At 47.1% G+C, this 71,901-nt stretch overlaps 1 protein-coding gene across 1 annotated transcript; it reads left to right on the top strand.

Annotated features, from left to right (window-relative positions):
- Positions 1 to 9,309: 9,309 nt before the first annotated feature.
- LOC145338656 (immunoglobulin mu heavy chain-like) lies at positions 9,310 to 52,071 on the top strand. The gene is made up of 11 exons (XM_080183048.1): positions 9,310 to 9,355; positions 9,475 to 9,773; positions 11,688 to 11,751; positions 22,059 to 22,409; positions 25,146 to 25,451; positions 30,835 to 31,137; positions 31,228 to 31,545; positions 34,886 to 35,188; positions 39,837 to 40,154; positions 50,916 to 51,236; positions 51,393 to 52,071. The coding sequence occupies exons 1-11, from the start codon at positions 9,310 to 9,312 to the stop codon at positions 51,773 to 51,775; spliced, it is 3,012 nt and encodes a 1,003-aa protein (XP_080039174.1). The 3' UTR covers positions 51,776 to 52,071.
- Positions 52,072 to 71,901: the final 19,830 nt, after the last annotated feature.

The following is a 71,901-nucleotide window of genomic DNA, read 5'->3' on the forward strand; positions in this document are numbered from 1 at the left end:
TATTGGTACAAAGTACAATATCAGAATGGCATTTCCATATTTAAAGCGGTGTGCTTATTCTTTTTAGTAACAAAGTTTCTCTGGGAGTTCCCCCTGCTCAGATTAAATCTGATTCTGCTCTCTGAGGGGAAGTGGAAGGAGAAGGAACTTGTTTTGATGATATCGCTGAGTTTCGGACATCTGTCAAGTGTTAAAGACAAATAGTCACTGTGCTTCTAGTAAATGAGGACGGCTCCTTCAGTGATTTAAGAAGCAATAATTCAAACTTAATTCAAATATCGCAATCTCCCAAACTTCCATTTTATTTAAGGCAAACAGTTTAAGTTTTCTGCAATCTCTCCACACTGTCCCCATCAAACACTCCCAGGACAGGTACAGCACAGGGTTAGATACAGAGTAAAGCTCCCTCTACACTGTCCCCCATCAAACACTCCCAGGACAGGTACAGCACGGGGTTAGATACAGAGTAAAGCTCCCTCTACACTGTCCCCCCATCAAACACTCCCAGGACAGGTACAGCACGGGGTTAGATACAGAGTAAAGCTCCCTCTACACTGTCCCCCCATCAAACACTCCCAGGACAGGTACAGCACGGGGTTAGATACAGAGTAAAGCTCCCTCTACACTGTCCCCCCCATCAAACACTCCCAGGACAGGTACTGCACGGGGTTAGATACAGAGTAAAGCTCCCTCTACACTGTCCCCATCAAACACTCCCAGGACAGGTACAGCATGGGGTTAGATACAGAGTAAAGCTCCCTCTACACTGTCCCCCCATCAAACACTCCCAGGACAGGTACAGCACGGGGTTAGATACAGAGTAAAGCTTGCACCTAAAAGCTTGAAGCTCCCGACCCTTTCTACTTCATCCCCTGTTGATGTAGACAGGGCCATGTTCTCCTTTAAGCTTCCTGAAATTGATGACAATCTCTTTCATTTTGTTGACATTGAGGGAAAGATTATCCTCATTATCTGCTGTACCTCCACACTACTTTTCTGTGATTCGTGCACAAGGACACCCAGATCCCTCTGCATCGAGATACTACGCAGCCTCTCTCCAATTCGATAACAACCTCCTCTGTATTTTTCCTACCAAAACAGATAACCTCACATTTGTTTGATTTGATTTGATTTGATTTATTATTGTCACATATATTAACAGTGGAAAGTATTGACTCTAGCGCACTTTACAGACAAAGCATACCGTTCACAGAGAAGGAAAGGAGAGGGTGCAGAATGTAGTGTTACAGTCACAGCGAGATTTTGATTTGATTTATTATTGTCACGTGTACTGGGATACAGGGAAAAGTATTGTTTCTTGCGCACTATACAGACAAAGCATACCGTTCACAGAGAAGGAAAGGAGAGGGTGCAGAATGTAGTGTTACAGTCACAGCAAGGGTGTAGCGAAAGATCAACTTAATGCGAGGTAGGTCCATTCAAAAGTCTGACAGCAGCAGGGAAGGAGCTGTTTTTCACTGAAAAGAATTACTGGGGTATATCGAAAGAAACTATCTCCTTGCTGGGGGCTGTCGAGAATAAGTGGACAGAACCCAAAACTCTGAGCCAGGTGGTTGAGAGGTGATTTCAGGAAGTATTTCTTCACACAAAGCACGGTGAACATCTGGAAATCTCAAAGCTGAAACGATATTGAGGCTGGAAGGTCAACTGAAAAATTCAATATTGTGACTGACAGGATTTGGTTAAAGTACAAGAATTGAAGGATCCATAAACAAGGCAGTTAAATGGAGTCAAGGTACAGATACAATTGTATAGGGCATCGGTGAGGCCACAGCTGGAGTACTGTGTGTAGTTTTGGTGTCCTTATTGAGGAAGGATGTCCTTGCTATAGAGGGAGTGCAGAGAAGGTTTACCAGGCTGATTCCTGGGATGGCAGGTCTGTCATATGAGGAGAGACGAAAACAGTTAGAATTATATTCACTGGAGTTTAGAAGAGTGAGAGGGGTTCTCACAGAAACTCATAAACTTCTAACAGGATTAGACAGGGTAGATTCAGAAAGGATGTTCCCTGTGGTGGGGGGGTGCCCAGAACTAGGGTTCATAGTTTGAGAATAAGGGGTAAAGCTTTTAGAACTGATGTGAGGAGAAATATCTTCACCCAGAGGGTGGCAAATGTGTAGAATTCACGACCAAAACGGTGTGTGATTTCAAGAAGGAATGAGATATCATTCTTGGGACTAAAGGGATCAAGGGATATGGGAGGAAGTGGGGGAAGCAGGATATTGAATTTGACGATCAGTAATGATCATAATGAATGGTAAAGCAGGCTCGAAGGGCTGAAGGGCCTCCTCCTGCTTCTAGTTTCTATATTTCAATCAGCCATGGTCGATCTGAATGACAGAACAGCATCGAGAGGCCGAATGGTCTACTCCCATTCTGATTCTCCAATGTCTTTCAGCAGAATCTCTCAATGTGAAGCTGTTGAATTATGAGAAACAGGTTTGAGATTTTCACTCTTGGTTTTCAGACGTGTGAAACTTGGCAACAACCTCAGGTCTATTTCCTTCTCCTTACCCTTCCTGTAGGAGTTAGCGGCATCACTTAAACTCCCAGAGGGAGCAGTGTTACTAAAAAGAATAAGCACAGTGTTTTACGTATGGAAATACGGTCTGATTTCGTGACCCACACCAATAAACAATTCTTAAATTTATCGAAAAGAGACCAGGCCAACAGGACCAAATGTGTGGAGGTAAAAGAGACTCAAAACCCAATCTCCCTGCTCGAGTGGAGAACAATCTGTCCCTTGGACAGGAACAGCATTAAACTGTCTCTAAACTGGAGATTCTTCAGCTGAAATCTTGAGGAACTTGGTCAGTATTTAAAGAAAGACATTGGTTTGGATCATCAGGAAAATTGAGATGACCTCAGATTGAAGGTGCTGATTAACTGGTTAACAACACAGGGAATTCACCCTGTGACCCAGAAACATTGAACTGGAAATGCCAGTTCTGGGATTATCCTGTCCTGGGATCATCACCCATTTAATTTCAACCCATGAATCTGGCTCCTTCCACATGTACAATCTACACTGTCCTGGGATTATCACCCATTTAATCTCCATCCACAGCCCATGTACAATCTACACTGTCCTGGGATTATCACCATTTAATCTCCTTCCACAGCCTATGTACAATCTACACTGTCCTGGGATTATCACCCATTTAATCTCCATCCACAGCCCATGTACAATCTACACTGTCCTGGGATTATCACCCATTTAATCTCCTTCCACAGCCCATGTACAAAATCCACTGTCCTGGGATTATCACCCATTTAATCTCTTGTCTGATACTCTGCAAACTCTTCTCTATCAATAGAACTCTAAGTACACTTCAGCTCCTGAAAAATTCTGTGGAGAAAAGCCCTCCGACTGCAAAACACACTTGGAGAAACTCTCCTGTATATTCATCAATCCTCACATCGCCATCAGGAATCTGTGTGGATCCTCTTTCCTCTTTAAGGAAATTTGGCATATCCGCTACGACTCTCACCAACTTTTACAGATGCACCATAGAAAGCATTCTTTCTGGTTATATCACAGCTCAGTCTGGGCTCCTGCTCTGCCCAAGACCGCAAGAAATGACAAAAGGTGGTGAATGTAGCCCAATCCATCACACAAACCAGCCTCCCATCCATTGACTCTGTCTACACTTCCCGCTGCCTTGGGGAAAAGCAGCCAACATAATTAAGGACCCCACACACCCTGGACATTCTCCCTTCCGCCTTCTTCCATAGGGTAAAAGATACAAAAGTCTGAGGTCACATACCGACCGACTGAAGAACAGCTTCTTCCCTGCTGCTGTCAGACTTTTGCATTAAGTTGATCTTTCTCTTCACCCTAGCTATGACTGTAACACTACATTCTGCATTCTCTCTTTTCCTTCTCTGTGAACAGTATGGTCTGTCTGTATAGCGCACAAGAAACAATACTTTTCACTGTATCCCAATACATGTGGCAATAATAAATCAAATCACTCCTTAAACCCCATCAGTGACGGATTAGCCGAGCTCAGGGTGGACTCAGTGAGTCCTGGACCAGGCTTCACAACACGGCCTGGCTGAGTGAGGTTGGAGGGGGAAACAGTGAAGGAGGCAACAGGAGGGCAAACACAGGAGGGCGATATTCAAGGCTGGATGACATTGCCAGCTCAGAAACAATTTGCTGAGTGTGGAGGCAGCCCAGACAGTGAAACATTTCCAGTGCAGTTTCCATTAATCATTGCTGATGGGGCTGAGTTTGGTTCTGGGTGTGTGTTCTGCTTGTCACTGATAAAGACTCGATCTAAAAAGGCCTTTCTGCTGTCTTCTCTCGAGTGTGACAGGGGATCGGTTCTGTAACAACCCACTGACCTGTGCTGGGTGGGTGTTGGGGCCAGGTGTAGGGTTGGTGTTATTGGTGGGGGAAATAGGGTGGATGCTGGTGGGGGGAATAGAGTGGGTGTTAGTGGGGAATAGTGTGTTCGTACTGGTTCTTTGTTTTTGGGACATTGCTGTTTTGGGATTTTGCTGTTTTGGGATTTTGCTGTTTTGGCACATTGCTGTTTTTGAGACATTGCTGTTTTTGGGACATTGCTGTTTTGGGATTTTGCTGTTTTTGGGACATTGCTGTTTTTGGGACATTGCTGTTTTGGGATTTTGCTGTTTTTGGGACATTGCTGTTTTGGGGACATTGCTGTTTTGGGGTTTTGCTGTTTTTGGGACATTGCTGTTTTTGAGACATTGCTGTTATTGGGACATTGCTGTTATTGGGACATTGCTGTTTTTGGGACATTGCTGTTTTTGGGACATTGCTGTTTTTGGGACATTGCTGTTTTGGGGTTTTGCTGTTTTTGAGACATTGCTGTTTTTGAGACATTGCTGTTTTTGGGACATTGCTGTTTTGGGATTTTGCTGTTTTTGGGACATTGCTGTTTTTGGGACATTGCTGTTTTGGGATTTTGCTGTTTTTGGGACATTGCTGTTTTGGGGACATTGCTGTTTTGGGGTTTTGCTGTTTTTGGGACATTGCTGTTTTTGAGACATTGCTGTTATTGGGACATTGCTGTTATTGGGACATTGCTGTTTTTGGGACATTGCTGTTTTTGGGACATTGCTGTTTTGGGGTTTTGCTGTTTTTGAGACATTGCTGTTTTTGAGACATTGCTGTTTTGGGACATTGCTGTTTTTGGGACATTGCTGTTATTGGGACATTGCTGTTTTTGGGACATTGCTGTTTTTGGGGTTTTGCTGTTTTTGGGACATTGCTGTTTTTGGGACATTGCTGTTTTGGGGTTTTGCTGTTTTTGGGACATTGCTGTTTTTGAGACATTGCTGTTTTTGAGACATTGCTATTTGGGACATTGCTGTTTTTGGGACATTGCTGTTTTTGGGACATTGCTGTTTTTGGGACATTGCTGTTTGGGACATTCCTGTTTGGGACATTCCTGTTTGGGGTTTTGCTGTTTTGGGACATTGCTGTTTTGGGACATTCCTGTGTGCCATTGTCTCCTCTCTTGGTTACATTACAATAGTCACTTCAAGGCTGTAAAGTGCTCTGGGAAGTACTGAGTTTGTGAAATGAACTCTGTTGATACAGGTTAGTGTGAGCACAGATGAACTTTGGTTCAAGTTAGAATCCTAGAACCTTCTAGCACAGAAGGAGGCCATTCAGCCCCCTGTGTCTGTACTGGTTCTTTGACAGAGCAGTCATGCTTCGTTCCACACTCCTGCTTTTTGTCTGTAATCCGGTAACTTCTTCCTCCTCAGAAATCTGTCTAACTCCTTTTTAAAATCGGATCAGCTTCCTCCATCTTGTCACAAGACCATTCCAGAGTCCAACAACTCTGAGTGAAAACAATTCTCCTCATTCCCCCTTTCCCATCCTTTGTCAATGATTTTAAATCAAGTTATTGACCAACTCACCAGAGGAATAATTTGTCTCTATCTATCAAATCAAAACCACACATTGTCCATTCTGTTACCTCTTAATCTTCTCTGTTCCAACAACAACAACCTGTATCTATAGAGCATCTTTAACACAGTAAAACATCCCACATGCTTCACTGGAGCATGATAAAACAAAATTTAACACAAGCCACATGAGGAGATATTTGGGCAGATGGTCAAATACTCGGTCACAGAGTTATGATTGAAGAGAATCTTCAAGGAGGGAGAGAGGTGGAGAGGTTTAAGGAGGGAATTCCGGAGTTTCCAAAAGGAACAGTCCGAACATTTCAGGCTTCTCCTCATAACTGAAGCACGTCATCCCTGATAACATCCTGTTAAAATCCTCCTCTGTCTCCTCTCTGAGGTAAAGTTAAGAAGTAAAATTTAGTTATTTATTAGTCACAAGTAAGGCTTACATTAACACTGCAATGAAGTTACTGTGAAATACCCTTAGTCGCCGCAGTCCGACGCCTGTTTGGGTCAATGCGCCTAACCAGCACGTCTTTCAAACTGTGGGAGGAAACCGGAGTACCCGGAGGAAACCCATGCAGACTTGGAGGAATGTGCAAACTCCACACGGACAGTGACCCAAGCTGGGAATTGAACCCGGGTCGCTGGCGCTGTGAAGCAGCAGTGCTAACCACAGTGCCATCGTGCCACCCAAGGTATTCACATCTTCCCTGAAGTGTGGTGCACAGGATTGTCTTTCTGGCATCAGTTGGCTGCCCATCTCTCTGAGGAGCTTCTGTTTCCCAAATCCTCTCTTGGTTTCTGTGTTCTGTTCCTGAAAACTCTGCGTAAAAGACCTGCCTCTCTCAGACTGAACGCGATGGTGAAAGGAATCTTTCCCAATACCCAGACAAATGTTATGTTTATTGTCTAGATCCTGGGAAAGAAAGTATCTAATCCACCTTCCATCCAGCCATCTCTGTTTTTTCATTCATTCTCAGGGTGTGGATGGTGCTGGTAAAGACAGCATTGATTGTATTTATTGGCTGGTGGTGAGAAGGGCCACTCCCATCAAATCCTTCCTGTCTGTCCAGAATCTCACAGCCTCAGCACACTGCCTTCCAGATCCCAGTGAGGAAGAAGGATTCCAGGGAGGGGACAAGTCAACCACTGCTAACCAAGGAAGTTAATGATAGTAAGAAACCGAAGTTAAAAAAATACACAACGTGGCAAAGATTAGCGGTAACCAGAGGATTGGGAAAGTTTTAAAAACCAACAAAAGATGATCAAAAACAATGAAGAGGGAGAAGGTAAACTATCAGAATAAACGAGCAAATAATATAAAAATGGACAGTCAGAACATCTTTAAATATATAAAAAGGAAGAAAGAGGCCAAAGTGAGCATCGGTCCTTTAAAAACAAACTGGGGAAATAATAATGGGGAACTAGAAAATGGCAGAGGAGTTAAATAAATGTTTTAAATCAATCAGTCTTCACAGCTCAAAAATACTAAATACTCAAGGGGAGAAACAGGACAGGAAATTAATACAATAACCATCACTAGACACAAAGTACTGAGGAAACTAATGGTGCTAAAGGCTGATAAGTTTCTTGGACCTGATGGGTTGCATCGCAGGATATTAAAGGAAATTCTGGTCATCCTATTATAGAAAGGATATTGTTAAACTCAAAAGAGTGCAGAAAAGATTTGTTAGGATGCTACCGGGACTTGATGGTTTGAGTTATAAGGAGAGGCTGGGATAGACTGGGACTTTTTTCTCTGGAGCGTAGGAGGCTGAGGGGTGATCTTATAGAGCTCTATAAAATAATGAGGGGCACAGATCTGTTGGATAGTCAATCTCTTTTCCCAAAGGTAGGGGAGTCTAAAACTAGAGGGCAGAGGTTTAAGGTGAGAGGGACGACATATAAAAGTGTCCAGAGGGGCAATTTTTTCACACACAGGGTGGTGAGTGTCTGGAACAAGCTCCCAGAGGTAGTAGTAGAGGTGGGTACAATTTTGTCTTTTAAAAAACAGTTAGACAGTTACATGGGTACAATGGGTATAGAGGGATATGGGGCAAATGTGGTTCACTGGGACCAGTTTAGGGAGTCAACAAAAAGGGCAGCATGGACAAGTTGGGCCGAAGGGCCTGTGTCCATCCTGTAAACCTCTATGACTCTATGAAAGTGCGACAGAGATAATGGATGTACTGGTTGTGGTCTTCCAAGAATCCGTAAATTTGGAAAGGTCCAAGAGGATTGGAAAACTGCCAATGTAAGACCTTTATTCAGGGAGATATCTGTAAACTGACTGGTGTCTCTCAGTCCCCTCTCTCTCTCTCAGGGAGATATCTGTACACTGACTGGTGTCTCTCAGTCCCCTCTCTCTCTCAGGGAGATATCTGTACACTGACTGGTGTCTCTCAGTCCCCTCTCTCTCAGGAAGATATCTGTACACTGACTGGTGTCTCTCAGTCCCCTCTCTCTCTCTCAGGGAGATAACTGTACACTGACTGGTGTCTCTCAGTCCCCTCTCTCTCTCAGGGAGATATCTGTACACTGACTGGTGTCTCTCAGTCCCCTCTCTCTCAGGGAGATATCTGTACACTGACTGGTGTCTCTCAGTCCCCTCTCTCTCTCAAGGAGATATCTGTACACTGACTGGTGTCTCTCAGTCCCCTCTCTCTCAGGGAGCTTTCTGCACACTGACTGGTGTCTCTCAGTCCCCCATCTCTCTCAGGGAGATATCTGTACACTGACTGGTGTCTCTCAGTCCCCTCTCTCTCAGGGAGATACCTGCACACTGACTGGTGTCTCTCAGTCCCCTCTCTCTCTCAGGGAGAAATCTGTACACTGACTGGTGTCTCTCAGTCCCCTCTCTCTTTCTCAGGGAGATAGCTGTACACTGACTGGTGTCTCTCAGTCTCTTCTCTCTGTCAGGGAGATATCTGTACACTGACTGGTGTCTCTCAGTCTCCTCTCTCTCAGGGAGATATCTGTACACTGACTGGTGTCTCTCAGTCTCCTCTCTCTCAGGGAGATATCTGCACACTGACTGTCTCTCAGTCCCTATCTCAGGTAGAGATATATAAGTGCAGTCTCACAGGTTATCTGATCTCCTCAAACTGTTTAATGTTGAAATAAATAGTAGAAAGTGTGATTGGATCTTGAATCTTATTATTGCTGCTGATTTGCTGCCTGTTGGATCAGTAAATAACTTGTTGAGGATTGAAATCTCTGCTGGAGGCGGGGACAGGAAGCTTCTGGTTTCAGTGGGTGGAGCTGTAGTTTGTGCTGTGGGACCCTCACTCACTCCACTTCCCTATTTAAACAGCACTGACTCCAGCTCCAAACAAAGTGACTGTGAGGCAGCCGGTTTCTGGAGTGTCCGTGTGTGTCTGAATACACAGGACGATGGGGACTGCTCCTTATCTCTGTGTCCTTCTGTTGTGTCTGACAGGTGAGAGGTGTCGGGGCTTTATCCCCACACAGTCTGATTATTCAGGGATTCTTTGATCATCTGTTTATCCAGCGGGGTTTATTAAAGTTAACTCTCTTCTTTCTCTCTTTTATTAACAGGTGTCCGGTCTGATGTCGTGCTGACCCAGCCCGAGTCTGTTGTGAAAAAGCCGGGGGAGACAGTCAGACTCTCCTGTGCATTCAGTGGGTTCAGCCTCAGTAGCTACTACATAAGCTGGGTGAAGCAGGTCCCTGGGAAAGGGCTGGAGTGGTTACTGTACCATGATTCTAGCCCTGGACGGTTCGCGCCTGGAATTGAAGGTCGATTTACCCCTTCTGCTGTCAGCAACACCGCTTACATAGAAATCACCAATCTGAGAGCGGATGACACCGCCATCTATTACTGTGCCAGAGACACAGCGAGAGGAAGCAGGGCTGGACTGGTACAAAATCTCAGAGATACAATCTGCAGTCAGTGGAAGGAGTGAAAGGGGAGGAATGATCGCTCACCCTCAATTATCAGCACAGATTTATTCCCATCCTCATTGTGCTGGGATCTGCCGCCCCTGGAAATGGGAGATGTGGACAGCACGGTGACACTGTGGTTAGCACTGTGCTTCACAGCGCCAGGGACCTGGGTTCGATTCCCGGCTTGGATCACTGTCTGAGACATCACAGCTCAAACCAGTGTCAGTGTAAATCAGAGAGCAGGATTGCTCACTTGTCGCAGTGTGGGGTGTGAATTCAATGTGAAGGGACTGGATTCAGTGACAGTGAAAGGAGTGGAGGTTAATGTACGGCTGTGTATCACAGTGTCTATACTGGGTGGCACAGTGAGAGAGATGGGGGAATCCTCCATTCAAAAACCTGCCACAGGAAAGTTATTTAAACTGGGGTTTTCGGGTGATATTACCGACCTTTATCTCATGGCCCGTGGATATAAATCAGATCCTGATTCAATAATCTGGGAATGTGAACAACTTTCTTTGAGGATATTATTGGAAAGGAGGAAACCTCAGTGAGTGACAGCGGCAGGATGAAGGAGTCACTGTCAGTTCTCACACTTGTCCCCTGTCCCTTTTTACCCTGAGAAGGTGATGGTAAATGAGAGCCTCACTGACCCCTTCAGAGGGTCAACCTCATTGAGTGTGGGACTGGAGTCACCCAGAGACCAGAGCAGATTTCCTCCCTAAAGTCCAGGACTAAACCAGTTGGGTTTTGTGTGACAATCCGACAGCCTCACGGTCACTTTTACCCATCCCGGCTTTTCTCCCAGGTCTCCCAGAAATTCCCAAACTCCCATGGAGAGGTTGAACATCAGCACATTCCCCAGATTATTAGACCCACTGATCCAGGGACAGAACCACTGAGACATCACAGCTCAAACCAGTGTCAGTGTAAATCAGAGAACAGGATTGCTCACTTGTCGCAGTGTAGGGTGTGGATTCAAGGTGAAGGGACTGGATTCAGTGACAGTGAAAGGAGTGGAGGTTAATGTATGGCTGTGTATCACAGTGTCTATACTGGGTGGCACAGTGAGAGAGATGGGGGAATCCTCCGTTCAAAAACCTGCCACAGGAAAGTTATTTAAACTGGAGTTTTCGGGTGATATTACCGACCTTTATCTCATGGCCCGTGGATATAAATCTGATCCTGATTCAATAATCTGGGAATGTGAACAACTTCTTTTAGGATATTATTGAAAAAGAGAAAGAACAATGAGTAACAGCGAGAGGATGCAGAACAATGAAAACTCCTTGTGGATCATCTCATCTTCCTGTAAAGTCCTGAAAGACCCTGAGTTTGACACCCGGTGTGTGGGGGACACACAGATACAGACTGAGGAGTTAATAAAGCTTCTGGCTGCCTGTCTGGGATATTTTATTTTGGGCTGGATCTTATACCTGTGGTTTATGACCTGGGGTGAAGCACTGTGATACGCTCACAGTGATAGAGAGCTTGACACAAACTCCCCCCTGTACAAATGACCGCGTGTATCAGAGTCTGTGTCCATGGATTCCACATTCCTGTTTCCCAGAGTGAAATATCTCAGCACTGACTCGGATCGTTGGAGGAAAATATTGATTTCTGGGAACATAAAAGACAAAAAGGAGGCAATTCTGTTTCTCGGTAAAACGTAGGAGCTGGTGTTCGCAGACAGGAAAACTGCGAAAATACTTCATTTATTCATACATTTGGAACAGGATTAGGATGAAGTTTCAGAGCCAAATCCAGCAAACTGCTGCTCTGGGTTAAAACGTGGTTTAAGTTTACATTACCCTGAGATTATTACATATTGTGGACAAGTTCAGTTATTGTATTGGGTGAATGAGCAGACAGAGCACAGTGACTATCTTGATTATTGGGGGAGTGGAACCTTCGTGGAAGTGACTTCAGGTAAGAGAAACTTCTCAATTCCTTCCTTATCTAATACTTATTTTCTTTAATTTGTGTTATTGGTGAATTTGATCGTTCAGATGTAATGTGTGATTTATCTGAAATCAGTGAGATATTTGGAATAATTAAATGATTCTCTCTGAGAGAGATGGATTTCTGTAGAGACAAGAACATACCCAGTAATTGGAGCTGAAATCTGATAACTGGATTTACTCTCAAGGGTTAAGATTTAACTCCACAGAATCGATTCTCAGAATGGAATACCGATTCCCGGATCTGTTTAGTGTGTTCTGTTTGATTCAGATTATAGTTTTCAGGACATTATGTTAGGACAGGTTTGGTGATTTTGGATTTTAGGATATTTGCAGATGGGTTCGGATTTTGTTCTAATCTGAGTTCAAATATTTCATGCAATTGTCTCATGATTTAATTGTTGGTTTCAGGGTGGTTTAAAATGTTATTTATTGCAGTTCAAACATTGCTGGAACAGTTTTTAGGTGTATAAAGAATAAGTTCTATGTTCCAGTTGATAATTTAGTGATTATGGAGGGGAAATGGTTCAGACAGATTGAGAAACAGGGACTTGTGTTTATAAAAAAATCTCATTCCAACAAGCTGAGCATGAAGCAGTGAGCTGCCCAGACAGGCAGGAATCAGACTGCGTGTGGAACAGGATTGTCTTATTGAATCAGGATGTGATTTGTGCTTTGACAATAACTGTTAAGCTTTCTGTGACTTACAAGTTCTAAACAGAGAGTTTAAATCATCTCCTGCCTTTGAGATCTCAGCTCAAATTTGAACTGACACTCACGGGTTGAGAACTGAGAATTAGAAGGGTTCTGTGTGGTTGAACCTTTCTCGAGACAATAACAGTAAAAGATCGATTAATTTTAAATTTATTGGCACCAGATTTTTCTGTGGACCGAATCAAGGTTTGCAATTATTGGATTAAAACAATTGGTGTGAAATTTCATGTAAATTTATAATCTCGATAATTAAAAATCGCCATGAGTTTCAGGGATGGCACGGATGGTACAGTGGGTTAGCACTGCTGCCTCACAGTGCCAGGGACTTGGGTTTGATTCCTGGCTTGGGTCACTGTCTATATGGAGTTTGCACATTCTCCCCGTGTCTGGGTGGGTTTCCTCTGGGCGCTCCAGTTTCCCCCCACAGTCTGAAAGACGTGCTGGTTAGGTGCATTGACCCAAGCAGGCACCTGAATGTGGCGGCTAGTGGAATTTCACAGTAACTTCACTGTAGCGTTAATGTAAGCATTACTTGTGATTAATAAATAAACTTTAAGTCCAATCGGCAGGAATAAAATTGCTTATTACAAAATCAGTGGAACATTCAGAGTGTTCTGATCGTTCCATTTATGGAGACAGTATTCCGTATTAAAGTTGGACATCTTGTTAACAAGATCCTTTTACAGGTACAGATTCATGGTCCATTTGGGGTTAAGGAGATGAAATTCTCCCACATGCCATTCATAAACTATCTTTCTGTACTTGATCAAAATTAATTTGTTGTTACAAAACATAGTCAACTAAATTAACAACTAGCCAATGGTGGCTTCAATATGTCCCCAAGAAAAATTTTTCTCAATGTCGCTGTGAATGAGCTTTGCAAAAAGCACGCAGTAAAACCTTTTGGTGGGATGGCACTAAGATGAGTGGCAGAGCAAAGTGTGCAGAGGATGCTGGAAGTCTGCAAAGGGATATAGATAGTCTGGGCAAGGGTCTGGCAGATGGAGTACAATGTTGGTAAATGTGAGGTCATCCATTTTGGTCGGAATAACAGCAAAATGGACTATTATTTAAATGGTAAAAAATTGCAGCATGCTGCTGTGCAGAGGGACCTGGGTGTCCTTGTGCAAGAATCACAAGGAGTTGGTTTGTAGGTGCAGCAGGGAATGAAGAAGGCAAATGGAATTTTGTCCTTCATTGCAAGAGGGATGGAGTTTAAAAACAACAAGGTTATGTTGCAGCTGTATAAGGTGCTGGTGAGGCCACACCTTGAGTTACTGTGTACAGTTTTGGTCTCCTTACTTGAGAAAGGATATACTGGCACTGGAGGGGGTGCAGAGGAGATTCACTAGGTTGATTCTGGAGTTCAGAGGTATGGCTTATGAGGAGAGACTGAGTAGACTGGGGCTATACTCATTGGAATTCAGAAAATCTGGGGAGATCTTATTGAAACATATAAGATTATGAAAGGAGTAGATAAGATAGAAGCAGGGAAGCTGTTTCCACTGGCGGGTGAAATTAAAACCAGGGGGCATGGCCTCAAAATAAGGGGGAGCAGATTTAGGACTGAATTGAGAAGGAATTTCCTCACACAAAGGGTTGCAAATCTGTGGAGTTCCCTGCCCAGTGAAGCAGTTGAGGTTACCTCATTGAATGTTTCAAAGGCAAGGATAGGTAAAGTTTTGATCAGTAAAGAAATTAAAGATTATGGTGAGTGGGCGGGTAAGTGGAGCTGAGTCCATGAAAAGATCAGGCATGATCTTATTGAATGGCGGAGCAGGTTCGAGGGGCCAGATGGCTGCTCCTGCTTCTAGTTCTTTTGTTCTTACAACAGAGAGGGATGACTTAAGTTCAGGAAAGCAGTTTGGGTAAAAGTGAGGAATGATGAGGGTAAGAAGTCACTTTTGGGGGTGGGGTACAGAACCCCCCCAACAGTACCCACACACAATAGCATGGTGTATAAATGAAGAAATAACTGGAGCTTGTTAGAAAGGAACACAGCTAAAAACAGGGCATTTGAATTTACATACAGTTTGGAAAATTAGTTGGGCAGAGATAGCCTAAGATGAGCAGTTGGTAGAATATTTTTGTTGTGGTAGGTTCAAAAGCCAACCAGGCATCAGGCTATATAATAATGAAATTAACAACATCATAGTTGATTTGATTTTTGATTTATTATTTTCGCATCTATTGGCATACAGTGAAAAGTATTGTTTCTTGTGCTCTATACAGACAAAGCATACTGTATATCTTGATCAATTGGGCCAGTGGGCTAATGAATGGCAGTTGGAGATTAATTTAGACAAATGTGGGGTGATGCATTTTGGTAGACTGAACCAGGGCAGGACTTATTCAGTTAATGGTTGGGTGTTGGGGAGAGTTACAGAACAAAGAGATAGCTCCTTGAAAGTGGAATCACAGGTGGACAGAGTGGTGAAGAAGGTTTTCAGCATGCTTGGTTTCATCAGTCAGAACATTGAATACAGGAGTTGGGACGTCTTGTTGAAGTTGTACAAGACATTGGTAAGGCCACACTTGGAACACTGTGTACAGTTCTGGTCATTCTATTATAGAAAGGATATTATCAAACTCGAAAGAGTGCAGAAAAGATTTACTAGGATGCTACCGGGACTTGATGGTTTGAGTTATACGGAGAGGCTGGATAGACTGAGATTTTTACTCTGGAGCGTAGGAGTCTGAGGGGTGATCTTATAGTGGGCTATAAGATAATGAGGAGCACAGATCAGCCAGATAGTCAATATCTTTTCCCCAAAGGTAGGGGAGTCTAAAACCAGAGGGCATAGGTTTAAGGTGAGAGGGGAGAGACACAAAAGTGTCCAGAGGGGCAATTCTTTCCCACAGAGGGTGGTGAGTGTCTGGAACAAGCTTCTAGAGGTAGTAATAGAGGCGGGTACAATTTTATCTTTTAAAACACATTTAGATAGTTCCATGGATAAGATGGGTATAGAGGGATATGGGCCAAATGCGGGCAATTGGGATTAGCTTCAGGGTTTAAAAAAAAAGGGTGGCATGGACAAGTTGAGCTGAAGGGCCTGGTTCCATGCTGTAAACCTCTATGATTCTATGACAAAGAGAAGGAAAGAGAGGGTGCAGAAGGTAGTGTTGCAGTCATACCTAGGGTGTAGAGAAAGATCAATTTAATGCAAGGTAGGTCCATTCAAAAGTCTGCCAGCAACAGGGAAGAAGCAAGGAACTACAAAAGGGTGGTGAATGTAGCCCAATCCATCATGCAAACCAGCCTCCCATCCATTGACTCTGTCTACACTTCCTGCTGCCTCGGGGAAAAGCAGCTGGTATAATTAAGGACCCCCCCCCCTCCCCCACCACGCACCCCGGACATTCTCTCTTCCACCTTCTTCCTTTGGGAAAAAGATACAAAAGTCTGAGGTCACGTACCGACCGACTCAGGAACAGCTTCTTCCCTGCTGCTGCCAGACTTTTGAATGGACCTACCTCGCATTAAGTTGATCTTTCTCTACACCCTAACTATGACTGTAACACTACATTCTGCACTCTCTTGTTTCCTTCTCTATGAACAGTATGCTTTGTCGTATAGGGCACAAGAAACAACACTTCTCACTGTCTGTTAATGCATGTGACAATAATCAATCAAATCAAATCAAATCAAAGAAGCTGTTCTTGAATCGGTTGGTAAGTGTACCAGACTTTTGTATCTTTTTCCAGATGGAAGAAGGTGGAAGAGAGAATGTCCGGGGTGCGGGGGTCCTTAATTATGTTGCCTGCTTTGCTGAAGCAGCAAGTGTAGACAGAGTCAATGGATGGGAGGCTGGTTTGCCTGATGGATTGGGGCTACATTCACCACCCTTTGTAGTTTCTTGTGATCTTGGACAGAGCAGGTGCCCAGACCAAGCTCTGATACAACCAGAAAGAATGCTTTCTATGGGACATCTGTAAAAGTTGGTGAGAGTCATAAAGGACATGACAAATTTCCTTAGCCTTCTGAGAAAGTAGATGCTTTAGTGAGCTTTCTTAACTATAGCGTCAGCTTGGGGGGCATCAGGACAGGTTGTTAGTGATCTGGACAACTAAAAACAGTGAAGTTGTTATGAGGTGGCAGTGATCATAATATGACTGAATTTAACCTTCAGTTTGAGGGAGACAGGAGTGAGTCTAAGACCAGTGTTTTAAACTGAAATAAGGACAATTATGAGGGCATGAAAGCAGACGTAGTTAAAGTGAACCAGCGATTTAAATTAAGGTCAACAGAGAAGCAGTGACAGACATTTAAAGACATATTTCAGACTGCGCAGAATAAATACATTCCAACAAGAAAGAAACTCTAAAGGGAAAGCCCACCATCCTTGGTTAGTTAAAGAAAATTAATGGTAGTGTCTATCATAGAGTCACAGAGGTTTACAGCATGGAAACAGGCCCTTCGGCCCAACTTGTCCACACCGCCCCTTTTTTAACCACTGCTAGTCCCAATTGCCCGCCTTTGGCCCATATCCCTCTATACCCATCTTACCCATGTAACTTTTTAAAAAGTTACACTTTTTAAAAGACAAAATTGTACCCACCTCTACTACTGCCTCTGGCAGCTCGTTCCAGACACTCACCACCCTCTGTGTGAAAACATTGCCCCTCTGGACCCGTTTGTATCTCTCCTCTCTCACCTTAAACCTATGCCCTCTAGTTTTAGACTCCCCTACCTTTGGGAAAAGATATTGACCATCCAGCTGATCTGTGCCCCTCATTATTTTATAGATCTCTATGAGATCACCCCAAAGCATCCTACGCTCCAGAGAAAAAAGTCCCAATCTATCCAACCTCTCCTGATAACTCATAAGAAATAGGAGCAGGAGTAGGCCATCTAGCCCTTCGAGCCTGCCCCGCCATTCAATAAGATCATGGCTGATCTGTCGTGGCTCAGTTCCACATTCCCGTCCTCTCCCCATAACCCTTAATCCCCTCTCTTATCAAAAACCCATCAACCCACGTCTTAAAAATATTTAGCGAGGAAGCCTCCACCACTTCAACAGGCAGAGAATTCCAGAGATTCACCACCCTTTGAGTGAAGAAGTTCCTCCTCAACTCCGTTCTAAACCGCCTCCCCTTTATCTTGAGGCTGTGTCCCCTAGTCCTATTATCCTTTCTGAGCGGGAAGAGTCTCTCCACCTCTATCCTATCCATCCCATTCATCATCTTGTACGTCTCAATGAGATCTCCCCTCATTCTTCTAAACTCTAACGAGTACAAGCCTAGTTTATTCAGCCTCTCCTCATAGCTCAACCCCCTCAACTCTGGTATCAGCCTAGTAAACCTCCTCTGCACTCCCTCCAAGGCCAAAATATCCTTGCGTAAGTACGGCGCCCAAAACTGCACACAGTACTCCAGCTGCGGCCTCACCAATGCCCTATAAAGCAGCAGCAAGACCTCCCTACTTTTATATTCAATCCCCCTCGCTACGAAGGCCAGCATCCCATTCGCCTTCCTGATCACCTGCTGCACCTGCAAGCTGGGTTTTTGCGACTCATGCACAAGGACCCCGAGGTCCCTCTGCACCGTCGCCTGCTGCAGTTTTTCGCCACGTAAGTGATAATCCTTCCTACCATTATTCCTACCAAAGTGGACCACCTCGCACTTGCCAACATTAAATTCCATTTGCCATTTCCTGGCCCATTCGCCCAGCCTATCTAGATCCTTCTGTAGACTCTCCACACCCTCCACACAATTTGCCTTTCCTCCAATCTTGGTGTCATCAGCAAATTTCGACACCCTACACTCGGTTCCCTCCTCCAGATCATCTATATAAACGGTAAATAGCTGAGGCCCCAGCACCGACCCCTGAGGCACTCCACTAGTCACCATCAAACCATCAAAACTCAGACCATCAAGTCCTGGTAGCGTCCTACTATCAATCTTAAAGAAAAAATTTAAACTTGTAACAGGTCAGAAGAGTGGACACAATATAAAAACCAGCAAAGAATGGCTACCAGGTTAATGAGAGAAAAATTACAGAATGAGTGAAAGCAAGCTGGAAACAGAAAAACAGATAACAAGCATTTCAGTAGAAAATAAAAAAGAAATGAGTGAACAAAATGAACGTTAGTCCGATAGAAAGTGATTCTGGGGAATTAATAATGGAAATGAAGGGGATGGCAGATGAAGTAGAACGAAATAGGGAGGGTTGAGAGCTTCAGGTTTTTAGGTGTCCAGATCACCAACAACCTGTTCTGGTCCCCCATGCCGACACTATAGTTAAGAAAGCCCACAAACACCAATACTTTCTCAGAAGACTAAAGAAATCTGACATGTCAGCTACAATTCTCACCAACTTTTACAAATGCCCCATAGAAAGCATTTTTTCTGGTTGGATCACAGTTTGGTATGGGCTCCTGCTTTGCCCAAGGCTGCAAGGAACTACAAAAGTTCATGAATGTAGCCCAGTCCATCATACAAACCAGCCTCCCATCTATGACCCCACGCATCCCGGACAGTCTCTCTTCCACCTTCTTCCTTTGGGGAAAAGAATGCAAAAGTCTGAGGTCACGTACCAAACACCTCACGAACAGCTTCTTCCCTGTTGCCGTCAGACTTTTGAATGGACCTACCTCGCATTAAGTTGATCTTTCTCTGCACCCTAGCTAGAAGGCAGATGGCATGCTTGTCTTCATCTGCTGGGGCATTGATGTGGAGGCTTTGGGGAAAAGATTTACCAGGATGTTGCCTGGTATGGAGGGCATTAGCTATGAGAAGAGGTTGGAGAAACTTGGTTTGTTCTTACTGGAACGACGGGAGGTTGAGGGGCGACCTGATAGAAATCTACAAGATTATGAGGGGCATGGACAGAGTGGATAGTCAGGAGCTTTTTCCCAGGGTGGAAGAGTCAACTACTAGGGGGCACAGGTTTAAGATGCGAGGGGCAAGGTTTAAAGGAGATGTACAAGGCAAGTTTTTTACATAGACAGTGGTGGGTGCCTGGAACTCGCTGCTGGGGGGAGTAGTGGAAGCAGATACGATAGTGAGTTTTAAGGTGCATTTTAACAAGTACATGAATAGTTCAGTCGGGCAGCATTGTCAGTGCAGGCTTGGAGGGCCGAAGGGCCTGTTCCTATGCTGTAATTTCCTTTGTTCTTTGTTCTCTTTGAAGTAACATGGTCCTGTGGGTAAAGGGGAACTGGTGGATGTGCTATACTTAGATGTCAAGAAGGATTTGATAAAGTGCCGCACCAAAGGTTACTGTAGAAAACAAAGCTCCTGGTGAAAGGGGTAACATATTGGCATAGACAGAAGATTGGCGAGCTAACAGGAAATAGAATGTTGCATAAATGAGTCCTTTGAGTTTGGCAGAATGTAGTGAGTGACGTGTCACAGGGATCAGTGCTGGGCTCTCAACTTTCTACAAATTATATAATTTGATTTGGTTTATTATTGTTACCTGTATTAACATACAGTGAAAAATATTGTTTCTTGTGCTCTATACAGACAAAGCATACTGTTCATAGAGAAGGAAAGGAGAGGGTGCAGAATGTAGTGTTACAGTCACAGGGAGGGTGTAGAGAAAGATCAACTTAATGCGAGGTAGGTCCATTCAAAAGTCTGACAGCAGCAGGGAAGAAGCTGTTCTTGAGTCGGTCGGTACGTGACCTCAGACTTTTGTATCTTTTTCCCAATGGAAGAAGGTGGAAGCTGGCCACTTTACTTCAATGGTGAGAGATTGCAGAGCTGTGAGACACAGAGCAATCCGGTGGCCTTGTGCGTTGATCACAAGATGTTAGTCTGAAGGTACAGTGAGTAATTAGGAAAGGAATAGAATTTGATTGTTTATTATGGGGGGGAATTGAACATGAAGTTAGAGAGGTAATGATTCAGTTATACAGGGCATTGGTGATTGGGGGTAGGTTGGAATGTGGGGTTGAGTTTAAAATGATATGAGCCATGATTGTGTGAGAAACACAGCTCACAGTTAAACAATTTAGTCAAGTCAAGTTCTGAAGGAGCAAGATTTTATTTGACGTTCTTGCAAGACCGGGTGTCTAGCGAAATAGGCACACCTCACATAGATTTGCAGCACATTTTATACCTTTTTTACAAGCATTGTGATGGCTTTGCAATGTGATGTTCTCCCCTAATTGGTGGTCCCTGTCCCATCTATGTGTTGACATTCCCCTATTGGCTCGAGGTGCCCTAAGTTCCTATCACCTCTACTCCTCATCTAACAATGTCTCCTGTTATCACAAGAGTGCATTAGCAAACTCATCCATCTTATCCAACACTGTTACATGTCCAGTTCAGATTGGCAGTAATCAATCCTTTGCCAACTTAATCACTGCTGTCCCGACTATCTCAGTGACCCCTTCCCCCTTTTATGCTTAGTTGTATAAACAACACATCTTGCAGACCATTTGCTTTTTATAACGTGGGCCTCTTACATTCCTGCAGGATGTGGTGTATGCTTCACTGCACATCACATCTCTGATGTTATCTCTACATTACAGGCAGTCTTTTTATTATCCGTAATTATTGCTGTGTTAGCAGCATCGAACCTTATGTCCTATGTTTGTGACTAAACTCACAGTTGTTTCCATAAAGTGGGTTATCAATATGCCTAACTATATCCAATCTATTTAACTTTAACCTATTTCTCTATGCTCTACAAATATATGTGTTAACAACATCTTTACCTATTGCTCACAATTGTACTGAATGACAGAGTGGGCTCGAAGCACCAAGTGGCCTCTCTTGCCCTAAATTTACATGCTTGTACGCATTGTAACGCATTTGGAAGAAGGAATGGAGGCACAGACTATTTTCTAAATGGGAAAATGCTGAGGAAATCAGAAACACAAAGGGACTTGGGAGTCCTTGTTCAAGATTCTCTTCAACTTAATGTGCAGATTCAGTTGGTGGTTAGGAAGGCAAATGCAATGTTAGCATTCATGTCAAGAGGGCTCGAATACAAGAGCAGGGATGGACTTCTGAGGCTGTATAAGGCTCTGGTCAGACCCCCATTTGTGAGCAGTTTTGGGTCCCCGTATCTAAGGAAGGATGTGCTGGGCCTTGGAAAGGGCCCAGAGGAGGTTCACAAGAATGATCCCTGGATTGAAGAGCTTGTCGTATGAGGAACGGGTTGAAGACTCTGAGTCTGTACCCGTTGGATTTTAGAAGGATGAGGGGGGGGATCTTTTTGAAACTTACAGGATACTACGAGGCCTGGATAGAGTGGACATGGAGAGGATGTTTCCACTAGGAGGAAAAACTAGAAGCAGAGGGCACAACCTCAGGCTAAAGGGACGATCCTTTAAAACAGAGATGAGGAGGAATTTCTTCAGCTAGAGTGGTAAATCTGTGGGACTCTTTGCCACAGAAGGCTGTGGAGGCCAGGTCATTGAGTGTTTTTAGGACAGAGATAGATAGGTTCTTGATTAATAAGGGGGTCAGGGGTTATGGGGAAAAGGCAGGAGAATGAGGATGAGAAAAATATCAGCCACGATTGAATGGTGGAGCAGACTTGATGGGCCGAGTGGCCTAATTCTGCTCCAATGTCTGATGGTCTTATGGTCTTATTTGTTTACTGAGCTTATCAGTGTACATCTATTCACATTTCAGATGTCCAGGTCAGACCATCAGTTTACATCTCCAGCTCTTCCTGTGGCACAAGCTCCAACCAAGATGAAATCAGCCTGCTCTGTCTGGTCAAGGACTTTCAGCCTGAGAGCATCAATCAGAGATGGTCCAGTAGCAGCGGGGACATCAATACTGGAATCATAAAGTATCCGGCGACTTTGGGGCAAAACATGAAATACACAATGAGCAGTGTGCTCAAAGTCTCTGCATCGGATTGGAACGCCAATCGGGTCTACCACTGCAAGGCGGGCTACAACTCCAACACAATGGTGAAAGCTGAGATCCAAAAACCTCAACCTAAACGTTAGTACTTATTATTTACTGTTGCAAACCAAACTGCTATCAGGGGATGACATTAGAATAGGAACCTTCAGCAACCAATGTAGGAGGTTGTCACAAATAGAACCTGAATGAATATTCGATCCCTGTACGCCAACTGCGCTACTACTAACACAACAAAGCACAATCAAATGGATTTTATGTCCATTTATCCATTTAGGACGTTCATTTGATTGATTCCAGAGATGAGGGGGTTTGTTGTATAAAGAGAGATTGAACAGTTTAGGCCTCTACTCTCTGGAATTTAGAAGAATGAGGGAAGATCAAATTGAGGTCTACAAGATTATAAGGGGTATGGATAAAGTAGATGTGGAGCGGATGCTTCCACTTGTGGGGCAGTCTAGGATGAGAGGTCCGAGGATAAGGGGTGGCAAATTTAAAACAGTTGGAGGAGAAACTGCTTCTCCCAAAGGATTATGAATCTGTGGAATTCACTACCCCAAAGTGCGGTGGATGCTGGGACAGTGAGTCAATTTAAGGAGGAGTTAAGACAAATTTTTAATTGGTAATGGGTTGAAGGGTTATGTGGAGAAGGCAGGAAAATGAGGATGAGGAGCATATCAGTCACAATCGAATGGTGGAGCAGACTCAATGGGCCAAATAGCCTAATTCTGCTCATATATGTTATGAACTTGTGGAACCATTTACTCCACCTCTGTCTACTAGCAGTGCTGCTGGTGACTAAACGAAGCTCAGTGAGAAACCAGACCAAATTGGACAATGGCTGGGAAACAATGTAGACACCTGTGATATCGCATGCTCAATATTCAGTTCTATGGAAACCAGTGAAGCTGGATGTTGGGGTTGGAGTACAACAGGTGAATGATGCCATAATGTCCAGAAGTAGACATGGAGCGGACCTAACTCCAGAATAATTTTACAGCCTAACCCTTTGCCCCAACTCGGTGTAAGATCCTGAGTCTTAAAATCATACAGGACAGAGGAAGGCCATTCAATCCATCATACCTGTGGCAGCATTATCTGAGATAGCAAATTAGTCCCACTCCCCTGCTCATTCCACATATCGCAGGAAATTTTCCATCTTCCAAGAAATTAGCCAATTCCCTTTTGAAAATTACAACCTTATTTCTTGAAGACACTTCCTTTCAGGCAGTGCAGTCCCAATGCAAACAGACCAGCTGTGTTGAGAAAGAACAGCTTTCTCATGCCTACTGGGTTTATTCTCTAAATTATCTTAAATCTGTCACTACTAATCCTCCTGCCAATGGAAACAGTCTGTCTCCATCTACCCCTGTACATGGATACAGGGGAGACGTGGTATTATCACTATCACATGTACAATCTACACTGTCCTGGGATTATCACCCATTTAATCTCCATCCACAGCCCATGTACAATCTACACTGTCCTGGGATTATCACCCATTTAATCTCCTTCCACAGCCCATGTACAATCTACATTGTCCTGGGATTATCACCCATTTAATCTCCTTCCACAGCCCATGTACAATCTACATTGTCCTGGGATTATCACCCATTTAATCTCCTTCCACAGCCCATATACAATCTACATTGTCCTGGGATTATCACCCATTTAATCTCCATCCACAGCCCATGTACAATCTACACTGTCCTGGGATTATCACCCATTTAATCTCCATCCACAGCCCATGTACAATCTACACTGTCCTGGGAGACAATGGCCTGGTGGTATTATGGCTAGATGATTAATCCAGAAACACAGCTAGTGTTTCGAGGACCCGGGTTCAAATCCCGCCACAGCAGATGGTGGAATTTGAATTCAATAAAAAAATCTGGAATTAAGAATCTCCTGTTGACCATGAAACCATTGTCGATTGTTGGAAAACCCCACCTGGTTCACTAATGTCCTTTAGGGAAGGAAATTTGTTGTCCTTACCCAGTCTGGCCTACACCTGACTCCAGAGCCACAGCAATGTGGTTGACTCTCAGTTGCCCTCTGGATGGACAGTAAATGCTGGCCAACCAGGACGCCCATGACCCATGAAGGAATAAAAGGAATACATGAATAGGTAGAGGCCAGTCAGCTCCTTCAGTCTGCTTCATGATCAGTGAAGATCAGTTACACCTCAACTTCCATTTGCTTTGCTCTGTATCCGCTTGGCAGACGCCAGGTGTACTGCCAGCTCACCCAATCGCAGCATCCTTTAACAGTCACGGTTCTTCTCATCATGTCAACATGCTCACGGGAAAATCAACATCATCATTGGAAGGGGCTGTTTTCGGGGTGGTTGCTTTCGATATTGAGGGAATTGAAAGCGTCTTGTCCACATGGTGAAGTTGACAAGATTATGAAGGGCATGGTCAGAGTAGACAATCAAAAGCTTTTTCCCCAGGGTGGAAGAGTCAATTACTAGGGGGCACAGGTTTGAGGTGTGAAGGGGAAGGTTTAAGGGAGATATACAGGACAAGTTTTTGATATAGAGGATGGGTGGGGTGCTTGAAACTCACTGCTGGGGGAGGTAGTGGAAGCAGATACAATAGTGAGTTTTAAGGGGTGTCTGGACGAATACATGAATAGGATGGGAATAGAGGGATTCGGTCCCAGGAAGCGCAGGGGGTTTTAGCTCAGTCGGGGCAGCACGGTCAGTGCAGGTGTGGAGGGTCGAAGGCCCTGTTCCTGTACTGGAATTTTCTTTGTTCTTTGTTCTTTCTCTGGCCAAAATAATTGTGTAATCTGAAATATTGCAATATTCCACAGCCCCCAAGCTCATCCCGCTGGTTCCATCCCCGGAGACTGTCTACAACCAAACCACTGCTGTCCTAGGATGTGTGATATCCGGATTCTATCCCAACAGCGTACAGGTTTCCTGGACTAAAGCCGGACAAAAGCAAGTCAATGATGTTTTATTACCTTCCACGTCGTGGAGATCCAGTGATACATTCGAAACAGTCTCTTACCTGACAGTCACTGTGACGGATTGGAAGAACGGAGATGACTATGTTTGTCAAGTGACCCACGCACCTTCGAACTTCAATCAGCGGATCAGTTTGAGATACCGAGAAGGTAAGTGGTGTCTGAGAGAGGAAAGGAATATCCCGTCAGTAATTCAGACTCGTGTTCACTTCATGGGCAAAGACTCTCCCTCAGTTCAGAATCATTGTCCCCAATAACAAGCCTGCAGTGAGGGGGTAAAATGTTCAGTGTTTGGTGTTTTGACACTTAAGGGGAGTAATTTGAATGGAATGCAGGAAGCAGAGGGAAACTGCTGGAATTGGGTCACTGTCTGTTTCCCGCCCTTATCCAATGGGACTCTCTGTGACTCCAAATGAAGATGGGGCTGGGTGTGAAGTGGTCCAGCTGATACGTCCCATCTGATACCCAACACATCGAATCCCATCCACAGTTCAAATCAGCTCCCAATGTTTCCTTTTCTACTGCCTCCCAAACGCTGCTTTATCCAGGAAATCTTTCCAGTTTTGCGTTTGAAGAAATGGCCGGGATTGGCCTCACCGTTTCCTGAGCCTGCTCCAGAAATCACCCAACTGACTACTCATCAATTCATTCCCCACATTTTCCTTTTCGATAGAACTCCCCCACCCTCCATCACTTGCTTTTATCAGACATGGTAAACAGTAGAAGAGCAAGGAGGTCATGTTGGAGCCGTACAGAGCGTTGGTGAGGCCACAGCTGGAGTAATGGGTGTAGTTCTGGCCACCTCACTATAGGAAGGATGTGATCGCACTGGAGAGGGTGCAGAGGAGGTTCACCAGGGTGCTGCCTGGGAATGGAGTATTTGAGCCATAAGGAGAGACTGGATAAGCTTGGATCACTTTCTTTAGATCAGAGAAGGCTGAGGGGGATTGAGGTGTATCAGATTATGAGGAGTTTAGATAGGGTGAGTAGGGAGCAGATGTTCTCCTGGGTTGAGGAGTTAATCATTCCTGTATTCTCCCCGTAACCCTTCAACTCATTACCAGTTAAAAATCAGTCTAACCCCTCCTTAAATTGACTCACTGTCCCAGTATCCACCACACTTTGGGGTAGCAAATTCCACAGATTCACAACCCTTTGGGAGAAGTAGTTTCTCCTCAACTTAAACTGTGCTTAAACTGGACCAGATACTGTGCAAGACGACAGCTCAGTGACGATCACTGATTGCTGTGCAGGCACATGGATTTGGGGCAGTGTCTGTGGGAGTTTGCGCATTCTCCCCGAGCTTGCGTGGGTTTTCTCCGGGTGCTCCGGTTTCCTCCCACACCCCAAAGATGTGCGATTAGGCTGATTGGCAGTAATAAATTGTCCCTAAATTAGTTTCCCTCAATGTGGATGGCCATAACGCTGATGACACCAAGATTGGTGGAACACCAAGATTGGTGGAACGGCAAATTGTGCGGAGGGCGTGGAAAGTCTGCAGAAGGATCTAGATAGGCTGGGCGAATGGGCCTGGAACTGGCAAATGGAATTTAATGTTGGCAAGTGTGAAGTTGTCCACTTTGGGAGGAATAATGGTAAGAAGGACTATTACTTACATGGCGAAAAACTGCAGCAGGCGACGGTGCAGAGGGACCTCGGGGTCCTTGTGCATGAGTCGCAAAAACCCAGCTTGCAGGTGCAGCAGGTGGTCAGGAAGGCGAATGGGATGCTGGCCTTCATAGCGAGGGGGACTGAATATAAAAGTAGGGAGGTCTTGCTGCAACTGTACAGGGCACTGGTGAGGCCGCAGCTGGAGTACTGTGTGCAGTTTTGGTCGCCGCACTTACGCAAGGATATTTTGGCCTTGGAGGGAGCACAGAGGAGGTTTACTAGGCTGATACCGGAGTTGAGGGGGTTGAATTATGAGGAGAGGCTGAATAAACTAGGCTTGTACTCGTTAGAGTTTAGAAGAATGAGGGGAGATCTCATTGAGACGTATAAGATGATGAATGGGATGGATAGGATAGAGGTGGAGAGGTTCTTCCCACTCAGAAAGGACAGTAGGACTAGAGGGCACAGCTGCAAGATAAAGGGGGGGCGGTTTAGAACGGAGTTGAGGAGGAACTTCTTCACTCAAAGGGTGGTGAATCTCTGGAATTCTCTGCCCGTTGAAGTGGTGGAGGCTGCCTCGCTCATTATTTTTAAGACGCGGGTTGATAGGTTTTTGATAAGAGAGGGGATTAAGGGTTATGGGGAGAGGGCGGGAAAGTGGAACTGAGCCATGACAGATCAGCCATGATCTTACTGAATGGAGGGGCAGGCTCGAGGGGCTAGATGGCCTACTCCTGCTCCTATTTCTTATGTTCTTATAAAACAATAGATAAGGGTCATGGATGGAGGGGGGGACTGGTAGTGTTAAAATGGCGGCACGGGCTCGTTGGGCCGAAGGGCCTGTTTCCCGGGCTGTTTTGTTCTTTGTTCAACTCTGTTTTAAATTTGCTACCCCTTCTCCTTAGACTCTGACCTCTCGTCCCAGAATGTCCCACAAGAGGAAACATCCTCTCCACGTCTACTTTATCCATACCTTTTATCATCTTGTACACCTCAATTTGATCTTCCCTCATCCTTCTGAATTCCAGAGAGTCGATGCCTAAACTGTTCAATCTCTCTTCGTACGACAAACCCCTCATCCCTCAATCAGGAGGGAACAGAGTTTTAGAGTAAGGGTTAGGAGATTCAGAGGGAATTGAGAAAAGAAAATCACACAGGAGGTGGTGGGAATCTGGAATTCACTGCCTGGGAAGGTAGTGGAGGCTGGAAACCTTACAACCTTTCAAAAATATTTGGATGGGCACTTGAACCATCATGGGTGGGATTTTCCAGCTACACTCACTCCAAATCCAGAGACCACCTCCCCACCCCGCCACCCCGAGTCAATAGACCTTTGCGTGGTCCACCCCCCCTCCCCCACACCTGCTCGCTATGATTCCCGTGGGGGTGGGAGGGGAGAGTCCCCCTCCGTAACATTCAAGGATATGGGACAAGTGCTGGAAAATGGGATTAGCGTGTGTTTTCTGGTGCTTATTGTTGGTGCAGACTCGATGGGCTGAAAGGCCTTTTCTGTGCTGTATGACTCTCAGACCGCACCCACCCCCATGCAACTCAGGTCAATTTCCTGTGACCATTCTGGACAAGGTGAGTCAGCTTGTCAACATCAACATGATCCGGTCCCTTTCAGATCCTGAAAAGGCAGGACTGAGCTGATTTCTCGGGCTGTGTGCTTCTCCCAATTTCCCAGAACACGGGAGGGGGAGTGGAAATGTGTATGGCTTAATCTGCAACTCTTCCAGTTCCACGTGGAAATGCAACTTGTGAAGTACTTTCCATCAGGTGTAGACACAGGGTCAATGCAAGGAAAATGTCAACTAATTTAGAACATAGAACATAGAACCCTACAGTGCAGAAAGAGGCCCTTTGGCCCATCGAGTCTGCCCCGACCACAATCCCACCCAGGCCCTATCCCCATATCCCTACGCATTTACCCGCTAATCCCTCTAACCTACACATCCCAGGATACGAAGGGGCAATTTTTTAGCATGGCCAATTAACCTTACCCGCACATCTTTGGACTGTGGGAGGAAACCGGAGCACCCGGAGGAAACCCACGCAGACACGAGGAGAATGTGCAAACTCCACACAGACAGTTTGGTTTGATTTGATTTATTATTGTCACATATCTTGGGATATAGTGAAAAGTATTGTTCCTTGCACACTACACAGACAAAGCATACCATTCATAGAGAAGGAAAGGAGAGAGTACAGAATGTAGTGTTACAGTCATAGCGAGGGTGTAGAGAAAGATCAACTTAATGCGAGGTAGGTCCATTCAAAAGCCTGACAGCAGCAGGGAAGAAGCTGTTCTTGAATCGGTCGGTATGTGACCTCAGACTTTTGTATCTTTTCCCCGACGGAAGAAGGTGGAAGAGAGAATGTCCGGGGTACGTGGGGGGTCCTTAATTATTCTGGCTGCTTTGCAGAGGCAGTGGGAAGTGTAGACAGAGTCAATGGATGGGAGGCTGGTTTGTGTGATGGATTGAGCTAGATTCACAATCCCTGTAATTCCTTGTGGTCTTGGGCAGAGCAGGATCCCATACCAAGCTGTCATTACAAGCAGAAAGGATGCTTTCGATGGTGCATCTGTCAATGTTGGTGAGAGTCGTAGCGGACGTGCCAACATCACAACATGGTGATCAGATAACCTGCTAAATGTTGATCACTTTCCCCTTCTTCAAAACCCTGACAACAGGATCTGTTTCTTCAGCCTGAGAAGGAGCCTTGGTTTCCGATCTCATCTGGTTCACTGATGTCCTTTAGGGAAGGCAATCTGCCTTCCTTACCTGGTCTGACCTATATGTGAGTTCAGAGCCACAGCAATGTGGTTGACTCTCAACTGCCCTCTGAACAAGGGCAACTAGGGATGGGCAATAAATGCTGGCCAGCCAGCAACGCCCATGTCCCACGAATGAATTGAAAGATGAAGATAAATCAGAAAATGGGAACAATTCAAGCGTTATCTTCCCAGGCCTGTAAGTCTGAATGGAACTGGGGAAAGTACATGTGATGCAGAAATAATCCCAACCTCCAGGAAGAGGGAACTTGTGTTACTTCCTCTGATTTCTGGGGGTTGTTCTCCCAATACAAACCAACCACCTTCTTTCACATGGAATTACCGTCAATGGCAATATGCATTGATATAGCGCCATCAATGCAGCAAACCATTCCAAAGGGCCTGACAGGAACAAAACCAAAGGGGAGCTGACACTGAGCCAGAAGGAGAACATATTGTGATATACTGAAAGCTTGGCTGAATCAGAGAGAGGCTTTAAGGAGAGTCTCAAACGAGGGGAGAGAGGTGAGAAGTCGCTGAGGTTTGGAGGTAAGTTGCAGAGATTGGGGCCCAGATGGTTGAAGGAACATCCACCGATGCTGGGTGGAAAGCGAGCGAAGGATGTACCAGAGACTAGAGTTATACAGAGTTTCTGGACGGCTGTAGGAATGGAGAAGATTACTGAGATCAGGAGAGTTGAAGCCAATGGAACATTAGGATGAGGATTCTAAGCCTGATGTGATCCAGGTTCCTCATACGACAAGCTCTTCATTCCAGGGATCATTCTTGTGAATCTCCTCTGGACCCTTTCCGAGGCCAACACACCCTTCCTGAGATACGGGGCCCAAAATGCTCACAACATTCCGAATAGGGTCTGACCAGAGCCTTATACACCCTCAACAGTGCATCCCTGCCCTCGTATTCTCGCCGTCTTGACATGAATGCTAACATTGCATTTGTCTTCCTAACTGCCGACTGAATTGCACATTAACCTCGAGAGAATCTTGAACAAGGACTCCCAAATCTCCTTGTGTTTGGAATGGGAAGCCCCATCTCTCCACGGATGCTATCAGACCTGTTGAGTTTCTCCAGCATTTTCTGTTTTTGTTTCGATTTCTCTGAACTTTTCCCCTTTCCCATTCCCAGAAATGACTGTCTTGATCCGAAATCCTTCCATCAGAGAGGTTTGGATGAACAAGACGGCTACCCTGGAGTGCTCAGTGGTCTGTTCTGATCCGAGCCCAATCCAGATCCTCTGGGAAGTGAGTGACAAGAGTAGAAGTGACGGAGTTTTGACTTATCCGCCCACAAGGGAAGGGAGCCTGCACATTATCGTCAGCCAACTTCGAACCAGTGCAGAGGAATGGGAGAGCGGGGTGGAGTTTGTGTGCTCCGTGCATGGTGCTGCCTCGTCTGCACCGGTGTCAAAACGGATAAGCAGAGCAAAAGGTGGGCAAACAATCAGAAATTAATCTCCTGACTTTGGTAGGCTTGAGGGGGAAAATTTTAACGCTTCCCGTGTTTACCCATTTGTTCCAGTGAACCCAAAAAGTCCCACAGTTAGACTGCTGCCCCCAGCAGAAGAAGAGATGAAGAGTAAGAACACAGCCACACTCGAGTGTTTGATCACTGGATTCTACCCGGACTTCGTGAATGTCACCTGGGAGAAAGATGGTGTTCTGATCTCCTCCAAGACTCGTGCTGGGCTCACCGCTCTGGAGCAGGCAGGGACATTCAGTGTCAGGCACTACCTGACTGTGAGTACAGAGGAGTGGAGGAAAGGCTCAGCCTTCACCTGCGCTGTGTCTCACCCACCCTCCCACTTCAACAGCCGCAAGACAGTGAAGATCATCCAAGGTATGACCCTGGAGCCCCAACTCCAAAGTTAACACTGTTAATCCCTGAGGCTGTAAACTCTGTGAGGGTCAGGAAGTTTAACACGGACAATGTCCGCGTGTTTATGCAGTGGGTGTTTGAGTGAGTTGAGGAGTCAATCATTACGGCATTCTCCCCATAACCCTTCACCCCATCACCAATTAAAATCAGTCTAACCCCTCCTTAAATTGACTCACTGTCCCAGTATCCACCACACTTTGGGGTAGCAAATTCCACAGATTCACAACCCTTTGGGAGAAGTAGTTTCTCCTCAACTCTGTTTTAAATTTGCTACCCCTTCTCCTTAGACTCTGACCACTCGTCCCAGAATGTCCCACAAGAGGAAGCATCCTCTCCACGTCTACTTTATCCATACCTTTCATCATCTTGTACCCCTCAATTTGATCATCCATCATCCTTCTAAATTCCAGAGAGTCGATGCCTAAACTGTTCAATCGCTCTTCGTACGACAAACCCCTCATCCCTCAATCAGGAGGGAACAGAGTTTTAGAGTAAGGGTTAGGAGATTCAGAGGGGATTTGAGAAAAGAAAATCACACAGGAGGCGGTGGGAACCTGGAATTCACTGTCTGGGAAAGTAGTGGAGGCTGGAAACCTTACAACCTTTCAAAAATATTTGGATGGGCACTTGAACCATCATGGGTGGGATTTTCCAGCTACACTCACTCCAAATCCAGAGACCACCTCCCCACCCCGCCACCCCGAGTCAATAGACCATTGCGTGGTCCACCCCACCTCCCCCACACCTGCTCGCTATGATTCCCGTGGGGGTGGAAGGGGAGAATCCACCTCCCTAACATTCAAGGATGTGGGACAAGTGCTGGAAAATGGGATTAGCGTGTGTTTACTGGTGGGTATTATTGGTGCAGACTCGATGGGCTGAAAGGCCTTTTCTGTGCTGTATGACTCTCAGACCGCACCCACCCCCTCGCAACTCAGGTCAATTTCCTGTGACCGTTCTGGACAAGGTGAGTCAGCTTGTCAACATCAACATGATCCGGTCCCTTTCAGATCCTGAAAAGGCAGGACTGAGCTGATTTCTCGGGCTGTGTGCTTCTCCCAATTTCCCGGAACACGGGAGGGGGAGTGAAAATGTGTACGGCTTAATCTGCAACTCTTCCAGTTCCAGGTGGAAATGCAACTTGTGAAGTACTTTCCATCAGGTGTAGACACAGGGTCAATGCAAGGAAAATGTCAACTAATTTAGAACATAGAACATAGAACCCTACAGTGCAGAAAGAGGCCCTTTGGCCCATCGAGTCTGCCCCGACCACAATCCCACCCAGGCCCTATCCCCATATCCCTACGCATTTACCCGCTAATCCCTCTAACCTACACATCCCAGGATACGAAGGGGCAATTTTTTAGCATGGCCAATTAACCTTACCCGCACATCTTTGGACTGTGGGAGGAAACCGGAGCACCCGGAGGAAACCCACGCAGACACGAGGAGAATGTGCAAACTCCACACAGACAGTTTGGTTTGATTTGATTTATTATTGTCACATATCTTGGGATACAGTGAAAAGTATTGTTCCTTGCACACTATACAGACAAAGCATACCATTCATAGAGAAGGAAAGGAGAGGGTGCAGAATGTAGTGTTACAGTCACAGTGAGGGTGTAGAGAAAGATCAACTTAATGCGAGGTAGGTCCATTCAAAAGTCTGACAGCAGCAGGGAAGAAGCTGTTCTTGAGTCGGTCGGTACGTGACCTCAGACTTTTGTATCTTTTCCCTGACGGAAGAAGGTGGAAGAGAGAATGTCCTTGGTACGTGGGGGGTCCTTAATTATTTTGGCTCTTTGCAGAGGCAGTGGGAAGTGTAGACAGAGTCAATGGATGGGAGGCTGGTTTGTGTGATGGATTGAGCTAGATTCACAATCCCTGTAATTCCTTGTGGTCTTGGGCAGAGCAGGATCCCATACCAAGCTGTCATTACAAGCAGAAAGGATGCTTTCGATGGTGCATCTGTAAATGTTGGTGAGAGTCGTAGCGGACGTGCCAATATCACAACATGGTGATCAGATAACCTGCTAAATGTTGATCACTTTCCCCTTCTTCAAAACCCTGACAACAGGATCTGTTTCTTCAGCCTGAGAAGGAGCCTTGGTTTCCAATCTCATCTGGTTCACTGATGTCCTTTAGGGAAGGCAATCTGCCTTCCTTACCTGGTCTGACCTATATGTGAGTTCAGAGCCACAGCAATGTGGTTGACTCTCAACTGCCCTCTGAACAAGGGCAACTAGGGATGGGCAATAAATGCTGGCCAGCCAGCAACGCCCATGTCCCACGAATGAATTGAAAGATGAAGATAAATCAGAAAATGGGAACAATTCAAGCGTTATCTTCCCAGGCCAGTAACTCTGAATGAAACTGGGGAAAGTACATGTTATGCAGAAATAATCCCAACCTCCAGGAAGAGGGAACTTGTGTTACTTCCTCTGATTTCTGGGGGTTGTTCTCCCAACACAAACCAACCACCTTCTTTCACAAGGAATTACCATCAATGGCAATGTGCATTGATATAGCGCCATCAATGCAGCAAACCATTCCAAAGGGCCTGACAGGAACAAAACCAAAGGGGAGCTGACACTGAGCCAGAAGGAGAACATATTGTGAGATACTGAAAGCTTGGCCGAAGAGAGAGAGGCTTTAAGGAGAGTCTCAAACGAGGGGAGAGAGGTGAGAAGTCGCTGAGGTTTGGAGGTAAGTTGCAGAGATTGGGGCCCAGATGGTTGAAGGAACGTCCACCAATGCTGGGTGGAAAGCGAGCGAAGGATACCAGAGACTAGAATTATACAGAGTTTCTGGACGGCTGTAGGAATGGAGAAGATTACTGAGGTCAGGAGAGTTGAAGCCAATGGAACATTAGGATGAGGATTCTAAGCCTGATGTGATCCAGGTTCCTCATACGACAAGCTCTTCATTCCAGGGATCATTCTTGTGAATCTCCTCTGGACCCTTTCCGAGGCCAACACACCCTTCCTGAGATACGGGGCCCAAAATGCTCACAACATTCCGAATAGGGTCTGACCAGAGCCTTACACACCCTCAACAGTACATCCCTGCCCTTGTATTCTCGCCCTCTCGACATGAATGCTAACATTGCATTTGTCTTCCTAACTGCCGACTGAATTGCACATTAACCTCGAGAGAATCTTGAACAAGGACTCCCAAATCTCTTTGTGTTTGGAATGGGAAGCCCCATCTCTCCACGGATGCTATCAGACCTGTTGAGTTTCTCCAGCATTTTCTGTTTTTGTTTCGATTTCTCTGAACTTTTCCCCTTTCCCATTCCCAGAAATGACTGTCTTGATCCGAAATCCTTCCATCAGAGAGGTTTGGATGAACAAGACGGCTACCCTGGAGTGCTCAGTGGTCTGTTCTGATCCGAGCCCAATCCAGATCCTCTGGGAAGTGAGTGACAAGAGTAGAAGTGATGGAGTTTTGACTTATCCGCCCACAAGGGAAGGGAGCCTGCACATTATCGTCAGCCAACTTCGAACCAGTGCAGAGGAATGGGAGAGCGGGGTGGAGTTTGTGTGCTCCGTGCATGGTGCTGCCTCGTCTGCACCGGTGTCAAAACGGATAAGCAGAGCAAAAGGTGGGCAAACAATCAGAAATTAATCTCCTGACTTTGGTAGGCTTGAGGGGGAAAATTTTAACGCTTCCCGTGTTTACCCATTTGTTCCAGTGAACCCAAAAAGTCCCACAGTTAGACTGCTGCCCCCAGCAGAAGAAGAGATGAAGAGTAAGAACACAGCCACACTCGAGTGTTTGATCACTGGATTCTACCCGGACTTCGTGAATGTCGCCTGGGAGAAAAATGGTGTTCTGATCTCCTCCAAGACTCGTGCTGGGCTCACCGCTCTGGAGCAGGCAGGGACATTCAGTGTCAGGCACTACCTGACTGTGAGTACAGAGGAGTGGAGGAAAGGCTCAGCCTTCACCTGCACTGTGTCTCACCCACCGTCCCACTTCAACAGCCGCAAGACAGTGAAGATCATCCGAGGTATGACCCTGGGGCCCCAACTCCAAAATTAACACTGTTAATCCCTGAGGCTGTAAACTCTGTGAGGATCAGGAAGTTTAACACGGACAATGTCCGCGTGTTTATGCAGTGGGTGTTTGAGTGAGTTGAGGAGTCAATCATTACGGCATTCTCCCCATAACCCTTCACCCCATCACCAATTAAAAATCAGTCTAACCCCTCCTTAAATTGACTCACTGTCCCAGTATCCACCACACTTTGGGGTAGCAAATTCCACAGATTCACAACCCTTTGGGAGAAGTAGTTTCTCCTCAACTCTGTTTTAAATTTGCTACCCCTTCTCCTTAGACTCTGAGTGGGAGAGGTTCTTCCCACTCAGAAAGGACAGTAGGACTAGAGGGCACAGCTGCAAGATAAAGGGGGGGGGGTTTAGAACGGAGTTGAGGAGGAACTTCTTCACTCAAAGGGTGGTGAATCTCTGGAATTCTCTGCCCGTTGAAGTGGTGGAGGCTGCCTCGCTCATTATTTTTAAGACGCGGGTTGATAGGTTTTTGATAAGAGAGGGGATTAAGGGTTATGGGGAGAGGGCGGGAAAGTGGAACTGAGCCATGACAGATCAGCCATGATCTTACTGAATGGAGGGGCAGGCTCGAGGGGCTAGATGGCCTACTCCTGCTCCTATTTCTTATGTTCTTATAAAACAATAGATAAGGGTCATGGATGGAGGGGGGGACTGGTAGTGTTAAAATGGCGGCACGGGCTCGTTGGGCCGAAGGGCCTGTTTCCCGGGCTGTTTTGTTCTTTGTTCAACTCTGTTTTAAATTTGCTACCCCTTCTCCTTAGACTCTGACCTCTCGTCCCAGAATGTCCCACAAGAGGAAACATCCTCTCCACGTCTACTTTATCCATACCTTTTATCATCTTGTACACCTCAATTTGATCTTCCCTCATCCTTCTGAATTCCAGAGAGTCGATGCCTAAACTGTTCAATCTCTCTTCGTACGACAAACCCCTCATCCCTCAATCAGGAGGGAACAGAGTTTTAGAGTAAGGGTTAGGAGATTCAGAGGGAATTGAGAAAAGAAAATCACACAGGAGGTGGTGGGAATCTGGAATTCACTGCCTGGGAAGGTAGTGGAGGCTGGAAACCTTACAACCTTGCAAAAATATTTGGATGGGCACTTGAACCATCATGGGTGGGATTTTCCAGCTACACTCACTCCAAATCCAGAGACCACCTCCCCACCCCGCCACCCCGAGTCAATAGACCTTTGCGTGGTCCACCCCCCCTCCCCCACACCTGCTCGCTATGATTCCCGTGGGGGTGGGAGGGGAGAGTCCCCCTCCGTAACATTCAAGGATATGGGACAAGTGCTGGAAAATGGGATTAGCGTGTGTTTTCTGGTGCTTATTGTTGGTGCAGACTCGATGGGCTGAAAGGCCTCTTCTGTGCTGTATGATTCTCAGACCGCACCCACCCCCATGCAACTCAGGTCAATTTCCTGTGACCATTCTGGACAAGGTGAGTCAGCTTGTCAACATCAACATGATCCGGTCCCTTTCGGATCCTGAAAAGGCAGGACTGAGCTGATTTCTCGGGCTGTGTGCTTCTCCCAATTTCCCGGAACACGGGAGGGGGAGTGAAAATGTGTACGGCTTAATCTGCAACTCTTCCAGTTCCAGGTGGAAATGCAACTTGTGAAGTACTTTCCATCAGGTGTAGACACAGGGTCAATGCAAGGAAAATGTCAACTAATTTAGAACATAGAACATCGAACATAGAACCCTACAGTGCAGAAAGAGGCCCTTTGGCCCATCGAGTCTGCACCGACCACAATCCCACCCAGGCCCTATCCCCATATCCCTACGCATTTACCCGCTAATCCCTCTAACCTACACATCCCAGGATACGAAGGGGCAATTTTTTAGCATGGCCAATTAACCTTACCCGCACATCTTTGGACTGTGGGAGGAAACCGGAGCACCCAGAGGAAACCCACGCAGACACGAGGAGAATGTGCAGACTCCGCACAGACAGTTTGGTTTGATTTGATTTATTATTGTCACATATCTTGGGATATAGTGAAAAGTATTGTTCCTTGCACACTATACAGACAAAGCGTACCATTCATAGAGAAGGAAAGGAGAGAGTACAGAATGTAGTGTTACAGTCATAGCGAGGGTGTAGAGAAAGATCAACTTAATGCGAGGTAGGTCCATTCAAAAGTCTGACAGCAGCAGGGAAGAAGCTGTTCTTGAGTCGGTCGGTACGTGACCTCAGACTTTTGTATCTTTTTCCCGACGGAAGAAGGTGGAAGAGAGAATGTCCGGGGTGTGTGGGGGGTCCTTAATTATTCTGGCTCTTTGCAGAGGCAGTGGGAAGTGTAGACAGAGTCAATGGATGGGAGGCTGGTTTGTGTGATGGATTGAGCTAGATTCACAATCCCTGTAATTCCTTGTGGTCTTGGGCAGAGCAGGATCCCATACCAAGCTGTCATTACAAGCAGAAAGGATGCTTTCTATGGTGCATCTGTAAATGTTGGTGAGCGTCGTAGCGGACGTGCCAACATCACAACATGGTGATCAGATAACCTGCTAAATGTTGATCACTTTCCCCTTCTTCAAAACCCTAACAACAGGATCTGTTTCTTCAGCCTGAGAAGGAGCCTTGGTTTCCGATCTCATCTGGTTCACTGATGTCCTTTAGGGAAGGCAATCTGCCTTCCTTACCTGGTCTGACCTATATGTGAGTTCAGAGCCACAGCAATGTGGTTGACTCTCAACTGCCCTCTGAACAAGGGCAACTAGGGATGGGCAATAAATGCTGGCCAGCCAGCAACGCCCATGTCCCACGAATGAATTGAAAGATGAATATAAAACAGAAAATGGGAACAATTCAAGCGTTATCTTCCCAGGCCAGTAACTCTGAATGGAACTGGGGAAAGTACATGTGATGCAGAAATAATCCCAACCTCCAGGAAGAGGGGACTTGTGTTACTTCCTCTGATTCCTGGGGAGTTGTTCTCCCAATACAAACCAACCACCTTCTTTCACAAGGAATTACTGTCAATGGCAATGTGCATTGATATAGCACCGTCAATGCAGCAAACCATTCCAAAGGGCCTGACAGGAACAAAACCAAAGGGGAGCTGACACTGAGCCAGAAGGAGAAGATATTGTGAGATACTGAAAGCTTGGCTGAATGACAGAGAGACTTTAAGGAGAACCTCAAACAAAGGGAGAGAGGTGAGAAGTCGCTGAGGTTTGGAGGTAAGTTGCAGAGATTGGGGCCCAGATGGTTGAAGGAACGTCCACCAATGCTGGGTGGAAAGCGAGTGAAGGATGTACCAGAGACTAGAGTTATACAGAGTTTCTGGACGGCTGTAGGAATGGAGAAGATAACCGAGATCAGGAGAGGTGAAGCCAATGGAACATTAGGATGAGGATTCTAAGCCTGAGGTGATCCAGGTTCCTCATAATACAAGCTCTTCATTCCAGGGATCATCCTTGTGAATCTCCTCTGGACCCTTTCCGAGGCCAGCACATCCTTCCTTAGATACAGGACCCAAAATGCTCACAATATTCCGAATGGGGTCTGACCAAAGCCTTATACACCCTCAACAGTACATCCCTGCCCTTGTATTCTCGTCGTCTTGACATGAATGCTAACATTGCATTTGTCTTCCTAACTGCCGACTGAACTTGCACATTAACCTCGAGAGAATCTTGAACAAGGACTCCCAAGTCTCTTTGTGTTTGGAATCGGAAGCCCCATTTCTCCACGGATGCTATCAGACCTGTTGAGTTTCTCCAGCATTTTCTGTTTTTGTTTTGATTTCTCTGAACTTTTCCCCTTTCCCATTCCCAGAAATGACTGTCTTGATCCGAAATCCTTCCATCAGAGAGGTTTGGATGAACAAGACGGCTACCCTGGAGTGCTCAGTGGTCTGTTCTGATCCGAGCCCAATCCAGATCCTCTGGGAAGTGAGCGACAAGAGTAGAAGTGACGGAGTTTTGACTTATCCGCCCACAAGGGAAGGGAGCCTGCACATTATCGTCAGCCAACTTCGAACCAGTGCAGAGGAATGGGAGAGCGGGGTGGAGTTTGTGTGCTCCGTGCATGGTGCTGCCTCGTCTGCACCGGTGTCAAAACGGATAAGCAGAGCAAAAGGTGGGCAAACAATCAGAAATTAATCTCCTGACTTTGGTAAGCTTGAGGGGGAAAATTTTAACGCTTCCCGTGTTTACCCATTTGTTCCAGTGAACCCAAAAAGTCCCACAGTTAGACTGCTGCCCCCAACAGAAGAAGAGATGAAGAGTAAGAACACAGCCACACTTGAGTGTTTGATCACTGGATTCTACCCGGACTTCGTGAATGTCACCTGGGAGAAAGATGGTGTTCTGATCTCCTCCAAGACTCGTGCTGGGCTCACCGCTCTGGAGCAGGCAGGGACATTCAGTGTCAGGCACTACCTGACTGTGAGTACAGAGGAGTGGAGGAAAGGCTCAGCCTTCACCTGCACTGTGTCTCACCCACCGTCCCACTTCAACAGCAACAAGACAGTGAAGAACATCCAAGGTATGACCCTGGAGCCCCAACTCCAAAATTAACACTGTTAATCCCTGAGGCTGTAAACTCTGTGAGGATCAGGAAGTTTAACACGGACAATGTCCGTGTGTTTACGCAGTGGGTGTTTGAGTGGGTTGAGGAGTCAATCATTACGGCATTCTCCCCATAACCCTTCACCCCTCCCCTCCACCCCCTGAGTCAATAGACCTTCGCATGTTCCACCCCTTCCTCCCCCACCCCTGCTCACCAGGATTCCCGTGGCGGGCAGGAGGGGACAAGGATAGATCTGGTCCTCGGGTTGAAGTCCTGAACTGGAAAAAGGCCAAATTTGATGAAATGAGAAGGGATCTGGGAAGTGTGGATTGGCACAGGCTGTTCTCTGGTCAGGATGTAAATAGAAAGTGGGAGGCCTTCAAAGGAGACATTTTTAGAGTGCAAAGTTTGTATGTTCCTGTCAGGGTTAAAGGCAAAGTAAATATGAATAAGGAACCGTGGTTCTCGAGGCAGATTGTAACACTGATTAAGAGGAAGAGACAATTGTATGTTATGTACAAATCAGATGCTCAAGGACTATAAAAAGTGCAAGAAGCTACTTAAGAGGGAAATCAGGAGGGCTAAAAGAAAATATGAGGTTGCTTTGGCAGACAGAGTGAAGGAAAATCCAAAGAGCTTCTGTAGGTATGTAAGGAGAAAAAGATAGTGAGCGAAGACCAGAGTGGTAGACTGTGTATGGAACCAAAAGAGATGGCGGAGAGACTAAATGGGTTTTTTGCATCTGTATTCACTGTGGAAATGGACATGGAGTCTACGGAAATAGGGCAAACAGGTAGGGAGGTCATGGAACCGCTACAGATCACAGGGGAGGAGGTGCTGGCTGTCCTGAGGCAAATCAGAGTGGATGAATCCCCAGGACTGGACAGGGTATTCCCACGGATCTTGAGGGAGGCTTGTTTTGAACTTGCAGGGGCCCCGGCAGACATATTTAAAATGTCAGAATTCACGGGGGAGGTGGCGGATGATTGGAGGGTGGCTCATGTTGTTCTGTTGTTTAAAACACGTTCTAAAATAAATCTGAGAAATTGTCGGCCAGTAAGTTTGACGTCGGTGGTGGGCAAGTTATTAGAAGGTGTGATAAGGGATAGGACCTCCAAATATTTGGATAGACAGGGACTTATTAGGGAGAGTCAACATGGCTTTGTGCGTGGTAGGTCATGTTTGACCAATCTATTCGAGTTTTTGAGGAGGTCACCAGGAAAGTGGATGAAGGGAAGGCGGTGGATGTTGTCTACCTGGACTTCAGCAAGGCCTTTGACAAGGTCCCTCATGGGAGGTTAGTTAGGAAGGTTCAGTCGCTAGGTATACATGGGGAGGTAGTAAATTGGATGAGACACTGGCTGAATGGAAGAAGCCAGAGAGTGGTTGTGGAAGATTGCTCCTCTGAGTGAAGGCGTGTGACGAGTGGTGTGCCGCAGGGATCGGTGTTGGGTCCACTGTTGTTTGTCATCTATATCAATGATCTGGATGATAACGTGGTAAATTGGATCAGCAAATTTGCTGATGATACAAAGATTGGAGGTGTAGTGGACAGTGAGGAAGGTTTTCAAAGCTTGCAGAGGGATTTGGACCAACGAGAAAAATGGGCTGAAAAATGGCAAATGGAATTTAACGCAGACGAGTGTGGGGTATTGTACTTTGGAATAACAAACCAAAGTAGAACGTACAGGGTAAATGGTCGGACTCTGAAGAGTGCAGTTGAACAGGGGGATCTGGGAATACAGCTACAGAATTCCCTAAAAGTGACGTCACAGGTGGATAGGGTTGTAATGAGTGCTTTTGGCACACTGGCCTTTATAGATCGGAGTATCGAGCATAAAAGTTGGAGCGTTATGGTAAGGTTGTATAAGGCATTGGTGAGGCCGAATTTAGAATATTGTATATAGTTTTGGTCACCTGGTTACAGGAAGGATGTAAATCAGGTTGAAAGAGTGCAGAGAAGGTTCACAAGGATGTTGCCGGGACTTGAGAAGCTGAGTTACAGAGAGAGATTGAATAGGTTAGGACTTTATTCCCTGGAGCGTAGAAGAATGAGGGGAGATTTGATAGAGGTGTATAAGATTTTGACGGGTATAGATAGAGTGAATGCAAGCAGGCTTTTTCCACTGAGGCTAGGGGAGAAAAAAAACCAGAGGGCATGGGTTAAGGGTAAAAGGTGAAAAGTTTAAAGGGAATATTTGGGGGGGATTCTTCACGCAGAGAGTGGTGGGAGTGTGGAATGAGCTGCCGGATAAAGTGGTAAATGCGGGGTCACTTTTAAGAAAAACTTGGACGGGTTCATGGATGAGAGGGGTGTGGAGGGATATGGTCCAAGTCCAGGTCAGTGGGACTAGGCAAAAAATGGTTCATCACAGACAAGAAGGGCCAAAGGGCCTGTTTCTGAGCTGTAATTTTCTATGGGAGAATCCCCCTCCATAACATTCAAGGATATGGAACAAGTGCTGGAAGATGGGATTAGCGTGTGTTTACTGGTGGGTATTGTTGGTGCAGACTCGATGGGCTGAAAGGCCTTTTCTGCGCTGTATGACTCTCTGACTGCACCCCTCCTCCTCCAAGCTCAGGTTAATTTCCTCTGACCGTTCTGGATAAGGTAAGTGGGCTTTTCAATGTCAACATGATCCGGTCCCTTTCGGATCCTGAAAAGGCAGGACTGAGCTGAGTTCCGGGGCCGTGTGCTTCTCCCAATTTCCTGGCACACGGGAGGGGGAGTGAAAATGTGTAAGGCTTAATCTGCAACTCTTCCAGTTCCAGGTCCTCCTGGCACTTGTCCTCCTTGCACTTGTGCTGGGTGTGTGCCGAAGTTTGTCCACAAGAATAACCTCGATGTGACCCTGGAAAATGGTGACAAGCTCCAATTTAACTGTCGCCCTCAAACTTGTTCAATAAAGTGATTGACTGTGAATGGAATTGGCTGTTGGATGTTATTAAGAACCATCCAGGAGGTTCAGATCCAGCCTGTGGTGTCTGTCAGAATGAAACTGTCAACAATGCAACAAGCAACTGCCATAGTTTGGGTTCCCCTTCCCCACCCAACCCACTCCTGAACTGTGAGGAGGATGCAGAAATCCTTCAGCATGATCTGGACAGTTTGGGTGAGTGGGTGAATCAGTGGCAGATGCAGTGTAATTTGGATAAGTGTGAGGTTATTCACTTTGGAAGCAAAAGCAAGAAGGCAGATCACGACCTGAATGGCTATAAATTGGGAGAGGGGAGTGTGCAGAGGGACCTGGGTGTCCTTGTGAACCAGTCTCTGAAGGTGAGCATACAGGTACAGCAGTGGGGTAAAGAAGGCAAATGGTATGTTGGCCATCATTGCGAGAGGTTTCGAGTACAGGAACAGGGATGTGCTATTGCAACTATACAGGGGTCTTGGTGAGGCCACACCGAGAGTATTGTGTGCAGTTTTTGGTCTCCTTTTCTGAGGAGGGATGTTCTTGCTCTCGAGGAAGTGCAGCGAAGGGTTCCCAGGCTGATTCCCGGGATGGTGGGACTGATGTATGAGGAGAGAGTGACTCGGTTAGGATTGTTTTCGCTGGAGTTCAGATGAATGAGGGCGGGAGGGGACCTCATGGAGACTTATAAAATTCGAGTAGGACCAGGCAGGGTCGATGCAGGGAGGATATTCCCGATGGTGGGAGTGTCCAGAACCAGGGGTCACAGTCTGAGGATTCGGGATAAACCATTTAGGATGGAGGTGAGAAGACATTTCTTCACCCAAAGAGTGATGAGCCTCTGGAATTCATTACCACAGGAAGCAGTTGATGCCAAAACATCGAATGTATTCAAGAGGCAGCTTGGGGCAAACGGCATCAAAGGTTCTGGGGAGAAAGCAGAATTGAGTTGGACAACCAGCCATGATGGTAATGAATAGCGGAGCAGGCTTGAAGGGCTGAATGGCCTCTTCCTGCTCCTATCTTCCATGTTTCTAATCTAAATGGTCATTTTCTTGTGAAATGCTCCAGGTCAGATTGAATAGGAACCTGACCCCACCGCCTGACCATTGTTTCTCTAAGGCTGTCAAGAATTAGAAGCATGTTTGTCACTCAGAGAGATGGAAAGGTCGGGGGCTGGCGGGTTGGGCCTTGTTGATCCAGCAGAATGGTGTGATTGGCTCCTCCAGTGGTGTTGACCCTGAGGCAAATCGGTGATTTAGGATTTACCTGGTGCCCTGCACAATCTGCACAGTTTTTGATTAAATTTTGGGTTGTAGAAATGGGAACAGTTCCCTTCCCTCCTGCAATCCTGGACACTGATATCAGTCGGTGACAAGAAGTCAGTCTTCAGAGGAATCCAAGTTGGGGAAGACCGTAAGACCATAGGAGCAGAATTAGGCCAGTCGGCCCATTGAGTCTGCTCCGCCATTCAATCGTGACTGATGTTTTTCTCATCCCCATTCTCCTGCCTTTTCCCCATAACCCCTGATCACCTTATTGACCAAGAACCTGTCTATCTCTGTCTTAAAGACACTCAATGACCTAGCCTCCACAGCCTTCTGCAGCAAAGATTTCCACAGATTCACCACTCTCTGGCTGAAGAAATTCCTCCTCATCTCTGTTTTAATGGACCGTCCCTTTAGCCTGAGGTTGTTCCCTCTGCTTCTAGTTTTTCCTACGAGTGGAAACGTTCTCTTCATGCTCATTCTATTCAGGCCTCGCAGTGTCCTGTAAGTTTTATTAAGATCCCCCCCACTCATCCTTCTAAACTCCAATGATTACAGATCCAGTGTCCTCAACCCATTCCTCATACGACAAGGGATCATTCTTGTGAATCTCCTCTGGACCTTTTCCAAGGCCAGCACATCCTTCCTTAGATACAGGGACCCAAGACTGCTCACTATACTCTTGCATTCTAGCCCTCTCGACTCTTTGTTTCAATTTCCTCAGAGTGGGAAAATGGAATTAAATGCCCAGTGTCTAATAATATAATTATTTTACAAGGTTAAGGGGACTTTTCACAAACCCTGTCAGGTTTCCTGACAAACTCGGAAAATGGACTTCGACTGAGTGATGAACAGAATCAGCAATCCCAAAATGGAAGGAAATTGGTGAATGTTTTGTTTCAAAGACAAGAGAGAGAAACGGAACGTCTCAACCTAATAAAAGACCCAGTCCTGTCAGACAGACACTGTGTGCTGAACAGGAGCTGAAACTGCAGCCGCAAGGGGTGATGGCTGGTGTACAAGAGAGATTTTTATCCAGACACAGATATCATCATCTTGTCTCTCCGCAAACGTTAATATTACATCAGGAGAGATCAGCGTGGATCACAGCACTTGTGATTCATGAAATAAATGTATTTTTAATAGTGTAGGATGTGGAGGCTTTGGAGAGGGTATGGAAGAGGTTTACCAGGATGTTGCCTGCTCTGGAGAGGTTGGAGGAACTCGGTTTGTTCTCAATGGAACGATGAAGGTTGAGGGGTGGCGACCTGATAGAGGTTTACAAGATTATGAGTGGCATGGACAGAGTGGATAGTCAGATGCTCTTTCCTTAGGGTAGAAAAGTCAAGTACGAGGGTACATCGGTTTAAGGTGTGTGGGGAAAAGTTTAGAGGAGCTTGCGAGACAAATTTTTTTTACACAGAGGATGGTGAATGTCTGGAATGTGCTGACCGGGGAGGTAATGGGAGCAGGTACCATAGTGGTATTTAACGGGCAACTGGACGAATACATGAATAGGATGGGAATGGAAGGATACGGACTCTGTACGTGCATACGGTTTTAGTTTAGGCAAGCATCATGATTGGTGCAGGCTTGGAGGGCCGAAGGGCCTGTTCCTGTGCTGTTCTGCTCTTTGTACAGCACACACAGTAAACTGCTGGATATCTGAAATGCCAATGTCCTTGAGAGGAGACGATGGTCTCATGGTATTACTGCTCGACTATTAATCCAGAAACTCAGCTCACGTTCTGGGGACCCAGCGTTCAAATCCTGCCACTCCAGATGGTGAATTTCAATTCAATAAGAAGTATCTGGAATTAAGAATCTACTAATGACCACGAAACCATTGTCAATTGTCGGAAAAACCGATCTGGCTCACTGATGTTCTTTAGGGAAGGAAATCTGCCTTCCTTACCTGGTCTGACCTATATGTGAGTTCAGAGCCACAGAAATGTGGTTAACTCTCAACGTCCTCTGAACAAGGGCAACTAGGGATGGGCAATAAATGCTGGCCAGCCAGCAACGCCCATGTCCCACGAATGAATTGAAAGATGAATATAAAACAGAAAATGGGAACAATTCAAGCGTTATCTTCCCAGGCCAGTAACTCTGAATGAAACTGGGGAAAGTACATGTTATGCAGAAATAATCCCAACCTCCAGGAAGAGGGAACTTGTGTTACTTCCTCTGATTTCTGGGGGTTGTTCTCCGAATGCAAACCAACCACCTTCTTTCACAAGGAATTACCGTCAATGGCAATGTGCATTGATATAGTGCCGTCAATGCAGCAAACCATTCCAAAGGACCTGACAGGAATAAAACCAAAGGGGAGCTGACACTGAGCCAGAAGGAGAAGATATTGTGATATACTGAAAGCTTGGCTGAATGAGAGAGAGGCTTTAAGGAGAGTCTCAAACGAGGGGAGAGAGGTGACAAGTCGCTGAGGTTTGGGCAGTGAGTTGCAGAGATTGGGGCCCAGATGGTTGAAGGAACGTCCACTGATGCTGGGTGGAAAGCGAGTGAAGGATGTACCAGAGACTAGAGTTACACAGAGTTTCTGGACGGCTGTAGGAATGGAGAAGATTACTGAGATCCGGAGAGGTGAAACCAATGGAACATTAGGTTGAGGATTCTAAGCCTGAGGTGATCCAGGTTCCTCATACGACAAGTTCTTCATTCCAGGGATCATTCTTGTGAATCTCCTCTGGACCCTTTCCGAGGCCAACACATCCTTCCTTAGATACAGGACCCAAAATGCTCACAATATTCCAAATGGGATCTGACCAGAGCCTTACACACCCTCAACAGTACTTCCCTGTCCTTGTATTCTCACCCTCTCGACATGAATGCTAACATTGCATTTGTCTTCTTTACTGCCGACTGAACTTGCACATTAACCTCGAGAGAATCTTGAACAAGGACTCCTAAGTCTCTTTGTGTTTGGAATCGGAAGCCCCATCTCTCCACGGATGCTATCAGACCTGCTGAGTTTCTCCAGCATTTTCTGTTTTTGTTTCGATTTCTCTGAACTTTTCCCCTTTCCCATTCCCAGAAATGACTGTCTTGATCCGAAATCCTTCCATCAGAGAGGTTTGGATGAACAAGACGGCTACCCTGGAGTGCTCAGTGGTCTGTTCTGATCCGAGCCCAATCCAAATCCTCTGGGAAGTGAGCGACAAGAGTAGAAGTGACGGAGTTTTGACTCATCCGCCCACAAGGGAAGGGAGCCTGCACGTTATCGTCAGCCAACTTCGAACCAGTGCAGAGGAGTGGGAGAGCGGGGTGGAGTTTGTGTGCTCCGTGCATGGTGCTGCCTCGTCTGCACCGGTGTCAAAACGGATAAGCAGAGCAAAAGGTGGGCAAACAATCAGAAATTAATCTCCTGACTTTGGTAAGCTTGAGGGGGAAAATTTTAACACTTCCCGTGTTTACCCATTTGTTCCAGTGAACCCAAAAAGTCCCACAGTTAGACTGCTGCCCCCAACAGAAGAAGAGATGACGAGTAAGAACACAACCACACTCGAGTGTTTGATCACTGGATTCTACCCGGACTTCGTGAATGTCACCTGGGAGAAAGATGGTGTTCTGATCTCCTCCAAGACTCGTGCTGGGCTCACCGCTCTGGAGCAGGCAGGGACATTCAGTGTCAGGCACTACCTGACTGTGAGTCCAGGGGAGTGGAGGAAAGGCTCAGCCTTCACCTGCGCTGTGTCTCACCCACCGTCCCACTTCAACAGCAGCAAGACAGTGAAGAACATCCGAGGTATGACCCTGGGGCCCCAACTCCAAAATTAACACTGTTAATCCCTGAGGCTGTAAACTCTGTGAGGATCAGGAAGTTTAACATGGAAAATGTCCGCGTGTTTATGTAGTGGGTGTTTGAGTGGGCCAGTAATCCAGAGGCCTGAACACAGAAAGATACAATCACATTAATATTGTACCTTTCACATCCTCAGGATTTTCCAATGTGTTTCACAGCCAGTAAAATGCTTTCCATCAGGTGTAGACACAGCTTCAATGCAAGGAAAATGTCAGCTAATTTGATTTGATTTATTATTCTCACATATCTTGATATATAGTGAAAAGTATTGTTCCTTGCACACGACACAGACAGGTCCTTGTGCATGAGTCGCAAAAACCCAGCTTGCAGGTGCAGCAGATGGTCAGCAAGGCGAATGGGATGCTGGCCTTCATAGCGAGGGGGATTGAATATAGAAGTAGGGAGGTCTTGCTGCAGCTGTATAGGGCATTGGTGAGGCCGCAGCTGGAGTACTGTGTGCAGTTTTGGGCGCTGCACCTGCGCAAGGATATTTTGGCCCTGGAGGGAGTGCAGAGGAGGTTTACTAGGCTGATACCGGAGTTGAGGGGATTGAGCTATGAGGAGAGGCTGAATAAACTAGGCTTGTACTCGTTAGAGTTTAGAAGAATGAGGGGAGATCTCATTGAGACGTATAAGATGATGATTGGGATGGATAGGATAGAGGTGGAGAGACTCTTCCCGCTCAAAAAAGACAGTAGGACTAGGGGGCACAGCCTCAAGATAAAGGGGGGGCGGTTTAGAACGGAGTTGAGGAGGAACTTCTTCACTCAAAGGGTGGTGAATCTCTGGAATTCTCTGCCCGTTGAAGTGGTGGAGGCTGCCTCGCTAAATATTTTTAAGAAGCGGGTTGATGGGTTCTTGATAAGAGAGGGGATTAAGGGTTATGGGGAGAGGGCGGGAAAGTGGAACTGAGCCACGACAGATCAGCCATGATCTTATTGAATGGCGGGGCAGGCTCGAAGGGCTAGATGGCCTACTCCTGCTCCTATTTCTTATGTTCTTATGTTCTTATAACGATGGAAGAGAGAATGTCCGGGGTGCGAGGGGGGGTCCTTAATTATGCTGGCTGCTTTGCCGAGGCAGGGGGAAGTGTAGGCAGAGTTAATGGATGAGAGGCTGGTTTGCGTGATGGATTGGGCGAGATTCAGAACCCTTTTGTAGTTTGTTGCGCTCTTGGGCAGAACAGGAGCCCGTACCAAGCTGTGATATAACCAGAAAGAATGCTTTCTATGGTGCATCTGTAAAAGTTGGTGAGAGTTAGAGCTGACATGCCAATATGGTAATCAGATAATCTGCTAAATATTGACTACTTTCCCCTTCTTCAAAACCCTGACAATAGGATCTGTTTCTTCAGCCTGAGAAGGGGCCTTGGTTTCAGGTCTCTTTCTGAAAGACGGCACTGGAAACAGTGCAGAGTTCCCTCAGTACTGGTTGGCCATTCTTGCTCATGAACTCAAGTATCTGTCATGGGACTTGAAGATGCAGCAATGGAGAGGAGGCAGCCCGGCTAACGAGGCAAGGCTGACACGGCCAATTAATGATCCAGAGAACTGAGTTCAAATCCAGCACAGCTTGAGAATTTGAATTTGGTTTTAGAAAGTAAAAATTGGAAATTAAACGCTGGTATCAGTGAACCAGAAGCTGTTCTCTTGTCATTAAAAACCCAACTGGTTTGTTAATGTTCCTTTCAGGAAAGATTATCGGTTAGAATCACTACAGCACAGAAGGAGGCACTTGCAATATAGTGTTCAATTCTGGTCGCCACATTACCAGAAGGATGTGGAGGCTTTGGAGAGGGTACAGAAAAGATTTGCCACGCCGTTGCCCTGGTAAGGAGGGTATTAGCTATGAGGAGAGGTTGGAGAAACTTGGTTTGTTCTCACTGGAACAACAGAGGTTGAGGGAAGACCTGATAGAAGTCTACAAGATTATAAGAGGCATAGACAGAGCGGATAGTCAGAAGCTTTTTCCCAGGGTAGAAGAGTCAATTACTCGGGGGCATAGGTTTAACGGAGATGTACGAGGCACATTTTTTACACAGAGGGTGGTGGGTGCCTGGAACTCACTGCCGGGGGAGGTAGTGGAAGCAGATACCATCGTGACTTTGAAGGGGCATCTTGACAAACAGATGAATTGGATGGGAATGGAGGGATATGGTCCCCGGAAAGGTTGGAGATTTAGTTAAGTCGGACAGCATGGTCAGTGCAGGCATAAAGTGCTGAAGGGCCGAAGGGTCTGTTCCTGTGCTGTAATTTTCTTTGTTTTTTGTTCCTTGAGGCCATTCAGCCCATCGACTCTATACCAACCACAATCCCGCCCAGGCCCTATCCCTGTAACCCAATTATTTACCCAGCTGATCCTACTAACACTCAGGTCAATTTAGCACGGCCAATCCACCTAACCTGCACATCTTTGGACTGTGGGAGAAAACCTGAGCACCCGGAGGAAACCCTCGCAGGTACAGGGAGAACATGCAGACTCCACACAGACAGTGACCCGAGGCTGGATTTGAACCTGGGTCCCTGACGCTGTGAGGAAGCAGTGTTAACCACTGTGCCACCGTGCCGACTGTCCTGACCCTGTCTGCCTCAGATGTGGCTCCAGGCACAAACCCTGTGAAAGAGCCCTGTGAGCCACTGCTGTATCTGTGATGACAGGCCTGAATCGCCAGCCTTGCAAAGCCACGTCCTCATCCCATTGGGGAATCATGAAATAATCATTGTCATTTCTCACCCAGATCAGTGTTTGGACACTGGGATCTCAGTCACCTTAAGGAAACCTCCTTTTGAAGAGATCTGGAGGAACAGGACAGCCACTCTTCTTTGTGAGATACTTCATGGTGATTTGGAGGGAGCCAGGGTGACCTGGCAGGTGGATGGAATTGAGAGAAAAGATGGAGTGAAGACTCAGAGTCCCAAGAGGAATGGAGACAGAGACATGATCTTCAGCAGATTGACGGTCCCTGTCGCAGAGTGGGAAAGCGGGGTTGAGTATTTGTGTTGGGTGGAGGACAAGAGTTTGCCCACGCCGGAGAAGAGGTCAATCAGGAAAGCCCAAGGTATGTGTGGATGGAACTAGTCAAAGAGTCATAGAGGTTTACAGCATGGAAACCCGCTGTGTTACCGTGCTGCCCCGTCTTCCTCACCCGGTTTGTGTCAGTGGGTAAATACAAGAGAGAAAGACTCAGTCTAATCTATGTTGTCTCTGTTTCCAGTTGAGGTTAAGACTCAGCCTCAAGTCTACCTCCTTCCCCCTTCGTCGGAGGAGATGGAGAAGGACCAGACTGCGACCCTGGTGTGCCTGGTGACCGGATACTCCCCCGCAGACATCTACCTGGCCTGGATGGCCAACGACACTCTCCTGAAATCGGGATTCGTGAACCAGCCGGTGAGCGAGGACGGTCACAGCAGCTGGAAGTCGAGCAGTCAGCTGACAGTCTCTGCGGACGAGTGGAACAGCGGGACCACTTACTCCTGTGTGGTGGGACATGAGTCAGTCACATCAAACCTGTTCAGGAGCATTAATAAATCTCACAACAAACCCACCCTGGTCAATGTGTCACTTGTCCTGACCGAGAGTTTTAAATCCTGCTCATAACATCTGGCCATTCAATCAGCCATTTATATAATCCTTGTAAATGGATGGTTAATGCAGCCAGAGGATTGTTGTGATCACAAGAACATCTCTCTTCTGGTGACAGGTCACAGAAAACAGCTTTGCTCAATAATTGAGTTAAAGAACTATTTGGTGATTGAATCAGACACCGAACGTCCTTTTCTCCAAATGTCTGAAAGTCCTGAGTTCCCTTTGCAATATTTTTCTGCTCCGTTTGATGAGTGTGAGATCCCGCAAAGGGTTAATTGTACGTGGCAAAGTGTCCTGATCCAGTTTCAATAAACATGATGTGAAAAGGTTTCAGTTTCGACTCTTCATTGTTGGTGTGTTTGAGAAACAGTAAATGAATCAAACTTACAAGTTTATTTATTCGTGTCACAAGTAGGCATACATTAACACTGCAATGAAGTTACTGTGAAAATCCCTTGTTGCCACACTCTGGTGCCTGTTTGGGAACGCTGGGGGAGAATGTAGCGTGGTCAATGCACCTAACCAGCATATTTCTTGGACTATGGGAGGAAACCCACGCAGACACGGGGAGAACGTGCAGACAGTGACCCAAGCTGGGAATCGAACCTGGGTGCCCAGCACTGTGAGGTAGCAGTGCTAACCACTGTGCCACCGTGCCGCCCTAACTTAGAGGACATGAGATGTGATGAGTGTAATGCGCTTGCAACCAGCAGAGTTGTAATGATTGGTCCACAACAGGGCGTCACAGTGGTTAGCACTGCTGCCTCGCAGCGCTGGGGACCTGAGTTCAACCCCCAGCTTGGATCACTGCCTGTGCGGAGTCTGCACGTTCTCCCCGTGTCTGCGTGGGTTTCCTCCGAATGCTCTGGTTTCCTCCCACAGTCCGAAAGGCATGCTGGTGAGATGCACTGGCCATGCTGAATTCTCCCTCAGTGTACCTGAACAGATGCTGGAGTATGGCAGCTGGGAGATTTTCACAGTAACTTCATCGCAGTGTTAATATAAGCCTACTTGTGACACTAATAAAGAAACTTTAAAACAACTCCATCATCATTGTACCATACTAATGTCAGGTTGGCTTTGGTCTTTCTCGGTTTACCCAATTCAATTTGCTCGCAGTCAGTTCCCACACTGAGAACTGTCAGAATGACTGGATCATCTGGTTTTGGGTGTTTAGATTGAAAGATGGATGTTGTCCGGCTCAGAACACTGCAGGGAACTTCCTGCTCTTCTTCCAGTAGTGTTGTGGGTCATTTACACATTAACATCAGCCTGAGGGCCATCGCTTAAAGTCTCATTTGAAAGGCGGCACCTCCGACACTGCAGCACTTCCTCAGTCCTGCATCGGAGTGCCTGCCTGGATGATGCACTCTAGTCTCTGGAGTGAAACTCAAACCCACAATTCTCTGAGCCAGAGGTGGGAATTTTATCCACAAAACCCCATCACAGCGATCCATGAACTGCAGGCTTTCAGAATCCATTTGGTCCCTCACTCTCTCACATCACCACTCAAAGCAATTTGTGTCACTGAGCAGATAAGGTCAGTGTCGTATCTGGTGACTGCACAGGCTCATCTAATGCTGCCTCAGAAAATACTGGGTCAACTGAAATATTAAATAGAGGCAGCGAATCAAAAAGAAGGAAATATTTGAAGTGAAAGGAATATCATCCCAGTTGTGGGGATAATCTCAGAGTGCTCCCTGCAGGTCAATGGGTGTTACTGGAGAAAAAGAGAGTGTGACAGACAGAGAGAAAGTGTGAGAGTGACAGTGAAACAAGAGAACAGAATTCCTGGGGATAGAGGGAACAAGGTGACAGAATCATAGAGAGAGAGACAGGTTGAGAAGGTGAGAATTTGTAATGATTCACTGCTCCCAGTGCTTTTTCTTTATTCATTTGTGGGACATGGGCATTGCTGGCTGGCCAGCATTTATTGCCCATCCCTAGTTACCTGAGGGTCAGTTGAGAGTCAACCACATTGCTGTGGCTCTGGAGTCACACATAGGCCAGACTGGGTAAGGATGGCAGATTTCCTTCCCTAAAGGACATCAGTGAACCCGATTTTTTTTTACAACAATCGACAATGGTTTCATGATCTTTGGTCAACTCCTAATTCCAGATTTTTTTATTGAATTGAAATTCCACCATCTGCTGTCGCGGGATTCGAACTCGTGTCCCCAGACAATTAGCTGAGTTTCTGGTTTCATAGTTAGCGATAATACCACTAGGCCATCACCTCCCTCGCCCCCACTGCTCCACTGTCATCTCCTCCTTTGCTGTGTTATCTTCAAGCTATTGAGATGTTGGGGACCTTGATGTGAACTTTAACAGCTCCGATTTCTCTTTGTTTCAGAGACACCTCCAGATGTGACAGGAGAGGAAGGAAAGGAAGAAATGGGAGACTTGGAGGGAGATGACAACGCGCTGACAGTTTCTGCCTTTATCATTCTGTTTATTCTCAGTTTCCTCTACAGCACCTTTGTTACTGTTGTCAAGGTGACCAGATTTAATTTTCAATTCAATGATAACAGGATTTATCTACAATTGATTCCCACATAAGAACATAAGAACATAAGAAATAGGAGCAGGAGGAGGCCATCTGGCCCTTCGAGCCTGCCCTGCCATTCAATAAGATCATGGCTGATCTGTCGTGGCTCAGTTCCACTTTCCCGCCCTCTCCCCATAACCCTTAATCCCCTCGCTTATCAAAAACCCATCAACCTGCGTCTTAAAAATATTTAGCGAGGCAGCCTCCACCACTTCAACGGGCAGAGAATTCCAGAGATTCACCACCCTTTGAGTGAAGAAGTTCTTCCTCAACTCCGTTCTAAACCGCCCCCCCCTTTATCTTGAGGCTGTGCTCCCTAGTCCTACTGTCCTTTCTGAGCGGGAAGAGTCTCTCCACCTCTATCCTATCCATCCCATTCATCATCTTATACGTCTCAATGAGATCTCCCCTCATTCTTTTAACCTCTAATGAGTACAAGCCTAGTTTATTCAGCCTCTCCTCATAGCTCAACCCCCTCACCTCCGGCATCAGCCTAGTAAACCTCCTCTGCACTCCCTCCAAGGCCAAAATATCCTTGCGTAAGTACGGCGCCCAAAACTGCACACAGTACTCCAGCTGCGGCCTCACCAATGCCCTATACAGCCGCAGCAAAACCTCCCTACTTTTATATTCAATCCCCCTCCACATCTTATTATCCAACTCTCTAATTCCAACCATTAGGTTACAAACACACCCACAGTTGAGTGGCAACAAACTACTGTTATTTTAAGCTTTTCACTTCACCTGATCCAGGGGTTTTGATTCACCTGCGTGGTCAGATTCCCTGTCCTTCATTGTCCGTTTCCCAGAATAAGGTCAGATTACCTGACCGTTAGTGTCCATTTAAGGACAGATCCCAGGTCCTTTGGTATCCATCTCCCAGAAAAAGGTCAGATTACCTGTTCTCGAGCATCCATGTCCCAGAATAAAGTCAGATTCCCATCCTCTCTGGGGCAGCATGGTGGCACAGTGGTTAGCACTGCTGCCTCACAGCAAAAGTGGCCCGTGTTCAGGTCCAGCCTCACGTAACTGTCCGTGTGGAGTTTGCACATTCTCCCAGTGTCCGCCTGGATTTCCTCTGGGAGCTCCGGTTTGCTACTGCAGTCCAAAGATGTGTGGGTTAGGTTGATTGCCTGTGCCAAATTGCCCCTTAGTGTCAAGGTGATTAGCAGTGGAAATCCGTGGGTGTAAAGGTAGGCTTTAGTGGGATTGGTGTCAGTGCAGACTTGATGGGCTGAATGGCCTCCTTATGCACTGTCAGGATGCTATGATTGTTTAGTGTCCATTTCCCTGGCAAATGTGAGATTCCCTGTCCTTTTGTATCCATGTCCCACAGTAAAATCAGATTTCCTGTCTTTCAGTGTCTGTGTCCCAGAATAAGGTCAGGTTTCCTGTCCTTTACTGTCCATGTCCCAGAATAAGGTGGGTTTTCCAGTATTTCAGACCATATCCCAGAATGAGGGCAGATTCTCTGTCCTTTAGTGTGTATGTCCCAGATTCAGGCCAGTTTCCCTGTCTATTAGTGTCCATAAGGAAGGAGAAGGTCAGATTCCCTGTCATTAAGCTGTCGATTGCAGAATAAGGTCAGATTTTCTGTCCTTTAGTGCTCAGATCCCAAGATAAGGTCAGATTCTGTGTCATTTAGTGTCCATCTCCTACAATAATATCAGATTTCCTACATTCTGGTGTCCAAATCCAGGAATACGGTCAGATTTCCTGTTCATTAGAGTCCATATTCCAGGATAAAGTCAGATGTCCTGTCCTTTCTTGTCCATGTCCCAGAATAAGCTCAGGTTCCCTATCCTTTCATGTCTTTCAGTGTCGAACTCCCAGCGAAAGGTCAGATTCCCAGTTCTTTAGTGTCCATGTCCCAGACTAATGAAAGATTCTGTGTCCTTTAGTATCCATGTCCAGAATGAGGTCAGATTCCCAGTTCTTTAGTGTCCATGTCCCAGAATAAGGAAAGATTCTGAGTCATTTAGTGTCCAAGTCTCAGGATAAGGTCAGATTCCCTGTCCTTGAGTGTCCATATCCCAGAATAAGCTCAGATTCCCTATCCTTTCATGTCTTTCCGTATAGAACTCCCAGCAAAAGGTCAGATTCCCTGAGCTTTATGGTCCATGTTTCAGAATAAAGTTAGATTACCGTCCACTCCTGGGCAGCATGGTGGCACAGTGGTTAACACTACTACCTCATAGCACCAGGGACCCAGGTTCAGGTCTGGCCTCAGGTAAATGTCTGTGTGGAGTTTGCACGTTCTCCCCGTGTCTGCCTGGATTTCCTCCGGGTGCTCCGGTTTGCTACTGCAGCCCAAAGATCTGTGGGATAGGTTGATTGGCCATGATAAATTGCCCTTTAGTGTCAAGGGGATTAGCAGTGTAAATCCATGAGGACACAAGATAGATTTGGGTGGGATTGGTGTCGATGCAGGCTTTAAACAACACCGTTGTTTAAGAAGGGTGCCAGGCAAAAGGCGGGGAATTATAGGCCGGTTAGTTTAACGTCTGTTGTAGGTAAAATGTTAGAATCCGTCATCAAGGAGGAAATAGCGAGGCATCTTGAGGGGAATTGCTTGATAGAGCAGATGCAGCACGGTTTCGTTAAGGGGAAGTCGTGTCTGACAAATTTACTGGAGTTCTATGAGGATGTGTCTAGGGCGGTGGATAGAGGAGAGCCGGTGGATGTGGTCTTTCTTGATTTTCAGAAGGCGTTTGACAAGGTACCTCACAAGAGGTTATTGCAGAAGGTCAGGGGACATGGAGTTGGGGGTAGGGGTTAGCGTGGATAGAGGACTGGTTGTCAAATAGGAGGCAGAGAGTGGGGGTCAATGGGTGCTATTCGGATTGGCGGTTGGTGACTAGTGGAGTGCCTCAGGGGTCGGTGCTGGGGCCTCAGCTATTTACCATTTATATAGATGATCTGGAGGAGGGAACCAAGTGTATGGTGTCGAAATTTGCTGATGACACCAAGATTGGTGGAACGGCAAATTGCATGGAGGGTGTGGAGAGTCTGCAGAAGGATCTAGATAGGCTGGGCGAATGGGCCAGGAACTGGCAAATGGAATTTAATGTTGGCAAGTGCGAGGTGGTCCACTTTGGTAGGAATAATGGCAGGAAGGACTATTACTTACGTGGAGAAAAACTGCAGCAGGCGACGGTGCAGAGGGACCTCGGGGTCCTTGTGCATGAGTCGCAAAAACCCAGCTTGCAGGTGCAGCAGGTGGTCAGGAAGGCGAATGGGATGCTGGCCTTCATAGCGAGGGGGATTGAATATAAAAGTAGGGAGGTCTTGCTGCGGCTATATAGGGCATTGGTGAGGCCGCAGCTGGAGTACTGTGTGCAGTTTTGGGCTCCGTACTTACGCAAGGATATTTTGGCCTTGGAGGGAGTGCAGAGGAGGTTTACTAGGATGATGCCGGACTTGAGGGGGTTGAGCTATGAGGAGAGGCTGAATAAACTAGGCTTGTACTCGTTAGAGTTTAGAAGAATGAGGGGAGATCTCATTGAGACGTATAAGAGGATGAATGGGATGGATAGGATAGAGGTGGAGAGACTCTTCCCGCTCAGAAAGGACAGTAGGACTAGGGGGCACAGCCTCAAGATAAAGGGGGGGCGGTTTAGAACGGAGTTGAGGAAGAACTTCTTCAGTCAAAGGGTGGTGAATCTCTGGAATTCTCTGCCCGTTGAAGTGGTAGAGGCTACCTTGCTAAATATTTTTAAGACGCGGGTTGATGGGTTTTTGATAAGCGAGGGGATTAAGGGTTATAGGGAGAGGGCGGGAATGTGGAACTGAGCCACGACAGATCAGCCATGATCTTATTGAATGGCGGGACAGGCTCGAAGGGCCAGATGGCCTACTCCTGCTCCTATTTCTTATGTTCTTATGTTCAGGCTTGATGGGCTGAATGGCCTCCTTCTGCACTGTCAGGATGCTATGATTGTTTAGTGTCCACTTCCCTGACTCATGTCAGGTTCCCTGTCCTTTGGTGTCCATGTCCCAGAATAATGCTCATTGTTCTCTGGAGCATTGAACCTGGTGGCTGTGGCTGTGGTGAGTGGCTGATTTAAAGTGAAAACCGCTTTTTTCCTGTACTTCCGGTTCTCGGGGCTTGTTAGAGTGTAGTTTACTTCCGTACCGGAAGTTAGGCCAGGGGATTGTCGTTAAGGGGGAGCGGGGGGTATAAAAAAGGGGTAGCAGTATAGAGCGGGCAGCGTCGGGAGCGGGCAGCGGAGTGAGTGGGAACTGAGTGAGAAGGGCTTTGGCTTGCTGGGCTTAGGCGAGTGCAGGCTTAGAGAAGGTGAGTGACAGATTCCTACCTTGGGCACTTACAGGAGGTTGGGACATGGCAGGGAATATAGGGAGGAATGTAAGTTGCGTCCGGTGCCACATGTGGGAGTTCCTGGTGGTGTCACGGGTCCCCAAGGTACACATCTGCAGTAAATGTTTAGAACTGCAGCGATTGAGGGCCCGGATCAGGCAACTCGAGGGGCGCCTGGAAGATGCGTTTCTAGTTAGGGAGAATGAGGAGATAATGGCTGGGAAACATGAGCAGGAGGAGGTCTCAAGGGCTGAAGAGAAGGGAGGATGGACGACTGTTAGGAGGGGAAAGAGGAAGAAGAAGAGTAGTCAGGGTCCCCCGGCCTCCCCGGAGGCCCCCCAAGGTTCGTCGGCAGGGGCACAGAAAAATAGGAAGGAAGGGGAGACTGATTTAGAGGGACGGAAAGGGTCTGGTAAGGTGATAGTGGTAGGGGATGGGAGGGTCCGAGGGATTGATAGGAGGTTCTGTGGGCAAGGGCGCGACTCCAGGATGGTGGTCTGCCTCCCTGGAGCAGGGGTAAAAGATATAATGGAAAGGGTAGAGGGAATTTTGAAAGGGGAGGGGACCCAGGCAGAGGTCATAGTACACGTAGGGGAAGGGGATATAGGAAGGAGGAGTAGGGGAGAGGTCCGTAGGCAATTTAGGGAGTTGGGGGCCAAACTAAAGGGCAGGACCTCTAGGGTGGCACTGTCTGGGTTGCTGCCCAGTATGAGCAGGGCTAAGAATGACGAGATCATGCAGTTGAATGCATGGTTGAGGGACTGGTGTAGGGTAGAGGGGTTTACTTATGTAGATCATTGGGAGGTGTTTAGGAGAGAAAGGCAACTGTACAGGAGGGGTGGGGAGGATTTGAACGGGAGGGGGACTAGTGTCTTAGCAGGGAGGTTAGCTGGGGTGTTCAGGAATGATTTAAACTAATAGGGAGGGGGGGTGGGGAGGTGGCTGGGAGAGAGACGGGTGAAAGGAAAATTATAAGGGAGAAGGTGGTTCCGAGGGACATTTGTGGGTTGAACTGTGTCTGTTTCAATGCTAGGAGTGTGGCAGGGAAAACGGATGAGCTTAGGGCCTTGATGTTTGTGAGGCAGTTGGATGTGGTGGCTGTAACGGAGACGTGGTTACGGGAAGGGCAGGACTGGCAGCTGAATGTTCCTGGGTACAGGTGTTTTAGGTGTGACAGAGGAGGGTTGAAGAGAGGTGGAGGGGTGGCACTGTTAGTCAAGGAAAACATCACAATAGTGCAGAGGGAGGGCGATATGGAAGAGATAGGGATTGAGTCACTGTGGGTGGAGTTGAGGAATAAAAAGGGAGAGATCACACTGCTAGGGGTGTACTATAGGCCACCCAACAGCCCAAAGTCAGTGGAGGAGGGAATTTGCAGGGGCATTTTGGACAGGTGCAGAAAGAATAGAGTGGTTGTAGTGGGTGATTTTAATTTTCCCGGAGTGAATTGGAGGGGGCCTAGAGCTGGGGGTACGGAGGGAGAGGAGTTTGTGAAATGTGTTATGGAAGGGTCGCTAGAACAGTATGTAACTTGCCCGACTAGGGGAGGGGCTATACTGGATTTAGTGTTGGGAAACGAGCCAGGGCAGGTGGGTGAGGTAGAGGTAGGCGAACATGTGGCGAACAGTGACCACAAGTCCGTCTACTTTAGGATAAAAATGGAAAGGGACGAGTGCCGGCCAAGCGGGAGTGTGCTGAACTGGGGAAAGGCGAGCTATGGCAGGATTAGGAGGGAGCTGCAGCAAACTGACTGGGAGGGACTGTTAGCTGGCAAGTCCACGGTTGGCAAGTGGGAGGCTTTTAGGGACAAAATGAAATGGTTGCAGGGGAGGTTTGTTCCGGTTAAGCGAAAGGATGGGAAAGGTAGGATTAGAGAGCCGTGGATTACGGGGGATATTGAAGACTTGGTTAGGAAGAAGAGGGAGGCGTATGATAGGTCAAAACAAATGGGTACGGAGTGTGCGCTGGAGGAATATAGAGCGAGTAGGAGGGAGCTAAAAAGGGGAATTAGAAGGGCGAAGAGAGGGCATGAGATGGCTTTGGCCGGTAGGATTAAGGATAATCCTAAGGCATTTTATTCCTATATTAGAGGCAAGAGAGTAGTTAGAGGGAAAATTGGTCCTCTTAGGGACAAGAGTGGAGAGTTGTGTATTGAGTCGGAGGGAATGGGGGAGCTCCTGAATGAATACTTTGCGTCGGTATTCACGAAGGAGAGGGGTTCGGAATCGTGCGGTCTCTTGGAGGGAGCGGAGGTTCAGTTGCAGGATATAGTTATTACGAGAGAGGAAGTGCTAGGGCTTTTAGGTAGCGTAAGGACAGATAAAGCTCCGGGGCCTGATGGTATTTATCCCAGGCTGCTTAGGGAGGCGAAAGATGAAATTGCTGGGCCTCTGGCGCACATCTTTGTCTCTTCTTTGGACACAGGTGAGGTCCCAGAAGACTGGAGGGTAGCAAATGTGGTCCCGTTGTTCAAAAAAGGTAGTAGGGATAACCCTGGGAATTATAGGCCAGTGAGTTTGACGTCGGTGGTAGGGAAGTTAATGGAAAAAATACTTAGGGGTAGGATGTATGAGCATTTGGAGCGTTGCGATCTGATTAGGGATACGCAACATGGCTTTGTTAGAGGGAGGTCTTGCCTTACGAATCTGGTGGAATTCTTTGAGGAGGTGACAAGAACGGTTGACGATGGGAGAGCCGTTGATGTCATCTACATGGATTTCAGTAAGGCGTTTGACAAAGTCCCTCACGGTAGGCTGGTAGAAAAGGTTAAGGCGCATGGGATACGAGGCCAGGCAGTTAGGTGGATTGAGAACTGGTTGGGAAATAGGAGACAGAGGGTAGTTGTGGAGGGTACCTTGTCGGGCTGGAGGCCAGTGACCAGTGGTGTGCCGCAGGGCTCGGTACTGGGACCTCTCCTCTTTGTAGTCTACATAAATGACTTAGAAGAGGGAGTAGGTGGTGTGATCAGCAAGTTTGCTGATGACACCAAGATGGCAGGGTTGGCGGGTACAGAACTGGATTGTCAGGTGATACAACAGGATATAGATAGGTTGGTGCAGTGGGCAGATAGGTGGCAGATGGCATTTAATCCTGACAAATGCGAGGTGATGCATTTTGGAAGGAATAATGCAGAGAGGAGTTATGTGATAAAAGGTAGGCCGATTAGGAGTATAGATGTACAGAGAGACCTGGGAGTGCAGGTCCACAAATCCATGAAGGTTGTGTCACAAGTGGAGAACGTTGTTAGGAAGGCTTATGGGATGTTAGCCTTTATAGGAAGGGGCTTAGAGTATAAAAGCTGCCGTCTAATGCTTCAGTTATACAGAACGTTGGTTAGACCGCATTTGGAGTACTGCGTCCAGTTCTGGTCACCTTATTACCGGAAGGACGTGGAGTCTCTGGAAAGGGTGCAGAGGAGGTTTACCAGGATGTTGCCTGGCATGGGGGGACTGGGTTACGAGGAGAGACTGAAGAGACTGGGGCTATTCTCCTTGGAAAGAAGGAGATTGAGAGGGGACATGATAGAGGTATATAAGATACTGAAGGGAATAGATAGAGTTAATAGTGAGAGACTGCTCCCTAGACTGGGTACGAACACAAGAGGTCATCAATTAAGGGTGAGGGGGGGGAGGTATAATTTGGAGGTAAGAGGAAGGTTCTTTACACAGAGAGTTGTGGGGGTCTGGAATGCGCTACCGAGTAGGGTGGTGGAGGCAGGCACGTTGGACTCGTTTAAGATGCAGTTAGATAGGCATATGAGTGAAACGGGAATGGAGGGATATGGTAGGGGCTATTAAATAGGGTAAACCTCGGGAGACACCGGAAGGGCAGGCTGTATAACTAATATGTTTTGTCTTTATTCCACAGGTGGAGGTCCACCTCGTGTCAAGCGAGGGGCATGCACACGGCGGGTTGTGCGTGGGCTGCTCTTGGAAGTCCAGGAGTGGCCTAGTACTTCATGTCGGTGTGTGTGCTTGAACAAGCGCCAAGCTTGATCCTGGACCGATAGACGGGCTCCACAACAGCTCAGTGACTAGCACTGCTAGCTGTGCAGATACATGGATTTGGGCCTGTGTCTGTGGGAGTTTGCGCATTCTCCCTGTGGTTGCGTGGGTTTCCTCCGGGCGCTCCGGTTTCCTCCCACACCCCAAAGATGTGCTCTTAGGCTAATTGGTTTCCACCAAATTGACACTATTTCTTCCCTGAATCTGACTGAGTAGGGTCCCATTCGTAGACATGCAGGGTAGAATAGGTGTAGGGCGATGCGGCGGCGCGGGCTCGTTGGGCCGAAGGGCCTGTTTCCCGTGCTGGGTTGTTCTTTGTTCTTTGTTCTTAAGGTCAGATTCATAAGAACATAAGAACATAAGAAATAGGAGCAGGAGTAGGCCATCTAGCCCTTCGAGCCTGCCCCGCCATTCAATAAGATCATGGCTGATCTGTCGTGGCTCAGTTCCACTTTCCCGCCCTCTCCCCATAACCCTTAATCCCCTCCCTTATCAAGAACCCATCAACCCGCTTCTTAAAAATATTTAGCGAGGCAGCCTCCACCACTTCAACGGGCAGAGAATTCCAGAGATTCACCACCCTTTGAGTGAAGAAGTTCCTCCTCAACTCCGTTCTAAACCGCCCCCCCTTTATCTTGAGGCTGTGCCCCCTAGTCCTACTGTCTTTTTTGAGCGGGAAGAGTCTCTCCACCTCTATCCTATCCATCCCATTCATCATCTTATACGTCTCAATGAGATCTCCCCTCATTCTTCTAAACTCTAACGAGTACAAGCCTAGTTTATTCAGCCTCTCCTCATAGCTCAATCCCCTCAACTCTGGTATCAGCCTAGTAAACCTCCTCTGCACTCCCTCCAGGGCCAAAATATCCTTGCGCAGGTGCGGCGCCCAAAACTGCACACAGTACTCCAGCTGCGGTCTCACCAATGCCCTATACAGCTGCAGCAAGACCTCCCTACTTTAATATTCAATCCCCCTCGCTATGAAGGCCAGCATCCCATTCGCCTTGCTGACCACCTGCTGCACCTGCAAGCTGGGTTTTTGCAACTCATGCACAATTCCCTGTCCTTTAGTGTCCATGTCCCAGATTAAGGTCAGATTCCCAGTCCTTTAGTGTCCATGTCCCAGAATAAGGTCAGATTCTCTGTCCTTTAGTGTCCATGTCCCAGAATAAGATCAGATTCCCTGTCCTTTAGTGTCTATGTCCCAGAATAAGGTCAGATTCCCTGTCCTTTAGTGTCCATGTCCCCAGAATAATGTCAGATTCTCTGTCCTTTAGTGTCCATGTCCCAGAATAAGGTCAGATTCCCTGTCCTTTAGTGTCCATGTCCCCAGAATAAGGTCAGATTCCCTGTCCTTTAGTGTCCATGTCCCAGAATAAGGTCAGATTCCCTGTCCTTTAGTGTCCATGTCCCAGAATAAGGTCAGATTCCCTGTCCTTTAGGATCCATGTCCCAGAATAAGGTCAGATTCCCTGTCCTTCAGTGTCCGTGTCCCAGAATAAGGTCAGATTCCCTATCCTTTAGTGTCCATGTCCCCAGAATAAGGACAGATTCCCTGTCCTTTAGTGTCCATGTCTGAGATGAGGTCAGATTCCCTGTACTATAGAGTCCATGTCCCAGAATAAGGATGGATTCCCAGTCCTTTAGTGTCCATGTCCCAGAATAAGGACGGATTCCCAGTCCTTTAGTGTCCATGTCCCAGAATAAGGACGGATTCCCCATCCTTTAGTGTCCATGTCGCAGAATACTGTCAAATTCCTTGTCCTTTAGTATCCATATCCCAGAAATACTGTCAAATTCCTTGTCCTTTAGTGTCCATGTCCTAGAAATAAGGACAGATTCCCAGTCCTTTAGTGTCAGAACACAACATAAGATAAGAAATAGGAGCAGGAGTAGGCCATCTAGCCCCTTGAGCCAGAAAACCCACGCAGACATGGGGAGAATGTGTAGACTCTGCACAGACAATGACCCGGGCTGGGAATCGAAGCCGGGTCCCTGGTGCTTGTGAGGCAGCAGTGCTAACCACTGTGCCACCCAGTAGTGTCCATCTGTCAGAATGTGGTCAGACTCCCTGTCCTTTACTGTCCATATCCTTGAAGTTCCTGTCCTTTAATATCGAGCTCACCCACAAAATGTCAGTTTCCTGTTGTTTAGTGTCCATCGCTGAATCCCCCACTATTAACATCCTGGGGGGGTTACCATTGACCAGAAGCTGAACTGGACCCAGCCATATAAATTCTGTAGCTACAAGAGCAGATCAAACGCTAGGAATCCTGCAGAGAGAATTCACTTCCTGACCCCCACAAAGTGTGTCCACTATCTACAAAACACAAGTCAGATGGTGGTATACTCTCCGCATGTCTGGATGAGTGCAGCTCCAACCACACACAAGAAGCTCGACATCATCCACGAAGGGTACCAACATCCACCAACATTCACTCCATCACCACCAACGCACAGTGGCAGTCGTGTGTACCATCTACAAGATGCACTGCGGACACTCACAAAGGCTGCTTAGGCAGCACCTTCCAAACCTTTGACCCCTACCATCTAGAAAGACAAGGGCAGCAGATACGTGGAAACACCACCATATGCAAGTTCCACTCTAAGTCACTGACCATTCTGACTTGGAAGTGTATTGGCCATTCCTTCACTGTGGCTGGGTCCAAATCCTGGCAGTTCCTCCCTAACAGCACAATGTATGTAACTACACCTCAGGGATTGCAGTGGGTTCAAGAAGTCAGCTCACCACCACCTTCTCAAGGGCAACTAGGGATGTCCCAGGCAGTAGCACTCATATCCTGTAAATGAAGAGGAAAAGAGAAGGGCAGATTCTCTGTTCTTTATGTCCCCATCTCTGAGAAACAGGACAGCTTATCTGTTCTGTTGGTTCTGTGTAGTCTTAATAAACACAAGACAACAACTCTGAACCAGAAGAACAAAGTTATCCACACTCATTCTGAGCAAAACCATAAACCTATTCTGTAGGTTTCATCTCCCAGAACAAGGACAGACCTCCGTCCTTTAGTGTCCGTCTCTCAGAATAAGGACAGCCCCCCCAATCCTTTATTGTTCACTTTTGAGTAGACAGACAGTCTCGCTGTCTTTTTTGGGTGCACTGTCTGAACATAGAACATAGAACACTACAGCACAAACAGGCCGTTCAGCCCACAAGTTGTGCCGATCACATCTATACCTACCAAGCCATAGAACTATCTGCAACTCCCAATCCCATTAGATCCCATATACTCATCCAGAAGTCTTTTAAAAGATCCCAGCAAGTTCGCCTCTACCACCACCGACGGCAACTAATTCCACTCACTCACCACCCTCTGAGTGAAAAACTTACCCCTAACATCTCCTCTGTACCTGTTTCCCAGCACCTTAAACCTGTGTCCTCTCGTAGCGACCATTTCAGCCCTGGGAAATAGCCTCCGAGAATCCATCCTATCTATATCTCTCAACATTTTATAAACCTCTATCAGGTCGCCTCTCAACCTTCGTCTCTCCAGGGAGAAGAGACCTAGCTCCCTCAACCTATCTTCTATGTGTCTGTATTGTCTGTATGGCAAATCCAAGGTTTTTACTCTGCTGTCTGTATTGCAGGTTCAGCAGCAGTGACCAGCAGATGCTCACAGCTCACATTCAGACTTACACAAGATGTGAATTGCTCAGAAATGTCCCTGCGATGTTTGGGAATGGAACTTTCCATTGTACACTGGAAAATACTCGGCTACTGCACTGCCACAGCTCATTCCGGGAGATAAAACTTCAAATGGACTGGGGAACGATTGGGAAGGGGGATTGGGATGGGAGGGGGAAGAGTTGGGAAGAGAAGGGGAGGGGGAAGAGGGAGTGGGGGAAGGGGAAGAGGGAGTGGGGGAGGGAGAAGAGGGAGTGGGGGAGGGGGAAGAGGGAGTGGGGGAGGCGGGAGTGGGAAGAGGGAGTAGGTGAGGGGGAAGAGGGAGTTGGGGAGGGGGAAGAGGGAGTGGGGGAGGGTGAAGAGGGAGTGGGGGAGGGGGAAGAGGGAGTGGGGGAGGGCGAGGTGGGAGTGGGGGAGGGGGAAGAGGGAGTGGGGGAGGGTGAAGAGGGAGTGGGGGAGGGGGAAGAGGGAGTGGGGGAGGGGAAGAGGGAGTGGGGGAGGGGGAAGAGGGAGTGGGGGAGGGGGAAGAGGGAGTGGGGGAGGGGGAGTTAGGAGGGAGTGTGAGTATGGGAAGGAGGGAAGGGCTGGTTCTCTGTGTCTTGGGGAAAATATTGTAAAAACCAATGTTGTTCAGGTTACTGCCTGCAGCTTTTTAAAAAGTGTTTGCACTGATGTAAAAGTTTCGATTTGAAGCTAAATCAATAAAAAAAGAAACAAAAGATGATGTGAAGCGATCGATGGAACTGAGAAAGATTGAGTGTCGTTACTGGGTTAATATACCCATGTTTAGGGCCCCCCTAGTGTGTTTAGGGTCCCCCCCCAGTGTGTTTAGGGTCCCCCCCCTCCAGTGTGTTTAGGGCCCCCCAGTGTGTTTAGGATTCCCCCCCCCCCCAGTGTGTTTAGGATTCCCCCCCCCCCCAGTGTGTTTAGGGTCCCCCCCCCCCAGTGTGTTTAGGGTCCCCCCCCCCAGTGTGTTTAGGGTCCCCCCCCCCAGTGTGTTTAGGGTCCCCCCCCCCCAGTGTGTTTAGGGTCCCCCCCACAGTGTGTTTAGGGTCCCCCCCCAGTGTGTTTAGGGTCCCCCCCACAGTGTGTTTAGGGTCCCCCCCCAGTGTGTTTAGGGTCCCCCCCCAGTGTGTTTAGGGTCTCCCCAGTGTGTTTAGGGTCTCCCCAGTGTGTTTAGGGTCTCCCCAGTGTGTTTATGCCCCCGCCCCCAGTGTGTTTAGGGTCCCCCCCCCCCAGTGTGTTTAGGGTCCCCCCCCAGTGTGTTTAGGGACCTCCCCCACCCACGTCAGGACAGCGAGCACATCACTGCTCTCCCAAAAACTGACTGAGTGTGGGACGATTGCATTCCGGACCGTGCCTGACAGACCAACGTGGATTGCTCCGGTATTCCTGCCGTTATGAGACAGAGGCTGGAATTTTCCAGTCTTTCATGCCGGCAGGGTTCTCCAGTCCCGCTGCAGTGAATGAAGACTTGGCTGAGCGCCAAATTCTCTGTCCTCACTTGCAGAAGGGGCGGGGCCTGAACAGCTGGAAAATTCCAGCCTTTTTTTGGAAAACTCTGCCCAATGGCTGGAATTTTACTGGCCTGCCCGCCACAGGAATCGGAGCAGGTAAGGAGTGGACCATGGAAAGGTCCGTTGACCTCGAGCGGGATTTTACGGTTCCATGATGAACAAGGCCGTAAAATTCCGGCCAGTGTTCCAAGTCCAATCCGGATCTTCTTTGGAATGGTCTGCTGGGTTTTTCCAGCACTTTCTGCTTTTATTTCAGATATCCAACATCTGCAACGTTTTGCTTTTATATCAAAAAAATCAACAAAATCTTATGGCGACACATTGGCACAGTGGTTAACACTGCTGCCTCACAGTGCCAGGGACCCGGGTTCAATTCCAGCCTCGGGTCGCTGTCTGTGTGGAGTTTGCACGTTCTCCCACATGCTTCCTCCCGGTGCTCCAGTTTCCTCCCACAGTCCAAACGCGTGTGGGTGAGGTTGATTGGCCGTGCTAAATTGACCCTAGTGTCAGGGTGATTGGCAGGGTAAATATGTAGGAGTGATGTGGAGATGCCTGCGTTGGACTGGGGTGAGCACAATAAGAAGTCTCACAGCACCAGGTAAAGTCCAACAGGAGTGAGTGACTGAGTGAGTGCCGCTCACCTGAAGAAGGAACAGCGCTTCGAAAGCTCGTGCTACCAACTAAACCTGTTGGACTTTAACCTGGTGCTGTGAGACTTCTTACTGTAAATAAGTGGGGTTACAGGAATAGGGCCTGGGTGGAATTGTGGTTGGTGCAGATGGGCTGAATGGCCTCCATCTGCACTGTAGGTACTTTATGGATTCTACGATAAACCCGTCCTCCAGGGTCACAGGGCAATGGATATTTCAATACAATACAGACCTGGATGGATCGTAATACAAGATCTCTCTCTCTCTCAACCTTTCTGCAACCGACAGTACATCGGTCAGACTTCCGTCTGATTCTGTTGCTAATTATTCCCAGAACAGGACGTTAGTCGGTCGCTGGGGGCTTATAGTTTGGGGGGCACTTCACCACATCAAGCACAGCCACCCTCACACTCACACCCAGACAAACTGAGGGGCAATTTAGTGCGGCCAATCCACAGTCTTTGGACTGTGGGAGGAAACCGTAGCACCCGGCGAAAAATAATACAAAATGCTGGTGAATAAATAAATCACAGTAGAGAATAGTACTTGATCAATCACAACTCAATATACTGGTGAATAAATTATAATGCAATAAACTGGCCAATCAATTATAATGTGAGACAGGATTTATACCTCCAGTTTCCCTCTCTCTTTACCGCTCTATAATATCATTATTCAGTTCATTTCCTCTCCCAATCCACATTTGATAAGGTACCTCACAAGAGGTTACTGCAGAAGGTCAGAGGACATGGAGTTGGGGGTAGGGTGTTAGCGTGGATAGAGGATTGGTTGTCAAATAGGAGGCAGAGAGTGGGGGTCAATGGGTGCTATTCGGATTGGCGGTTGGTGACTAGTGGAGTGCCCCAGGAGTCGGTGCTGGGGCCTCATCTATTTACCATTTATATAGATGATCTGGAGGAGGGAACCGAGTGTAGGGTGTCGAAATTTGCTGATGACACCAAGATTGGGGGAAAGGCAAATTGTGCGGAGGGTGTGGAGAGTCTGCAGAAGGATCTAGATAGGCTGGGCGAATGGGCCAGGAAATGGCAAATGGAATTTAATGTTGGCAAGTGTGAGGTGGTCCACTTTGGTAGGAAGAATGGTAGGAAGGACTATTACTTACGTGGCGAAAAACTACAGCAGGCGACGGTGCAGAGGGACCTCGGGGTCCTTGTGCATGAGTCGCAAAAACCCAGCCTGCAGGTGCAGCAGGTGGTCAGGAAGGCGAATGGGATGCTGGCCTTCATAGCGAGGGGGATTGAATATAAAAGTAGGGAGGTCTTGCTGCAGCTGTATAGGGCATTGGTGAGGCCGCAGCTGGAGTACTGTGTGCAGTTTTGGGCGCCGCACCTGCGCAAGGATATTTTGGCCCTGGAGGGAGTGCAGAGGAGGTTTACTAGGCTGATACCGGAGTTGAGGGGGTTGAGCTATGAGGAGAGGCTGAATAAACTAGGCTTGTACTCGTTAGAGTTTAGAAGAATGAGGGGAGATCTCATTGAGACGTATAAGATGATGAATGGGATGGATAGGATAGAGGTGGAGAGACTCTTCCCGCTCAAAAAAGACAGTAGGACTAGGGGGCACAGCCTCAAGATAAAGGGGGGGCGGTTTAGAACGGAGTTGAGGAGGAACTTCTTCACTCAAAGGGTGGTGAATATCTGGAATTCTCTGCCCGTTGAAGTGGTGGAGGCTGCCTCGCTAAATATTTTTAAGAAGCGGGTTGATGGGTTTTTGATAAGAGAGGGGATTAAGGGTTATGGGGAGAGGGCAGGAAAGTGGAACTGAGCCACGACAGATCAGCCATGATCTTATTGAATGGCGGGGCAGGCTCGAAGGGCCAGATGGCCTACTCCTGCTCCTATTTCTTATGTTCTTATGTTCTTATTACACTCCTTCTGTCTAATTTCTCTCTCATGCTTTGTAACACTCCCCCCTCTCTCTCTCTCTCTTCTCCCCTTTGCGATCACAGGGCCTCCATCTCGCTCAGTGTGACAGGCAGCTACTGCATTGTTTCCCAGGTTAGCAGCCAAAGCCCTGCTCTTCTTCACCCACAATTCACCCATCCACAAATCCAGTCTGAGACAGGAATAAACCGCTCCCTTACCATGTCCCTGGGCTCCGCTCCCCCTGCAGAAACTTCGCTCAGCTCCCGATACTGACCACCTCTTTCTCTCTCTCTGTCTGTCAGGTAGTGAATGCCAAGGCATTCTGTCCTCAGTATAATTTTCACACTCCACAGCTTCCAATAACGGACTGGGCCTCTGCTTCCTGTTTTGAGTTTATTGCTTCTCTCCGAGCAGTCAGTGCCAGGCAGTCAGTTTGTAAACAGTGCACTAAACTCTGAGTACAAACTTCTGCCTCTGTCCAGGGAAAGATAGGGAGGGAGGGGAGAGAGAAGCAGGCGGCAGCAGGGAAGAATCACAGAATCCCTACTGTGCAGAAAGAGACCATTTGGCCCATCGAGTCTGTACTGAACACTATCTCATCCGGACCCTTTTCCCGCAATCCCACATATTTACCCCGTGAATCCGTCTAACCTGCTCATCTTTGGACACTAAGGGACAATTTAGCATGGCCAATCCACCCTAACCTACACATCTTTGGACACTAAGGGGCAATTTCGCATGGCCAATCCACCCTAACCTACACATCTTTGGGCAATAAGGGGCAATTTCGCATGACTAGTCCACCCAATCTGCACATCTTTTGGACGGTGGGAGGAAACTGGAGAAAATCCACACAGACGCAAGGAGAATGTGCAAACTCCACACAGACAACGACCCAAATCCGGGTCCCTGGCGCTGTGAGGCTGCAATGCTGACCCACTGTGCCACCGTGCCCATAAGGGGAACAGACAGTGAGGGAGAGAGGGGAAAGAGAGGATAAAGTGGGAAAGGGGTAGAGAAATAAAGGGACAGATGGGGGAGGTAGGGAGTGAGAGAGAGCAAGGGAGGGAGGGGGGAGGGATAGAAGAGGGAAGCAAGGAGGGAAGGGGAGGGAGGTAAGCAGGTACGAATGGGAGGGAGGAGGGATAGCGAGGTGAGGGAGGGATAAAGGTAGTCTGTTTGTACCCTGGACATTCTCTCTTCCACCTTCTTCCGTCGGGAAAAAGATACAAAAGTCTGAGGTCCCGTACCAACCGACTCAAGAACAGCTTCTTCCCTGCTGCTGTCAGACTTCTGAATGGACCTACCTCGCATTAAGTTGACTTTTCTCCACACCCTCACTGTGACTGTAACACTCCATTCTGCACTCTCTCCTTCTCTATGAAAGGTATGCTTTGCCTTTATAGTGCACAAGAAACAATACTTTTCACTGGAGCGAAAGATCAGGTTAACGCAAGATACGTCCATTCAAAAGGAGGGAGAGAGATAGAGGAGAAAGGGAGGGAGGGCAGTGTAGGGGAGGGGGAGGGCGGTGTAGGGGAGAGGGAGCACAGTGTAGGGGAGGGGGAGGGG

This window comes from Carcharhinus amblyrhynchos, unplaced genomic scaffold (genome assembly GCF_965287045.1).
Source record: "Carcharhinus amblyrhynchos unplaced genomic scaffold, sCarAmb.v2.hapA chromosome_131, whole genome shotgun sequence".
In the NCBI taxonomy this organism is placed as follows: Eukaryota; Metazoa; Chordata; class Chondrichthyes; order Carcharhiniformes; family Carcharhinidae; genus Carcharhinus; species Carcharhinus amblyrhynchos.

Coding starts and splice junctions, on each gene's coding strand:
- LOC145338656 (XM_080183048.1), top strand. CDS start 9,310: ATGGGGACTGCTCCTTATCTCTGTGTCCTTCTGTTGTGTCTGACAG. Junction 9,356..9,474: donor CCTTCTGTTGTGTCTGACAG/GTGAGAGGTGTC, acceptor TTTTATTAACAG/GTGTCCGGTCTGATGTCGTG. Junction 31,546..34,885: donor GACAGTGAAGATCATCCAAG/GTATGACCCTGG, acceptor TCCCATTCCCAG/AAATGACTGTCTTGATCCGA.